A 72,089-nucleotide genomic window follows, 5' to 3' on the forward strand; every position below is an offset into this window, starting at 1 on the left:
CTCTCCAGGAGCAGTGCAGTGCCCTGAAGGCTCTATCTTAGCCAAACCCACTGACTTTTGAAACTCCTGGCTTTAAGCCCCTCTGGTTGCAAGACTTATGATTCAAACCCTCTGATTCTCCAAGCCTATGGCTTTGGGGAAATATTCCACTATTCTCTTTCCCTGTGTGCTCCTCTCTCTCTTGCCCTTCTCTGTGACCATGTCTTCCTCTTCCTCTACTCTGCTGAACCCATGATCCATTTCTTCCCTAAACTGTGTCACCACACTTGTTACTTTCTTTGATGTGCCCTTTTCTCTTCCTTTAGTTGTGGTGTTTGTTCTGTCAGTCTTTTGGCCAACCTCTGGAGTATTCAGGATGATTTGATAGTTATCCAGTTGTGTTCATGGGATGAGGCAAGCCTAGGGTCCTACTACTCCAATGCCATCTTCCTCCTACCAAGCTTTGTATCTCCTTTTTAACTTAACATTTTTAAAATAGGGATCCCTGGGTGATGCAGCGGTTTAGCGCCTGCCTTTGGCCCAAGGTGCGATTCTGGAGACCCAGGATCGAATCCCACGTCAGGCTCCTGGTGCATGGAGCCTGCTTCTCCCTCTGCCTATGTCTCTGCCTCTCTCTCTCTCTCTCACTGTGTGCCTATCATAAATAAATAAAATTTAAAAAAACATTTTTAAAATAGATGCTTTAAAAACTTTTTCAGGTAGAAAAACCTGTTCTCCATTTTTAAAAAGATTTTATTTATGTATTCGATAGAGAGCACAAGCATGGGGAGCATCAGGCAGAGGGAGAGGGAGAGGGAGAAGCAGGCCCTCCACTGAACAGGGAGCCTAATGCAAGGCTCAGTCCCAGGACCCTGAGATCATGACCTGAGCTGAAGGCAGATGCTTAACTGACAGAGCCATCCTCTGTTTTCCATTTTTTTTAGTAAGTTTAACTTTTGTTGCATTGTGATTAGATTATGATATTTCTACTTTATGGAAATTAATGATGTTTCTGTGAAATAATTATCAATTTTTGACAAGAAAATATATTCTGTATTCTCTTTCACTTTGTGTGTGTGTGTGTGTGTCACACACCATATATAATATATATGGCTTACCTTATTGATTATGTTGTTTAGATTTTCTTCGTCTGTATTCCTATACCACTTGATCTGTCTTGTACTGAGACTGATTTCTTAAATATCCTATTATTACTGTGTTGTTTTTTTTTTTTTAATCTAAGTCTCGGGCAGCCTGGTGGCTCAGTGGTTTAGCGCCGCCGTCAGCCCGGGGCGTGATCCTGGAGACCCGGGATCGAGTCCCACATCAGGCTCCCTGCATGGAGCCTGCTTGTCCCTCTGCCTGTGTCTCTGCCTCTCTCTCTCTCTCATGAATAAATAAATAAAACCTTAAAAATAAAATAAAATAAAATCTAAGTCTCCTTTCCTTTTTGCTTTATAACAGTGGTTGCTATATTATTTGGTAAGTGTTCTTAAGTGTTGTATCTTTATTGTGAATCTTGGTTTTTATCATTAAGATACATTCTTTGTCAGGTTTAATGCTTTAAAAAATTATCCTTAACAACCTGTTTTCTTAACAGCTTACTATCTTGTCCATTCTTCCTCCCCACCCCCCACCCCCGCTAATATCATTTAATACTCACCTACTGCATTATGGTCAAAAGTTTAATCTATTTTCTTTTGTTTCTCTCCTTACTCTAATTTTTAGTTGCATGATTTCTGTTTTGCTTTTCACAACATGAAGCATTTGTACATTAGTCTTCCCTCTTTTCCTTCACCTTGATTTTAGTATTAGATGTTAAAATCGGTTATTTTGGCAATATTTTCCCTGTTATCACATGTAGGATCACATTCTCAGTTCATCTTTTAGAAGATTACTTAACAAAAATTCTGTAAAGAGACATTTAGTAAATATTTTAAGCTTGTAGTCCACAGTGTCTCTGTTATAACAGCTTTTCCATTGTAGTACTAAAGCATCTATAAATAATACATAAATGATTAGTAATGGCTCTTTTCCAGTAAAACTTTATTTACAAAATGAAGAAGTGGACTTTATTTGGCATAATCGGATCATAATTTCAAGCCCCTGCTTTAGTAGATTCCTGAGGAAGGACTGTGGGGTACACAATTTCCTAAGTTCCTGTATGTTGAAAAACTGTTTTTTTTTTAATAGGCTGTGATATTTGAAGGGCACTCCAACTGGATATAAAATCTGTACCCCAGATTCTTAAAAACAAATTTTTGTTATTGAAGCATAGATGATATACAATGTTATATTAGTTTCAGGTATAAAGCAATGATTTTACATTTCTATACATTAAACAATGCTCACCACAAGAAGTATAATTATGATATGTCACCATACAATGTTATTAGAATATTGTTGACTATACTCCCTATACATTACTTTTTTTTAGTACATTTCTGTTTATAGATTTTTGAAAACATTCTGACTCAAGGTAGGTTTCATATCCTCAAATGCTTGCTTGAGTATTTAATTCTGTTTGGAGTGTTGACTCACAGTCTCCTTCTGATTCATGGTTGTTTAATATGTGGGAAGTTTGTTTCTTCATCTTTTTTGCAACGCTTTTATATGGAATTCCCTTTCCTTTTGTTCATTTGTATGATATTTAGTAGTTTTACAAGAGTCTTAGTTTATTTTTTTATTTTTTTTAAATTTTTTATTTATAATAGTCACACATAGAGAGAGAGAGGCAGAGGGAGAAGCAGGCTCCATGCACCGGGAGCCCGACGTGGGATTCGATCCCGGGTCTCCAGGATCGCGCACTGGGCCAAAGGCAGGCGCCAAACCCCTGCGCCACCCAGGGATCCTTAGTCTTAGTTTAATGATGTCCTTTTCTGTCATTATAGAAAAGCCCAGATCCTTTATTTACTTTGTATGTTTGTTTTGGTAATGGAGGCAGTTGTGAGTGCTCTGATTTTGTGGTTCTTTTCTGTCTTGCAAGATCCTTCCTCTTTCTCTTGTTTATTTTCCCTGTCATACCCAATTGCTAAAGGGTGCTTCTCCCTTCCTTTTTGCCTTTATTCTTTCCTAGAAATTATGTATTTCAGAGACTGAACCTTTAAATCATTCCTGCCCCTTTAAGTGCTTATTTTGGAGTCCCTACCCTGGATTCCCTGCTTTCATCTTCCAGGACACCTTCTGTGCTTAGTCATTCTGCTATAGTTTTAGATCAACTTTAAACTCCTCACCATCTTTCTTCCTCTTTGTCTCTTGCAGCTTTTCTTGGTCTGTCTTTGCTTGCCACAATAGCTAGTGATGGGAATATAACAAATTGTATGCTGGGATTTTATGTTTTTTTGTTGTTGTTGTTGTTTGTTCTTTTTTTACTTAAAATGATTTTGAAAGTTTGGCATTTTCCATTAAAAAATTTTTTTTGAGAGAGAGCAAGAGAGACAGCATGAGAGGAGGAGGGGCAGAGGGAGAGAGAGTATCTTAAGCAGGCTCCATGCCCAACACAGGGCTTGAGCTCATGACCCTATCATGACCTGAACTAAAATCAAGAGTTGGACACTTAATTGACTGAGCCACCCAGGTGCCCCTGGCATTTTCCATTTTAAAGTAATATTAAGGCTGTGGCACATTTACATTTTTCTTCATATTGGCTTATACCCTTTTGGAAGGAAATATTGGGAAGAAGGTACCTAGGTGGTTAAGATTGTGTTCTGCTAACTTACCTCTGATTTCTAATGGCCTTTTATCTTATGTATATATATATGTGTGTGTGAGAGTATATATATATATGAATGCATGCACATATATACTTAGACACACATAGAAGTCTATTTTTATTCTGTTTCTATGGTAGAGGTCACTGAGTTGGCTGCCTGATTCACCATATATTTATTCAATAATAATTTTGTTCATAGCTAATCTTGGAGGCAAATAAGACTGTAGATATCTTTTCAGGATTTCTAAATATTCCTCACCCTGAAGCACATTCATGAAGATGGATCAAAAGGCCATACCCACATTGCTAGAGCTTGCTGCAAAAAGTCTTCTGAGTAATGAGTCTGCAGCTATTGATGCCCTGGAAGAACTCCCAAGAGACCTCTTTGTTCATTGATGCCTTCTTGGGAGGGCACAAGAAGATACTAAAAGCAATGGTGAGGGTTTGGCCCTTTCACTGTCTCTATATTGGGACCTTAAATGTACAAGAGTCATACTATGAAATCTTGGAAGCCATGATTGATGGTTTGCAGATCCTCTCTGACCAGAACTTTCTGCTTGGTAAGACTACGTCCAATAGAAACATAGTGAGTCAGCAGAAGGTTATGCTAGGGCCTGGGGCAGGGAGATACCTAACAGTCACTCAAGAGTAGCCAATGGTGAATGCTGAAGATCTCTGCGGGACTATTGCTCCAGCATTTGGGGTTACTTTTGGGACTCCAATGTCTTACAGGATCAATTATAGAATAAAGGTCATTGAGGTAGATAGATCTATCTCCTGAGTGTGATTACATAAAAGTATCTGGGTGTTGAGATTGTGGAGGACCAGAAGTGAAGAAAGTACGGGTAAAGAGAGAAAGATACTAAACTTGTATAAAAGAACTTCTTGGTGAATGGTATATGGTGTGAAAACCAGGGGTAAAGAGTTCTGTTTCTGCTTCCCATCATTGATCTTGCTGGGTTATATTAAAATTAGCTACTTCTCATATATGTTCTGTCTCCTCCTCTCTTTACAGGGGGCCAAAACTGAGGATCCTAGATTTGAGGCAGGACCCAGACTGTAGGACAGCATGCTCCAAGACCAGTACCACATTTCCATCCTGTTTTCAGTCTTGTGTTTATTCTCAATACTCTATCCTTAAAATAGAAGAAGCCCAGCATAATGTCAAGTGCCTTGGAATTGTTAATTCAGAGTCTGAGCCTCTGTCAACCCAGAAACCCATGGAATTATTATTAGACCTTTCTTTCAATGGTTCCTTGAAAACAAAGCAATTTCTTTATTTCCTTCAGAAGTAAAGTTGAGCAGAGCTCTGGGTCTTTGCACCTCTGCTGCAGAGATTTGCATATTGATAAAATGTCTGCCCACAAAAGTGTCCTGCAGTTCCTGGATCTGGGATGCATTGATCACCTGGAATTGAATCAGGCTTATCTGAGTGAAGTCACCACCCTTTTGGCTCAGATGATCCATCTGAACAGCCTTAGTTTGTCTAACATCTCCTTTAAATATTGTAAGGAGGAGGACTTCAAAACTTTTCTCACTCAGCTTGGGCAACTTGACAACCTCCAGGAGCTCAGCTTGGCTTTATTCTACCTTACAGAACAACTGCACAAACTGCTCAGGTGAAGGGGTTGGGAGGAACCTGGGTTCCCAGAACACCCCATTGTTAGGAGAAGAGGCCATATGTGGATATCTTAGGTTCCTTGTAACCTATTTCTCCTTTCACATCAGCATGAGCAGTGGCAGGAGTTAGAAACTGGTGAGCCTAGTGAGAGGTATCTCGTTGTGAGGAGACAGACATTATTTGAAAAGAAAGCTGTGCTCATTCATTCGTTTATTCATTCAGTTGACCATGCGCAGACAGTATGATAAGTTTGTAAATACATTGGTGAAAAAGACTCCATTCTTCTTCTATTGGAGTTTACAGCTTTCTAAAGAGGAAGGGAGGCATTCAGTTGAAACACTGATGCACATCCCCGTTGACTAACCACAATAGTTAACACTGCAGACCATTTTGCACCTGTATTTTCTTCAAGGCTTAGACCTTGAATGGAGAACTTGTTTTCTGGGAGCTAATCAAAGGGAACCCTCGGTTGGGTGCTTTCCTAGACCTATCTTCACCAAGTAAGTGAATAAGATCCATTATTGATTGTGTTATATTTAAGTGCATACAACATTTTTCAATTAATCTTTCCCACAACCATATATAATAATTACTGTTGTGCACATTTTAAAGATTAAAAACCTCTCTCTCAGAATATAGGAGTAACTTTCTCAGGGTCACAAGCCTATTAAGTCTGATTGCAAAGAATGCATTGTTGACCATTGTTGCAAAATATGTACAAATTGGTTTATTCTGGTGCCTTATGTACCTATAATTCATGTCTTGCTGTCCTGTCCAATGCTCATTTTTCTTAAATAAGCTTTCTTTTTCCTCTCTACAGAATCCTGCCACCTCAGTTGGATGCATTGTGTCTATCTTTCTGTGGCCCGTCTAACAAAGATATCACTGTCCTGTCCCAGAGTTCTTAGGCTACTGACCTAGGCTGTTGAATCTCAGTAACAACCAGATATTCTCAGAAGTTTATGAGCCCTTCCAGATTCTGCTAGAGAAGGTCTTAGGCACCCTGGAGTATCTGGAGATAAATAATTTCCTGATAACTGATTCTACTCTCTCTGCCGTCCTCCCAGCCCTGAGCCACTGTACCCATCTCCGTGTCCTTAGCTTTGCCTTCAAACCCATTACAATGCCTCTGCTCATGGGCCTTCTGCAATGTTTAATATCCTTGATGGAGCTGAAGCATGTTATTTATCCTGTTCCTGTCCATTGCTATGAACACTGGAATTTTCCCAGAAGTTTGGACCAACAGAAACTTGCTGAAGTGCAGACCCAGTTGACAGAAATGCTGCAGGAGGTACGGCGAGGTGACATAAATTGGACCACTTGTACTGAGTGATTTCCATAGTACAGGGAGTTGTTTCAACACTCATGTGTGATCATTAAAACATTCAGTGTTTTGTCTGAAGGTCAAATTTGTTAGACACATAGATAAATTCTACTGTTTGAGGAAGCAGTTTAGGGAGATTGTATATGTAACTGATATCTATAAAAGAAAATCTCTGAAAAGGAAATAGAAGAATTTGAAAGGTCCTGTGGATCTTTTGCTCCACATCCTTTTCTTGTTACTAACCACGGTGTTGGGTTTATGACATAGGTTAACCCAGTGATGGTACCATTATTTTTCTGCTCACACTGATTGGTTCACCTATCCACTTATGGAAATGTGACACAAGTCAGATCAATTGAAACTCTTCCTGGATGTGGTAATTATTAAAGCCAATAATTTTACCCTTTAGTGTCCTGTAAGCTTCTTACATTTATAAATGCCTAAGGTTACTTATTAGAAATCCTGTGTGGGTAAAAGGAAACAAACCATGCCCACTACCTACTGGTGGTTTTGTTGCTGTTTGTTTTTGAGTATAGTTGATACACAATATTACATTCATTTCGGGTGTATAGCATAGTAATTTCAATTTCTCTGTATGTTATGCCATGCTCACCACAAGTGTAGCTACCATCTGTCACCATACAACCCTATTACAGTATCATTGACTATAGTTCCTATGCTGTGCCTTTTCCTGCTGATGTTTTGATTAGCATGTTGCTACCTGCTTTCCCAGGTCTCAGACCCCTGGCTCTATTATTCCTTATTTCACAGACATTCACCAAGTACTTCTTATGATTTAGGTACTGTTCCAGGTGCTGTGAATTATAAAGTCCCTGATCTCAAACCATTCAAAGTATAGATATTCCTATGACTTGTCAGTTTCTTCACTCTTTTTTAGGGCATTTTGGAAAATTATTTACCCCCTAACTCCAGATTTTTTTTCACTTTTTCTCTTATATACTCTGCTCAATCCATGTTGAACTCATTATGCTGCTGTATAACCCCCAGATCAGGGCTTAAATGTTTCTTCCTCAGAGGTTTTTTCTTATCTAAATAGATTTACTCTGCTGCTGCTCTCCTAATGTACCATGTACATTTCCTTCATGATACACATAATTCCATATGTATTTTCTATCAGGTTTAATCCAATCGGTAGTGAAATGGAATAGAGAGGCCAGGCAAAAGTTGGTCGAAACAGGCTTTTAATTGGACGCGATCTTGGGCGAGGTTCCACGGCCCGCAGGGGAGGGAGAAAGTGGAAAATCATGGGCAGGGGAAGTTGTCCCCAGGCAAACTGCAGGGGGGCGTCTATAAAGAGTTTTCAGTGGGGAAGATGGGGGTAGGGTGGCATTCCAGTTAGGGCAAGGGTTACAGGTCTTTGTGTGCTAAGTTAGAGTAGGGTGGCAAGGCGGCCTTATTGAGAGGTTGCTGGCCTGGGGTCAACTGTTTTGAGATCCCCAATCTCACCAGCCCAACATTTTCTCTTTCTGCTCTTCTACTAGAATTACACTGTTCATTATGGTAAACACCATTATGTGGTTACTGAGCACTAGAAATTTGGCTACTCTGAAATGTGATGTACTCTAAGTGTTAAATGCACAGTGTATATCCAAGACTTGGTAAGAAACAAAAGATATAAAATAACTATATCTTAATAGTTTACATATTTATCTTTATGTCTATATATAATATAGATGTTTTTATAAATATAAATATATAACTATCTTAAAATATATATTTAGATATATTTGATATTTATATTTAGAATAACTATATTTAGATATATTTAATCTTTATATATCTATATTTAGAATAACAATATCTTTATATAACTTACATAATAGTTAACTTACATTCATTATATATTGAAATGGCATGTCAGAGGTCATAAAGACAAATGTGAATTAACTTTTATATTGTTTACATTTTGAAATCATAGCACTGTGTTTCAAAGACTCCGTAAGAGAAGGGAGGGAGGGGCTAGATGGTGGAAGAGTAGGGGTTCTCAACTTACCTGGTGCCACAAACTTACCTAGATAACTTTCAAAACATCTTGAACATCTATGAATTCAGCCTGAGACTTAAAGAGAGAACAGCTGAAACGCTACAGAGAGAAAAGTTTTCGCTTCTAAGGTAGGAGAGTGAAAAAAAAATAAAAAAGAATAAAGTGGGGGAGGGTAACTGCAAGGAGCCAGGCTAAAGCTGAGTGGCAAAAGCCTCCTGGCAGGAAAACCCAGCCCTGGAGAAGCAGGAACTTTAAGAATCTGTGCTGGAGTCTTCCCTGATGGAAAAGTGTTTAGCAGGGAAATCAGGCAGAATTGCAGGAGGGGCAGTGAAGCCTCAAGATTCCCGGAATCACTATAAGAGGAAGAGTTACTGGGGGAAAGTGCATCACAAACCATGGTTCCATATCAGTAAAGGATTGGAGCGCCACAGCCCTTTGGGGTATTTGGGAGGAGCCAGTAGGTGAGGCAGGCCAGCTCCAGCTGGAGGTGGCTGTACCCCATTCCCTTTGAGAGAGGTGGTCCCCGGGAGTGGGGGTCTAATGGCCCAGGGCCATGGATCCTGGGGTGCCCAAGTGGAGAAAGCCAGCGGTCCTGCATTGCCCTGGAACAGGCGAAAGTGGGGAGGGCACAGGAAAGCGAGAACTCTCCTGCTGCTGGGCGCCCTGCAAGCTGCGCCGATGAGTGCACCTGCGCCTGCCCCAGGAGCGTCTAGGCCAGCGTGTACTGGAAGACTGCAGTTAATTACTCGAGGGGAGCTTGATTCCAGAGCTGGAAGTCTGGCCGCCACCATTGTTGTTTTTCCTCCTTGTTTCACCTTGTGCCTGGGAGGGGCGGGGCCACCAGGGATCAAAGGCTTCACAGGGTAAACAGCTTCCACTGAGCCCACACTGGCACTGGCAAGGAGTGGGGCATCTCCTCCAGGCACACACAGCTGAGAATCAGCACAGCAGACCCTCCCCCAGAAGACCAGCTGGAAAAACGGGAAAAGCAAGTTATTGACCAAGCAGCGCTGGAAAGCACCAGGACTGAGAGAAAATAGTATATAGAACTAGAGGGTCCCTTTTTCTTCCTTTTTCCATTACAACTCATTTTTATATCAGACTAAAAATTTCCAATATTTTCTCTCTTTTCCCACCTTAACTACAATACTTTACCACCTCTTCATTTTTAAGTTTTTCCCTTTTTGACCTTCGTATTTCTACAATTACATGTCTTAGATATATTTTTCACTTCTGGATTCCCTTCAATGTATTCAATTTAATTTTGGTAGATATACGAGATTTTTTTTCTGCCTCATTTTGTTTTACAATGGTGGAAGTTAATACCTTCTAAAACATGACCATCATACACCCAAAATCAAGTGTAATACCATGCTGGTTCATTCTGTGAGATTATATTCTCTCTTCCTTCCCATTCTGCACCCCTCTTTTATCTCGTTTGTTTTGGTGGTCAGTGTTGGGGCTTTATATAAGTATTGCTGGTTTATATAAATTTGGGATTGAGCATCTTATAACATACAGAACAAAATACACTCAGAACCAAGGGGAACATCCTCTATGATCCTTCAGGTAGACTACATTCTCTCTGCACTACCACTTCCTCACCACTACCATCCACCCTCTATTTCCTCTTTTCCCTCTTTACTTTTTTTCTTTTCTTCTTTTTCCTTTTTTCTTCTTCTTTGATTTTTGTTTTTGACCTCTTATGTTTTACTACTTGTTTTAAAATGTGTTTTTCACATTAGTGGTCCGTTTGTTTTATTTTGTTTGTTCTTCTTTTTCTTGTATTTTCTGGTCTATGACCTCTTTGGAATCATCTAGGGTGTAATTTACTTAGATTGTGGTTGATATTTTTTACTCAGCCTGCACATACAATCACTCTGCACTGGACAAAATGACTAGAAGGAATAATTCAATACAAAAGAAAGAAATGGAAACAGTACTCTCTACCACAGACTTACAGAATTTGAATTTCAATATGATGTCAGAAATTCAATTCACAAGTACAATTATAAAGCTACTGGTGGCTCTGGAAAAAGGCATAAAGGACTCTAGAGACTTTGTTACTGCAGAATTGAGATCTAATCAGGCTGAAATTAAAAATAGATTAAATGAGATGCCATACAAACTGGATGTCCTAACTGCTAGGGTTAGATAGGTGGAAGAGAGAGTGAGTGACATAGAAGACAAGTTGATGGTAAGGAAGAAAGCTGAGGAAAAAAAAAACAAGAGCTCCTGAGGAAAGGCATAGGGAAATAAATGATAGCTTGAGAAGGAAGAATATACATCTAATTGGGATTTCAGAAGAGGCTGAGAGAGAGACAGAGAGGACCACAAAGTATATTTCAACAAATCATAGCTGAGAACTTCCCTAATCTGGGGAAGGAAACAGGCATTAAGATCCAAGAGATAGAGAGGAACCCCCCCCAAAAAATCAATAAAAACCATTCAAAACCTCAACATGTAATAGTGAAAATTGCAAGTTTCAAAGATAAAGAGAAAATTCTTAAAGCAGTTCAAGACAAGAGGTTCTTAACTTATATGGGGAGAAATATCAGATTAACAGCAGACCTCTCCACAGAGATCTGACAGGCCAGAAAGGGCTGGCATGATATATTCAGGGTACTAAATGAGAAGAACGTGCAGCCAAGAATGCTTTATCCAGCAAGGCTGTCATTCAGAATAGAAAAAGAGATAAAGATCTTCCAGGATAGGCAGAAACTGAAAGAATATGTGACCACCAAACCAGCTCTGCAAGAAATATTAAGGGGGACCCTGTAAAAGAAAGAAGGAGCCCAAAGAAACAATCCACAAAAACAGGGACTGATTAGGTATTATGATGGCGCTAAATTAATATCTTTCAATAGTTACTCTGAACGTGAATGGGCTAAATGATCCCAACAAAAGACACAGAGTTTCAGACTATTAAAAAGGAAGACCCGTCTATATGCTCTCTCCAAGAAACTCATTTCATTTTATTTCTAATAAAAAATTGTATTTACTTAGAAGCATTCAGAATGTCAACAAAACAGCTGCAACTTTTTTTTTTCAATTACAGAGTGGAATTCAGTTAACAGAACAACAGTTATTTCATAGAGGCTGCATCAGAGACAACTGAAGATGAAAAACTACCATCTCCATATATAACTAATTTGTGCTGTGCACCAACAAGAACCTACTTTAAATTTCCATGCCAATTTACAACCCCCATCCTGTACCAGGCAAGGTTAGTAGCTATTGAAAATACCACCATGACAGGGATATCTAAAGACGCATTCGGTAGTGTGTTAACTATACAAAAAAAAAAAAAAAAGACACTGTAAAGTTTAAAAACAAATCTTACACACCCTTACATTTCAATTTTTTTCTTTAAAAGTGAGTTGTGTACAGGGGGGTTAAATGCTTTATAGACAAGAAAAAAAACTGCGCTAGAACCAACTTATTCATCATCATCATTTTCTTCCTCATCTTCTTCCTCCTCCTCATCCTCATCTTCCTCTGCTTCCCCCTCTTCCTTCTTTTTCTTGCTCTTTTCAGCCTTGACAACTCCCTTTTTTGCCATATCAGGCTTTCCTTTAGCTCGGTATGCAGCAATATCCTTTTCATATTTTTCCTTCAGCTTAGCAGCCTTCTTTTCATAAGGCTGCTTCTCATCTGCAGCAGTGTTATTCCACATCTCTCCCAGGTTCTTTGCAACATCACCAATGGATAGGCCCGGATACTCTCCTTTGATTTTTGGGCGATACTCAGAACAAAACAAGAAAAAGAATGAGGGAGGCCTCTTGAGAGCATTGGGATCCTTGAACTTCTTTTTTGTTTCCCCTTTAAGGGGGATATAAGTTTTCATTTCTCTTTCTTTTTTTTAATAATAAATTTATTTTTATTGGTGTTCAATTTGCCAAAATACAGAATAACACCCAGTGCTCATCCCATCAAGCGCCCACCTCAGTACCCGCCACCCAGTCACCCCCACTCCCCGCCCTCTTCCCCTTCCACCACCCTTAGTTCATATCCCAGAGTTAGGAGTCTTTCTTGTTCTGTCTCCCTTTCTGATATTTCCCACTTATTTTTTCTCCTTTCCCCTTTATTCCCTTTCACTATTATTTATATTCCCCAAATGAATGAGACCATATAATGTTTGTCCTTCTCCGATTGACTTATTTCACTCAGCATAATACCCTCCAGTTCCATCCACGTTGAAGCAAATGGTGGGTATTTGTCGTTTCTAATGGCTGAGTAATATTCCATTGTATACATAAACCACATCTTTTTTATCCATTCATCTTTCGATGGACACCGAGGCTCCTTCCACAGTTTGGCTATTGTGGATATTGCTGTTAGAAACATCTGGTTGCGGGTGTCCCGTCATTTCATTGCATCTGTATCTTTGGGATAAATCCCCAGCAGTGCAATTGCTGGGTCACAGGGCAGATCTATTTTTAACTCTGAGGAACCTCCACACAGTTTTCCAGAGTGGCTGCACCAGTTCACATTCCCACCAACAGTGCAAGAGGGTTCCCATATATTTAAAAAGATTTTTATTTATTTATTCATGAAAGACACAGAGAGAGAGAGAGAGAGAGAGAGAGAGAGAGGCAGAGACAGGCAGAGGGAGAAGAAGGCTCCACGCAGGAAGCCTGACGCAGGTCTTGATCCGGTGTCTCCAGGATCACACCCTGGGCCAAAGGCAGGCGCTAAACTGCTGAGCCACTCAGGGATCCCAATGGTAGATCTTCTAAGCAGAACATCACCAAAGAAACAAGGACCTTCAATGGTACACTGGACCAGATGGATTTCACAGATACATACAGAACTTTCCATCTGAACGCAACTGAGTACACATTCTTCTCAAGTGCACATGGAACTTTCTCCAGAATAGACCACATACTGGGTCACAAATCACGTCTCAACCTGTGCCAAAAGATTGGGATTGTCCCCTGCATATTTTCAGACCACAATGCTTTGAAACTAGAAGTCAATGATAAGAAGAAATTTGGAAGAAACTTAAACACGTGGAGGTTAAAGAGCATCCTACTAAAGGATGAATGGGTCAACCAAGAAATTAGAGAATTAAAAAGATTCATGGAAACTAATGAAAATGAAGATACAACCATTCAAAATCTTTGGTATACAGCAAAAACAATCCTAAGAGGGAAATACATCTCAATACAAGCCTCCTTCAAAAAATTGAAAAAAAACCTCAAATATATAAGCTAATCTTGCACCCAAAGGAATTGGAGAAAGAAAAAGAAGTAAAATCTACAACAAGCAGAAGACAAATAATAAAGATTCGAGCGGAACTCAATAAAATAGAGACCAGAATAACTGTAGAACAGATCAACGAAACCAGTAGTTGGTTCTTTGAAAGAATTAATAACATAGATAAACCCCTAGCCAGCCTTATTAAAAATAAAAAAGACTCAATAAAACCAGGAATGAAAGAGGAAAGGTCACAACCAATACCAAGGAAATGATTTTAAAAACGTAACATGAGCAGCTATATGCCAACAAATTAGGCAACCTAGAAGAAATGGATGCATTTCTGGAAAACCACAAAACTGGAAAAGGAAGAAATAGAAAACCTGAACAGGCCAATAACTGGTGAGGAAATTGAAGCAGTCATCAAAAACCTCCCAAGACACAAAAGTCCAGGGCCAGATGGCTTTGCAGGGGAATTCTACCAAAAGTTTAAAGAAGAGGGCAGCCCGGGTTGCTCAGCGGTTTAGCACTGCCTTCAGCCCAGGGCCTGATCCTGGAGACCTGGGATTGAGTCCCACATCGGGTTCCCTGCGTGGAGCCTGCTTCTCCCTCTGCATGTGTCTCTGTCTCTCTCTCTCTGTGTGTATGTCTCTCATGAATAAATAAATAAAATATTTTTAAAAATGTTGAGAAAGAAATGAGAATATTATAAAAAAAAGTTTAAAGAAGAAATAATACCCATTCTACTAAAGTTGTTCCAAAGGATAGAAAGGGACAGACTATTTCCAAACTCATTTTTGGAGGCCAGCATTACCTCAATTCCAAAACCAGACAATGACCCCCACCAAAAAGGAGAATTTGAAACCAATATCCTTGATGAACACGAATGCAAAAATTCTCAACAAGATACTAGCCAATAGGATCCAACAGTATATTAAGAAGAGTATTCACCATGACCAAGTAGGATTTATCCCCGGGATGCCAGGGTGGTTCAACACTCATAAAACAATCAACGTGATAGATCACATCAAGATGAAAAACAAGAACCATATAATCCTTTCAATAGATGCAGAGAAAGCATTTCACAAAATATAGCATCCATTCCTGATCAAAACTCTTCAGAGTGTAGGGATAGAGGGAACATTCCTCAATATCTTAAAAACCATATCTGAAAAGTCAACAGCGAATATTATTCTCAATGGGGAAAAACTGAGACCCTTTCCCCTAAGATCAGGAAGAAGACAGGGATGTCCACTCTTACCACTGCTATTCAACATAGTACTAGAAGTCCTAGCCTCAGCAATCAGACAACAAAAAGAAATAAAAGGCATTCAAATTGGCAAAAAAGAAGTCAAACTCTCCGTCTTTGCAGATGACATGATACTGTACGTAGAAAACCCAAAAGCCTCCACCCCAAGATTGCTAGAACTCATACAGCAATTCAGCAATGTGGAAGGATATAAAATCGATGCCCAGAAATCAGTGGCATTTCTCTACACTAAAAATGAGACTGAAGAAAGAGAAATTAAGGAGTCAATTCCATTTACAATTGCTCCAAAAGCATAAGATACCTAAGAATATACCTAAACAAAGAAGTAAAGGATCTATACCCTAAAAACTACAGAACGCTTTGAAAGAAATTGAGGAAGACACGAAGAGATGGAAAAATATTAATGCCTATCGATTGGAAGAATAAATATTGTGAAAATGTCTATGCTACCCAGGCAATTTACACGTTCAGTGCAATCTCTGTCAAAATATCATGGACTTTCTTCACAGAGTTGGAACAAATAATCTTAAGATTTGTATGGAAATAGAAAAGACCTCAAATAGCCAGAGGAATGTTGAAAAAGAAAACCAGACCTGGGGGCATCACAATGCCAGATTTCAAGCTGTATTACAAAGCTGTGATAATCAAGACAGTGTGGTACTGGCACAAAAACAGACACATAGATCAATGGAACAGAATAGAGTATCCAGAAGTGGACCCTCAACTCTATGGTCAACTAATATTCAGCAAAGCAGGAAATAATATCCACTGGAAAATGGAGTATCTTCAATAAATGGTGTTGAGAAAATTGGATACCCACATCCAGAAGAATGAAACTGGATCATTCTCTTACACCATACACAAAGATAAACTCAAAATGGATGAAAGATCTCAATGTGAGACAAGAATCAATCAAAATCCTAGAGGAGAACCCAGGCAACACCCCTTTTTTGTTGTTTTGTTTTTAAAGATTTTATTTATTTATTCATGAGACACAGAGAGAGAGAGGCAGAGACACAGGCAGAGGGAGGAGCAGGCTCCATCCATGAAGCCTGACATGGGACACGATCCAGGGCCTCCACGATCTCGCCCTGGGCTGAAGGCATCACTAAACCGCTGAGCCAACTGGGCTGCCCAGAACACCCTGTTTCTACTTGGCCACAGCAACTTCTTGAAGATCCACCTATGAAGGCAAGAGAAACAAAAGCAAAAATGAACTATTGGGACCTAATCAGGATAAAATGCTTTTGCACAGCAAAAGAAACAGTCAACAAAACTAAAAGATAACCTACAGAATGGAAGAAGATATTTACAAATGATTTATCAGATAAAGGGTTAGTATTGAATATCTATTAAGAACTTATTATACTCAACACCCAAGAAACAAAAAATCCAATCATGAATGGGCAGAAGACATGAACAGAAATATCACCAAAGACATGCACATGTCCAAAAAGCACATGAGAAAATGCTCCGCATCACTTGCCATCAAGGAAATACAAATCAAAACCACAATGAGATACCACCTCACACCAGTGAGAATGGTGAAAATTAACAAGACAGGAAACAACACATATTGGAGAGGATGTGGAGAAGGGGGAACCATCTGACACTGTTGGTGGGAATGCAAACTGGTGCAGCCACTCTTGCAAACAGTGTGGGGGTTCCTCAAAGAGTTAAAAATAGTGTAACCCTAAACCCAGCAATTGGACTACTGCATATTTACCCCAAATATACAGATGATGTGAAACACTGGGACACCTGCACCCCAATGTTTATAGCAGCAATGTCCACAATAGCCAAACTGTGGAATAAGCCATGATGTCCTTTGACAGGTGAATGGATAAAGAAGATGTGGTCTATATATACAATGGAATATTACTCAGCCATTAGAAAGGACAAATACCCACCATTTTCTTTGATGGGATGGAACTGGAGTTATTATGCTAAATGAAGTGAGTCAATTGGAGAAGGAATTCAACCTATGGTTTCACTCATACAGGGAATGTTAAATACTGAAAGGAATTCCTTGCAAAAAAAAATACTGAAAGGTATTATAAGGGAAAGGATGGGAACTGAGTGGGAAAAGAGACTCCTAACTGTGGGAAACAGAGGGTTGCAGAAGGGGAGGTGGGTGGTGGTTTGGGGTAACTGGGTGATGGGCACTGAGGAGGGTACTTGATGGGATGAGCACTGGGTGTTATGCTCTATGTTGGCAAATGGAACTTCAATAAAAACAAATAATAAAAAAAATTGTGGTAAGGAAATTGTTAATGCTTTGTTATATATTTACATGTCAAAATGATAAAACATTGTATTTCAACGACTTTTTAAGGATAAAGAATGTAAAATTTTTTATTCTTGTCACTTCTATGTTGCAGTGATAACATTTAATTTCAATGACTTTGTAACTAAAGATGAATGGAAAATAATTACTACTTTGTGTATAGTTTTTCCTTGTTTAATGAAGACAGACTGCATTTTAAAGACTTAGAAAGAATGTAAAGGTAACAGTGATATGTTGATGTTATTTTCATGTTGAAATAAGATGCATTTCAAGGACTCACTAAAATTTTTTAAAATTATTTTTTCTTGGAGGAGGGGCAAGATGGCGGAAGAGTAGGGTCCCCAAGTACCTGTCCCCACCAAATTACCTAGATGACCTTCAAATCATCCTGAAAACCTACGAATTCGGCCTGAGATTTAAAAAGAGAACATCTGGAATGCTACAGTGAGAAGAGTTCATGCTTCTATCAAGTTAGGAAGACAGGGGAAAAAAGAAATAAAGAAACAAAAGGCATCCAAGGGGGAGGCGCCCCACGAGGAGCCGGGCTAAGGCTGGGGCGAGTGCCCCCAGGACAGGAAAGCCCTGTCCCGGAGAAGCAGGAGCTTCACGAATCTTCCCAGACGGAAAGCCACTGGCAGGGTGTTAGAGCAGGACCCCAGGAGGGCGGGGATGCCCTCAGGCTCCCAGGGGCACTAACAGAGCACCTGTGCCCCGGGGAGAGTGCGCCACACCTGAGGCGGAGCTCCCTCAAGGGCTGCAGCGCGCCCCGCGGGACCCGGAGCAGCTCGGAGGGCTCGGGCGGTGTCTCCACGGAGATGGGGCTGCCTGGCTGGGAGCGCGATTCCAACAATGCAGGTCCGGCAGCACAGGGCACCGGGGACACAGCCCAGGATCTGGCCTCCCCCCGGGACAGGCAGAGGCCAGGAGGGCCCAGGACAGCAAGGACACTCCTGCCCCAAGCTGAGCAGATCAGCGGCCCCGCCCCCAGAGCATCCAGGCCCCTGCAGACGGGGAGCTCTGTAGTTACTGCCGGAGCTGAATCCAGGGCTCCAGAGCTGGCCGCCGCCACTGTGGTTGTTCCTCCTGGGGCCTCACGGGGTAAACAACCCCCACTGAGCGTCACAGTGGCCTCACCAGATAAACAGCTTAAACATCACTCACTGAGCCCTGCACCAGGCAGGGGGCAGAGCAGCTCCCCCAAGTGCTCACACCTGAAAATCAGCACAACAGGCCCCTCCCCCAGAAGACAAGCTAGAGGGACAGAGGAAAAACAAATTATTGCCGAAGCAGCAGCACTGGAAAGTTCCAGGGGAAGTCAAGGGACTTACACTATACAGAATCAGAGGATACTCCCCCTTGTTTTTTTTTGTTTATTTGTTTGTTTGTTTGTTTTTTATTTCTGTTTGCTTCCCCCACCTCTTTTTTCCTTTCTTTCTTTTTCTTTCTCTTTTTTCTTTTTTTCTTCCTTTTTTCTTCATTTCTTTTCCTTCCTTCTTTCTCTTCTCTCTTTTTCTCCTTTTCCCAATACAACTTGCTTTTGGCCACTCTGCACTGAGCAAAATGACTAGAAGGAAAACCTCACCTCAAAAGAAAGAATCAGAAACAGTCCTCTCTCCCACAGAGTTACAAAATCTGGATTACAATTCAATGTCAGGAAGCCAATTTAGAAGCACTATTATAAAGCTACTGGTGGCTCTAGAAAAAAGCATAAAGGACTCAAGAGACTTCATGACTGCAGAATTTAGATCCAATCAGGCAGAAATTAAAAATCAATTGAATGAGATGCAATCCAAACTAGAAGTCCTAACGACGAGGGTTAACGAGGTGGAAGAACGAGTGAGTGACATAGAAGACAAGTTGATGGCAAAGAGGGAAACTGAGGACAAGAGAGACAAACAATTAAAAGACCATGAGGATAGATTAAGGGAAATAAGTGACAGCCTGAGGAAGAAAAACCTACATTTAATTGGGGTTCCTGAGGGCGCCGAAATGGCCAGAGGGCCAGAACATGTATTTGAACAAATCATAGCTGAAAACCTTCCTAATCTGAGAAGGGAAACAGGCATTCAGATCCAGGAAATAGAGAGATCACCTCCTAAAATCAATAAAACCGTTCAACACCTAGACATTTAATAGTTAAGCTTGCAAATCCCAAAGATGAAGAGAAGATCCTTAAAGCAGCAAGAGACAAGAAATCCCTGAATTTTATGGGGAAAAGTATTAGGGTAACAGCAGACCTCTCCACAGAGTCCTGGCAGGCCAGAAAGGGCTGGAAGGATATATTCAGGGTCCTAAATGAGAAAAACACGCAACCAAGAATACTTTATCCAGCAAGGCTCTCATTCAAAATGGAAGGAGAGATAAAGAGCTTCCAAGACAGGCAGGAACTGAAAGAATATGTGACCTCCAAACCAGCTCTGCAAGAAATTTTAAGGGGGGACTATCAAAATTCCCCTTTAAGAAGAAGTCCAATGGAACAATCTACAAAAACAGGGACTGAATAGATATCATGATGACACTAAACTCATATCTTTCAATAGTAACTCTGAACGTGAATGGGCTTAATGACCCCATCAAAAGTTGCAGGTTGTCAGACTGGATAAAAAAGCAGGACCCATCTATTTGCTGTCTACAAGAGACTCACTTTAGACATAAGGACACCTACAGCCTGAAAATAAAAGGTTGAAGAACCATTTACCATTCGAATGGTCCTCAAAAGAAAGCAGGGGTAGCCAGATAAACTAAAATTTACCCCAAAAACTGTAGTGAGAGATGAAGAGGGACACTATATCATACTTAAAGGATCTATCCAATAAGAGGACTTAACAATCATCAATATATATGCCCTGAATGTGGGAGCTGTCAAATATATCAATCAATTAATAACCAAAGTTAAGACATACTTAGATAATAATACACTTATACTTGGTGACTTCAATCTAGCGCTTTCTACACTCGATAGGTCATCTAAACACAACATCTCCAAAGAAACGAAAGCTTTAAATGATACACTGGACCAGATGGATTTCACAGATATCTACAGAACTTTACATCCAAACTCAACTGAATACACATTCTTCTCCAGTGCACATGGAACTTTCTCCAGGATAGACCACATACTGGGTCAAAAATCAGGTCTTAACTGATACCAAAAGATTGGGATCTTCCTCTGCATATTCTCAGACCGTAATGCCTTGATATTAGAACTAAATCACAACAAGAAGTTTGGAAGGACTTCAAACACGTGGAGGTTAAGGACCACCTTGCTAAAAGATGAAAGGGTCAACCAGGAAATTAAGGAGGAATTAGAAAGATTCATGGAAACTAATGAGAATGAAGATACAACCGTTCAAAATCTTTGGGATGCAGCAAAAGCAGTCCTGAGGGGGAAATATGTCGCAATACAAGCATCCATCCAAAAACTGGAAAGAACTCAAATACAAAAGCTAACCTTACACCTAAAGGAGCTAGAGAAAAAACAGCAAATAGATCCTACACCCAGCAGAAGAGAGTTCATAAAGATTTGAGCAGAACTCAACGAAATAGAGACCAGAAGAACTGTGCAACAGATCAACAAAACCAGGAGTTTGTTCTTTGAAAGAATTAATAAGATAGATAAACCATTAGCCAGCCTTATTAAAAAGAAGAGAGAGAAGACTCAAATTAATAAAATCATGAATGAGAAAGGAGAGATCACTACCAAGGAAATACAAATGATTTTAAAAACTTATTATGAGCAGCTATATGCCAATAAATCAGGCAATCTAGAAGAAATGGATGCATATTTATTTATTCTTCAGAGAGAGAGAGAGAGAGAGAGAGAGAGGCAGAGACACAGGCAGAGGGAAGAGGCTCCATGCAGGGAGCCCAATGTGGGACTTGATACCGGGACTGCAGGATCATGCCCTGGGCTGAAGGCAGGCGCTAAACCACTGAGCCACCCAGGGATCCCCTAACCTGTTATTTCCATTTGGTGATAACACAATGCATTTCTGACTTATACTTGTCAGAGTTCCTAATAAGTGAATTGTGTATGTTGTTTCTTTGTTCAAATAACACATGGCATTTCAAAGACTTCATAAGAAAAAAGTACAAAAAAGAAAAATGTACAAAATCAGTAATTTTAATTTGCTAACATATTGAAATAATGATATTACACTGCATTTCAAAGACTTAGCATAGAATAATGTTAATTACCAATTTATTCATATTGTTTTCAGGTAGAAATGATAATTTATTTACCTTTTTGTTCAAAATAATTTTTATAAATAAATAAAAATTAAAAAAAAAAAGGGGATCCCTGGGTGGCGCAGCGGTTTGGCGCCTGCCTTTGGCCCAGGGCGCGATCCTGGAGACCCGGGATCGAATCCCACGTCGGGCTCTCGGTGCATGGAGCCTGCTTCTCCCTCTGCCTGTGTCTCTGCCTCTCTCTCTCTCTCTCTCTCTCTCTCTGTGTGTGACTATCATAAATAAATAAAAATTAAAAAAAAATAATTTTTAAAGTTTAATTCACCCTCTCCTTTTAACTTTTTCTTTGGTTTTTACTTTTTGTGATGTGGCTCATACTGTATTTCTATTGGTCAAGATGGCACTAGACCATTAACTCCATCCAGGAAAACTTTCTATTTCTTATATGTGTTAATAATACCTTTTTATTTTCTGTATTTTTGGTCTTTTGACATCTGGGGTCTTTCTTCCAAAGCTAGCTAATTCATAGAGAATGCAAACTACTCACCTGTGAGTATGCCTTTCTTATGCAAACCAACCAATACAGAGCCCTAAACCCCAATCACCTTCTTCAGGTGTTCTCACAGGGCTTTTAACACTCTGGTCTACTATTCTCCTGCCCCAGTTACCCCAAGTACAGGTAACAAACAACCTGGGGACAAACTCTATGTCCCAGGGACCGCTGAAAATACTCAAACTAGCTCATTGTAAGCCTGTTTAACCTTCCTTGCCTTGCATTTCCCTTATAAATCACAATAAAGGTCAAGGCTTCTAGAATACTCTGCAAAGGGATAATTAGGAACATTATTCCTGTGGTGTTGACAATGTGAATTACACGTTTAGAATTTTTTTTTTTTTGCTAGATTAGTGTTTACCAATTCTTTGCTTTAAGAAGATTGGAAGAATGACTAAGTGACTTGTCAGGGAATCATTAAAAATAATTTTGGAGGAGGGGCACCTGTGTGGCTCAGTCGGTTAAGCATCTAACTCTTGATTTCTGTTCAGGTCATGATTTCAGTATTAAGCCCTGCATTGGGCTCTGCAGAGCTGAGCATGGATCCTGCTTAGGATTCTCTCTCTCCTTCTCCCTCTGCCTCTCCCTTGCTTCCTCTCTCAAAAAAAAAAATAATTTTGGAGGATATAAGACATTCAAAGAATTGGCTGCTATTATTCCACATAAAAGTTCTCTATTGACTGGGTGACAGGCACTGAGGTGGGCACTTGACGGGATGAGCACTAGGTGTTATTCTATATGCTGGCAAATTGAACACCAATAAAAAATAAATTTATATATATATATATATATATATATAAAGTTCTCTATTGCTATTTGTTAGGGTCACAGATGCAGACTGACATAAGTCCAAGATCGTTTTGCATTGAGATAAAGAGGTGACCTATTAGTTTCATGAACTTGGATATCCAAGTTTCTTCCTAGGTTTGGGAAGTTGTCAGCTATTATCTCTTTAAATAAACTTTCTACTACCTTCTCCCTCTCTTCTCCTGGAACTCCAATTATTTCAGTATTAATACGTGTGGTGGTTCCCATAGAACATATAGGCTTTCTTTGCTCTTTCTCATTCCTCTGAGTTGTTTTAAAGTTTCTATCCTTGCTTTATTTTCTGTTTGCTCTATTCTACTCTTCTAGAATGGTAATTCCCTATTGCATTTTACATTTCATTCATTGAATTCTTCAGCTCCATAATTTCTATTTAGTTATTTTTTTATAAGGATTTTATTTATTTATTCATGAGGGACACAGAGAGAGATGCAGAGACATGGGCAGAGGGAGAAGTAGGTTCTCCACATGAGAGTCTGATGGGGAACTTGATCCTTGATTCCTGGATTCCGCTGAACCACCCAGGCATCCCTCTATTTGGTTCTTTTAATGGTTTCTATTTCTTTGTTAAATTTCTCTGTTTATGTATTATTTTCCTGATTTGGTTGAGTCGTCTTTCTGTGTTTTCTTGTAGCTCACTTCATTTCTTCAAAACAGCAACTTTGAATTTTTTTATCAGCTATATTGCAACTTTCTGTGTCTTAGAGTTCCATTGCTAGAGGATTACTGTGATCTTTTTTATTGTGATAACATGTTTTCTTGATTCTACATATTCCTTGGAGTTTTGTGTTGCTGTTTTCACAGTTGAAGTAGGAGACACCTCCTGATATAGTTACTTTTTTTACTCAGGTAGGAGATATTTTTAGTTAGTCCTGGTTATGTCTGGGATTTCTCCAACCTGTGTGCATACAGCTTTAGACAACTTACTACTTCTTGTGACTGAAGCTTGTATCTCTTTTCTGGTTCTTACAACTCACCACACAGGGCTGCTGGAAACCTCCTTTTTCTTTTCCAGAGGGTCATGCTACAGCTCAAGTTAGTGATTTCTTGCTCACAGGCTCTGGCTTGATTTTCAGAGTGTACTTGCAGTTTAATGGAGCTTGCTCTTGCCAACAGAGTCAGGAGAGAGCACAAGGAGCCTGTTGTAAAGTAGGGGGAGTTGTGGGTTTAGCACTTGGGGTATTGGGGGTGCCCATGGGCCAGATGGGGAGATCCCTAGATGGGATTTTTCCTGCTGGAGTCCTGAACACAGTAAGCAGGAACCATGTCCCTTTAATGTCCTCTGATATTCTTGTCTGCCTCTTTTCTCATCTTCTCCCACCTCCTACTTGCCTCAATACACTTGGTGCTGCTGGATAGAAACAGGTTTCTTTGGCAGTATCCCATTCAGCTGGAGTAACCAGGCACTCACTCACTGCTCTCCATTTTCCCTGCAAGAGAGGTCACCACCAACTATTTCAGCTCTGTACTCACCTTGGGATAGAGGCAGTACTGGCAAAGTTCCTCTTTTCCTGTCCATAGTGTCTCTCTAAATATAATTTGCTCCAACAGAGAGTACTGGAATATCTCATTGGGAGGCTGAACTTCTACAATGTCTCTCTTATCCATGAGTGTCTACCCAAGTTAGCACTCTTCAGATTTTTCCCATTCATGACTGAGAGAGGTTGGAGCCAGTTCAACTCAGTTCTGTTGGTTACACAGCCAGTACAGAGGTCTATCTGCCTATTTTCTGATGCACTGGTAGGCAAGACTCCTCCTAGGTTCCTTGGTATATGTTTGATCTCACAACTCCCACAGAGGAGGTACTTTTGTTCATGAGTGGATGCCAATTTTTGGTGGACAAAAAATAGGACAAAAAAGAAGGATGTCTTATACTACAAGGATGCTGATTACACTAGTGAGATTAATTTTATATACAGGCACTGAAATCACTCAGGATTGTGATAAGACTACATATAAAAATCCTGAGTAATGGGCAGCCCTGGTGGCTCAGTGGTTTAGCGCTGCCTTTGGCTCAGGGCGTGATCCTGGAGACCCAGGATCAATTCCCACATCAGGCTCCCTGCGTGGAGCCTGCTTCTCCCTCTGTCTGTATCTCTGCCCCTCTCTGTGTGTGTGTGTTTCTCATGAATAAATAAATAAAATCTTAAAAAAAGAAATTCTGAGTAAGATGTAAAATGTTTGACCAAAGATAAATATATTGTTTTTATTTCCTTTTCCCTTTCTTCTCTCCTTTCCTTCCTCCTTTCCTTCTCTTTCTTTCTCTCTCTCTCTCTCTCTCTCTCTCTTTTATTGAGGTATAATTGACACATAACCTTATATTAGTTTCAGGTATACAAAGTAATGATTCAATATTTGTATATATTGTGAAATAATTACCACAGTAAGTCTAGTTAACATCCATCACCAAATATAGTTACAATTTTTTTTATGATGGGAACTTTTAAAGCCTATTCTATTAGCAAATTTCAAATATACAATACAATATTATTAACTATAGTCACCATGCTGTACATTATATTTCTATGACTTGTTTTACAACTGGAAATTTGTACATTTTAATCCTCATTTTACCCATCCCCTAATCACTTGCCTCTGGCAATCACCAATTTGTTCTTTGTATCTATAAGCTCAGATATATCTCTATATCTATCTATCTATCTATCTATCTATCTATCTATCTATCTACTACATTTTCTTTATCCATTCATCCCTCAGTGACACAGGTTGTTTCAATGTCTTGGCTACTGTAAATAATGCTAAAATAAACATGTGGGTGCATATCATTTCAAATTAGCGTTTTTCATTTTCTTTGGATAAATACCCAGAAATGGAAATGCTGAATCATAGAGTAGTTCTATTTTAAATTTATTGGGAGACCTCCATACTGTTTTCTATAATTGGTTGCACCTATTTCCATTCCCACTAGCATTGCATACGGTTTCCATTTTCTCCACATCCTCTCGAACACTTGTTATATCTTCTCTTTTTGATAACAACCATTCTAACAGGTGTGAGGTGACATCTCATTATGTTTTTGACTTACATTTCCCTGATAATTAGTGGTCTTGAGCATCCTTTCATGTACCTATTAGCAATCTGTATGTCTTCTTTGGAAAGTTGTTTTTTTTTAAAGATTTTATTTATTTATTCATGAGAGACAGGGAGGTGCAGAGACACAGGCAGAGGGAGAAGCAGGCTCCATGCAAGGAGCCTGATGTGGGACTCGATCCCAGGACTCCAGGATCACGCCCCAGGCGGGCAGGTGCTAAACCGCTGAGCCACCCAGGGATCCCTGGAAAACTGTTTATTTGGATTCTCTGTTCATTTTTGAATTGGATTGGTTTTTGTTTGTTTGTTTTTGCTATTGAGTCAATATGAGTTCTTTATATATTTTGGATGTTACCCTTTATTAGATATATGATCTGAAAACATTTTTTCTCATTCAGTAGGTTGCCTTTTCATTTTGTTGATTGTTTCTTTTGCTGTATAGAAACTTTTTCGTTTGGTACAGCCCCACTTGTTTATTTTTACATTTGTTGCCTTTGCTTCTGGTGTCAAATCCAAAAAAAAAAAAAATCATCACCAAGACTGATGTCAAGGAGTTTACTGCTTATGCTTTCTTCTAGGGTTTTATGGTTTTAGGCCTTATATTCCACTCTATCTACCATTTTCAGTTAATTTTTGTGTATGGTATAAGAGGGTTTCCAGCTTCATTCTTTTGTATGTTCCTGGCCATTTATTGAAGATCTTGTCCTTTTCCCATTGAATATTCTTGTTTCCTTTATCATAAATTAACCATATATGGGTTTATTTCTGGGGTGTCTATTCTGTTGCACTGATCTATGTGTGCTAACACCATACCGTTTTGATTATTAGAGCTTTGTAATATATTTGGAAATCAGGGCGTGTGCTGCCTCCAGTTTTCTTCTTTCTCAAGATTTCTTTGACTATTAGCGGACTTTTATGGTTTATACAAATTTTCGGATTATTTGCTTTATTTCTGTGAAAAAAAATCCCTATCAGGGATTTCATTGAGTCTGTGGATTACTTTGGATAATATGGACATTAAAACAGTATTAGTTCTTCCAAATCAGGATCATGGAATATCTTTTCATTTATCTGTGACTTCTTCAACTTCTTTCATCAATTTCTTAATCGTTTTTGGTGTACTGGTCTTCCATCTACTTGGTTAAATTTGTTTCTAGATGTTTTAGTCTATTTGATGCAATTGTAAATGGGATTGTCTTCTTAATTTCTCTTTCTCATAGTTTGTTATTAGCATATAGAGATAAGGTTTTCATAATGATTTAGTGTCCTACAACTTTATTGAGTTTACTAGTTTATTAATCCTAACAGTTTTTTAGTGAAATCTCTGGGTTTTTTAAAATATAAAATATCACATAATCTGCAAATAGTGATTATTTTCATTTATTCTTTTTCAGTTTGGATGCTTTTTATTTCTTTTTCTTGTCTAGTTGTTCTGGCCAGGGCTTTCAATACTATGTTGAATATAAGCAGCAAGAGTGGTCATTTTTGTCTTGTTCCTGATCTTTGAAGGAAAGCTTTCAACTATTCACCATTGATTATGATGTAAACTGTGGGCTTGTCGTATATGGTCTTTATTATGTTAAGGTACATCCCCTGTATAATGACTTTGTTGAGAGTTTAGATAGATGGATGATGGATTTTGTCAAATGCTTTTTCTTTTTTTTTTTAATTTTATTTATTTATGATAGTCACAGAGAGAGAGAGAGAGGCGCAGAGACAGGCAGAGGGAGAAGCAGGCTCCATGCACCGGGAGCCGATGTGGGATTCGATCCCGGGTCTCCAGGATCGCGCCCTGGGCCAAAGGCAGGCGCCAAACCGCTGCGCCACCCAGGGATCCCTCAAATGCTTTTTCATATCTATTTTGATGTTTATCTTTCATTTTGTTAATATTGTATATCATATCGTGTGATTTGTGGATTTTTAAAAAGATTTTATTTGTTTGTTTGTTTGTTTGTTTGTTTAGGGAGGGGCAGATGGAGAGAGAGTGAATCCTAAGCAGACTCCACACTAAGCCCAGAGCCCAACACAGGGTTCTAGCTCACAACCCTGAGATCATGACTTGAGCAGAAACCAAGAGTCAGTTGCTTAACAGCCTGAGCCACCCAGGTGCCCCTGATTTATGGATGTTTAGTCATCCTTGCACTTCTGGAATAAATCCCATTTGATCATGATGTATGATCCCTTTAATATATTCAATTTGTTAATATTTTGTTGAGGATTTTTCCATTTATGTTCATCAGAGATATTGGCCTATAGTTCTTTTTGGTAAAGTCTGTGTCTGTCTTTTTTTTTTAATTTATTTTTTATTGGTGTTCAATTTAATAACATACAGAATAACCCCCAGTGCCCGTCACCCATTCACTCCCACCCCCCGCCCTCCTCCCCTTCTACCACCCCTAGTTCGTTTCCCAGAGTTAGCAGTCTTTACGTTCTGTCTCCCTTTCTGATATGTCTTTTTTTTATAAATTTATTTTTTATTGGTGTTCAATTTGCCAACATATAGAATAACACCCAGTGCTCATCCCATCAAGTGTCCCCCTCAGTGCCCGTCACCCAGTCACCCCCACCCTCTGCCCACCTCCCTTTCCACCACCCCTTGTTTGATTCCCAGAGTTAGGAGTCTCTCATGTTCTGTCTCCCTTTATGATATTTCCCACTCATTTTTTTCTCCTTTCCCCTTTATTCCCTTTCACTATTTTTTATATTCCCCAAATGAATGAGACCATATAATGTTTGTCTTTGTGTCTGGTTTTGTGATCAAAGTAATGCTGGCCTTATAAAATGAGCTTGGAAGAGTTCTATTCTTTTCTGTTTTTACTATTATTTTTATTTTTATTATTATTACTATTATTATTAATATTTTGGTAAAGTTTGATAAATATTGGTATTAATTCTTTTTTAAAAGTTTCTATTTTGGGGTGCCTGGGTGGGTCAGTCAGTTGAGCATCTAACTTTTGGTTCTGGCTCATGTCATGATCTCAGGGGTCATGGTATGGAGCCCCAAGTTGGGCTCCACACAGAGTGGGAAGTCTGCTTGAGGATTCTCCTCTCCTGCCCCTCCCCCCGCTCTCTCTCTCCCTCTCTGAAAAACAAATAAATCTTTAAAAAAAGTTTTTATTTAAATTCCAGTTAGTTAACATAGAGTGTGATACTAGAATCAGTTGTAGAATTTAGTGATTCAACACTTCCATAAAACACCTGGTGCTCATTTCAATGAAATGCTTAATCTCCATCACCTGTTTAACCCATCACCCACCTACCTTCCTTCTGGATGGTTATCAGTGTATTCTCTGTAGGTAGGAATCTTTCTTGGTTTGCCTCTCCATCTTTTTTTGTTTATATGATTGTTTTCTTTCTTAATTCCACTTATGAGTGAAATCATATGGTATTTGCTTTTCTCTTTCTGGCTTATTTCGCTTAGGATAGTACTCTCTAGTTCCATCTACGCCATTGCAAATGGCAAGAATCCATTCTTTTGTATGGCTGAGTAATATTCCATTCTATATTTATACCACATTTTTGTTTTTTTTAAGATTTTATTTTTTATTCATGAGAGACATAGACTGAGAGAGAGAGGCAGAGACACAGGCAAAGGGAGAAGCAGGCTCCATGCAGGGAGCCCAACGTGGGACTCGATCCCAGGACTCCAGGATCACGCCCTGGGCTGAAGTCACGTCCTAAACTGCTGAGCCACCCAGGGATCCCCTATACCACATTTTTGTTATCTGTTCATCAGTTGATGGACATTTGGGCTATTGTAGATAATGCTGCTATAAACATAGCTTGCATGTATCCCTTTGAATTAGTACTTTTATATTCTTTGGGTAAATCCCTAGTAGAGCAATTGCTGGATTGAAGGGTACTTCTATGTTTAACCTTTTGAGGAACCTCCATACTGTCTTCTACATTGGCTGCAGCAGTTTGCATTCCTACCAACAGTGCAAGAGGGTTTCCCCTTTCTCCATATCCCCGCCAAAACCTGTTGTTCTTGTGCTGTTGATTTTAGCCATTCTAACAGGTGTGAGGTGATATCTTATTGTAGTTTTGATTTGAATTTCCTTAATAATCACTGATGTTGACCATCTTTTCATCTGTCTGTTCATCATCTGAATGTCTTCTTTGGAAAAATGTCTGTTCATGTCTTCTGCCCATTTTTAAATTGGATTATTTGTTTTTTGGATGTTGAGTTTCTTAAGTTCTTTATATACTTTGGATACTAACCCTTTGTCAGATATGTCACTGAAAAATATCTTCTCCCATTCCAAAGCTTGCCTTTTAGTTTTGTTGTTTCCTTCACTGTGCGGAAGCTTTTGATTTTGATGAAATCCCAATAGTTTACTTCTGCTTTTGTTTCCCTTGCCTCAAGACACATATCTAGTAGGAAATTGCTACAATGATGTCAAAAAAGTTACCACCTGTGCTCTCCCCTACAATTTTTATGGTTTCAGGTCTCAGTCTCACATTTAGATTTTTAGCCCTTTTTGAGTTTATTTTTCTGTATGGTGTAAGAAAGGGATCCAGTTTCAATCAATTGCGTGTTGCTGTCCAGTTTCCCAATACCATTTGTCGGAGAGACTGTCTTTTTCCAATTGGGTGTTCTTTCCTGCTTTGACAAAGATTAACTGGCCATATATTTCTGCGTTCATTTCTGGATTTTCTGTTCTGTTCTAATAATCTATGCGTCTATTTCTGTGCCAGTACCATACTGTTTTGATCACTACAGCTTTCTTATACAACTTGAAATCTGAATTGTGATGTCTTCAGCTTTGCTTTTTCCTTTTCAAGGTTGCTTTGGCTATTTGGGGTCTTTTGTGATTCCATACAACTTTTAGGATTGTTTATTCTAGTTCTGTGAAAAATGCTGTTGGTGTTTTGATTGGGATTGCATTAAATGTGTAGATTACTTTGGATAGTATAGACATTTTAATAATATTTATTCTTTTGATCCATGAACATGGAATGTCTTTCCATTTCTTTCTGTCATCTTCAATTTCTTTTATCAGTGTTTTATAGTATTTAGAGCACAGATCTTTCACCTATTTGCTTATGTTTATTCCTAGATATCTTATAGGTTTTGGTGCAATTGTAAATGGGATTAATTCCTTAATATCTCTTTCTGCTGCTTCATTACTGGTGTATAGAAATGCAACAGATTCGTGTACATTGATTTTGTATCCTGTGACTTTACTGAATTTGTGTATCAGTTCTCAATTTTTTGGTAGAGTCCTTTAGGTTTTCCCACAGAATATCATGTCATCTGTAAATAGCAAAACTTGCATTCTTCCTTCCAATTTGGATGCCTTTTATTTCTTCTTTTCATCTGATTGGTGTGGCTAGGACTTCCAGTGCTATGTTAAATAACAATGGTGAGAGTGGACATCCCTGTCTTGTTCCTGACCATACAGGAAAAGTTCTCAGTTGTTTCCTATTTAGGAGGATATTCATTGTATGGTTTGGGTATATACCTTCATTTTGTTGAGGCATGTTCATTCTAAACCTACTTTATTGAGGGTTTGTATCATGAATAGATGTTGCACTTTGTCAAAGCTTTTTCTGCATCTATTGAGAGGATCATATGGTTCTTATCCTTTTTTTATTAATGTGATGTATCACATTGATTTGAGAATTTTGCACCACCTATGCAACCCAGAAATAAATTCCACTTGACCATGATGAATGATTCCTTTAACATACTGTTGGATGTGGTTTGCCTTTAAAAAGTAGGAAATGCTGTCATTTGTGACAACATGGATGAACTTGGAGGACATTATGCCAAGTGTTTTTCACTTATTTAGCCAGACCCACAAACATGAGTACTATATGATATCCTCTAAATATGAAATAAAAAACCAGGTACAGCTAAATTAATTCATAGAAGCTGGGGTAGAACAGTGTTTACCAGGGGCTGGGAGGTGGGAAAATTAGAAGATGTTGGTCAAAGGCTACAAAGTTTCGGTTACACAGGATGAACAAGTTCTGGAAATCTAATGTACAGCATGGTAAATGTAGTTCATAACAGTCTAGTGCTTTTTTGAAATTTGCTAAAAGAGTAGATCTAAGTGTCTTATTACAAAAAGAAAGGTAATTATGTGAGGTGATGAAAATGCTAATTAGCTTAATTACAGTAATCATTAACCATTTAACAACACATACATATGTCCTCTTGGTGAATTGACCTGCTTATCATTATGTAATAACTACTTTGAGGCTTGTTTTTTTAAAAGATTTTATTTATTCATTCATGAGAGACATAGACTGAAAGCGAGAGGCAGAGACACAGGCAAAGGGAGAAGCAGGCTCCATGCAGGGAGCCCGACATGGGACTCGATCCCAGGACTCCAGGATCACCCCCTGGGCCAAAAGCAGGTGCTAAACTGCTGAGTCACCCAGGGATCCCCTACTTTGAGGCTTGTAACATTGTTTAATAAAAGTCTATTTTGTAAGATATAGGTATGGTCATAGTGCTTTCTTTTGGTTACCATTTGCGTGAAATATTTTTTCTATACCTTGATTTTCAGCCTCTCTGTGTCCTTTGAGCTAAAGTGAGTCTTTTGTAGGTAGCATATATTTAGCTCATTTAAAACTCCGTTCAGGTCCTATATGTCTTTTGATGGAGATATAATCCATTTTTATATAAAGTAATTCTTGATCAGTAAAGAATTACTGTTGCCCTTTCTCTGTCTTGTTTTGTATTTCCTTTGTTTCTTTCTTCTTTTCAAGCCATTTTCTCTTGTGATATATTTTTTTAATAGTGCTATGCTTTGATTCCTTTCTCTATTTTTGTGCATCTACTATAGATTTTTGTACTATGGTTATCAAAATGCTTATATAAAATATCTTGTAGAAATATCATCTATTTTAAGATCATAACTTATTTTTGATTATATAGAAAAATTCTAAGTTTGCCTCTTACAGAGTTTATTGATATCACAGTTTTTTTAAGATTTTATTTATTCATGAGGGACACACGGAGAGAGGCAGAGACATAGGCAGAAAGAGGAGCAGGCTCCCTGCCGGGATCCCAATGTGGGAACTGATCCCAGGACCCCTGGATCATTACCAGAGCCAAAGGCAGACACTCAACCACTGAACTATCCAGGTGTCACTATACATACTGGGGGTTATTCTGTATGTTAGTAAATTGAACACCAATAAAAAATTAATTAAAAAAATAAATAAATACGTACATATATACATTAATAATGTGTACAAGTGAAAACAAACAACGCTGTCCCTATTGTATCGTTACCTTCAAGTAGATTTAAGAGAAGTTATAGAAAATTAAGATAATAGAGATTAAAAAGTTAGTTGGGTGTAAGATTAATACATACAAATTAATTGTAACAAAAAGAAAATGCCATTTCCAGGATGTCTGCGTGGCTCAGTGGTTGACATAGTCACATGTCCTTTTACCCTGAATTCCTTGTTTATATTTGCACTTAAAAAACATAAACATTTGTTAATATCTTCTTCTGAGGAACCGTACTGTAATATACAGTTTTATATACCGACTTCTTTTCTTTTCAGGTTGTTATCATGTAGTGCGAGGAATATTCTATCTTGCTTTTTGTAACCTACCATTCAAGCCTGAACCATTTCTTGAACAATAATGGGTTTCTTTGTCCAAATTTTGGAAATGGGAATTTAAGCTCCCCATTTATTCCTTCCATATGCCTGTTTCAGTCTGTGATCTTTTAAGTTTGGTTCCCTTAATCGGTATATTAGGTTATTTCCCACCAGGGCTGCCTTGTTTAACCATCGCCACTGTATAAAATACGCGAGTAGCTAACACTGCAACCTGCCCCCACACGCCCATCTGTCTGCCTTCTTGTAACAGCAAATGCGATGAACACACATTCATCCCTTACTAAACCTCAGCTATTGTACTAAGGTTCCTGACCGAGTAATAACGAACTTATTTGTAGTGCTTATTAGATCACAGGCACTTCTCCAAGGGCTTTGCCTGTATTGCCAGATATTAGCTCAATTCTCACAATTTTTTCATGAGGTAGAAACGGTCACTATCCTCAACGTAAGGGAAACGATAAGGTGAGTCACCATGAAGTCAGAGTTACTTACCCTGGACCACAGAATTTAGGACCATGATTCAAACCCTGGTTGATCTGACCTCGAATCCTATGCCCTTAACCAATAATGTGTGACTCTGTGTTAGGGCTGAAATGAGCACTGGGACGGGACTCAGAGTCCAGTGGGCAATGTTGGATGTGGTGTCTGGGACCAACGTGACCCGAACTCCAGCCCTCTGTCCAAGAAACCCATTGTTGCACACTGTTCCCCATACTGTCTCTCCTTCCTAAGACTGTGTGAGAACTGTTTCTCTGGTGTCCAACTTGAAGATGAAGACACACAGGATATACGTGGAAAGAAAGGACGGTTTCCAGAGGGGTGCATATTGCCAGGATGCATCCAGGTCCTCGGAGGCTTTCTCCACTTCTGTTTCATTCTCTTCCCAGCGGTCACCTCATCTTTCTGGCCCATACGTCCATTCCTTGGCCTTTTTTGCTCCACATGTCAGGAAACCATGTCCCTTCTTTCCTATCTATCCTTGATTCTAGGATTCTAGGAACAATCATTTTTACTCTCCTTCTGTCAAATCAGCCACTCTCTGGTCCCATTGTCTTTCTGTGTCAAAGAGCCTGTAAAGAGGAGCAAAGTCTTGCCATTTGCAACAACATGGATGGAGCTAGAGAGTATATTGCTAAGCGAAAAAAGTCAACCAGAGAAAGGCAAATACCATATGATTTCACTTATATGTGGAATTTAGGGAATAAAAGAAATAAGCAAAGGAAAAATAATGAGAGGGAGAGAGAGAGCAAGACAGAGATGGGGGGAGAGAGAGAGAGAGAGAGAGAGAGAGAGAGAGAGAGAGAGAGAGAAACAGACTCTTAACTATAGAGACCCATCTGATGATTACCACAGGGGAAGTGAGTGGGGTGGGGCGGGGCGTGAAATAGTGATGGGGAGTGCACTTGTCGTGATGAGCACTGGGTGATGTATGGAACTGTCGAACTACTATATATTGCACATCTGAAACTGATATAATGCTGTGTGTTAACTAACTGGAGTTAAAATGAAAACTTTTATAAAAGTATGAACTTCCAGTCATAAGAGAAATAAGTATTAGGGATGTGAGGTACAACATGATGATCATAGTTAATACTGCTTTATGGCATATTTGGGAGGTGTTCAGAGAGTAAATCCTAAGAGTTCTCATCACAAATAGAAAGCTTTTATGTCTTTTTCATTTATTTTATTTTTGCATCTATATGAGATGATGGATTTTAATTAAAGTAATCGTGGTAATCATTTATGTAAGTGGAATCATTGTACTGTATTCCTTAAACATACACAGGGCATGTCAATTATACCTCAATAAAAATGGGGTAAAAAAGGGAAAAAAGCACTGGCATATTCTTATAGGTATATATTTCAGCAGAAAATATTTTGTATCATAAGTTTTAAAAGTGCAATGTCTGGGTCAAAGCATAAGAATGACTTTTTAATGGTTAAGCATGCTGTAGGAAATTAGACTCTTCTGCACTGTTAATGGAGAAGTATACTATTAGTGTAAATATCCTTAGGAAATTCTCTCTTATAATTTAAAATATCTATGTGCTTTTTCTGGGAAGCTGTAGAGCACAGACTCAAATCTTGGGACTGCCCTAAATCTCAAGCTGTGCTCCCCTGGGTAATTTGGCCTCCACCATTAGGAAAACCTTGTATAGAGAATTCTCAAATTAATTCAAATATTAAAATGCCAAGATGTAAAATAAAATAAAATAAAATAAAATAAAATAAAATAAAAAGGGCATATTAAAAACAAGAAACAAAAATTGGCCATATATAATACATAATACATGAAAACAAAATGTACATGAGGGTCCAGTTTTGCGTGGCAATGCACTTTCCAACATGATTCAAAATACATGTATCTGTAACCTAATCATTCAAATGTAAAACAGATAATATTAACACATGCTCATGCACACACACACGTTCATGCACACGCTCTTACCTTCCCCTGAGACAAGGACGATACTGCTGTCACAAAGCTGAGCACCCGCAAACATGCATGTAGGTCCAGAACCTTCTTCCTACACATACCAGACACCCAGGAAGCTATATCTGCTGGATTTAAGGAAAGCCTCTTCTCATTTCCATCACCAGTTTGCAATAGCCTCCCTTCCTCAGATCAGAGAAGCAGTAGTTTTAGCATTAATCAAGAGGGGGGTAATTAGCTCTATTTCTAACTGGACACTAGTGAAACATGCTAAATTTGCAAAAGACAAATTCAACACATGCTAGTTTTACAAGCAGGTTATGAAACAGTTCGGCAGCCCAGTGTATTTTCTGGAATAAATAGATGTGGGTAGAAATGGTTGAGATGTATAGGTTCTCAAAAGTGGCTTTGTTGATCCCAAGTCTACATTGCCTACATTCATTGAAACAGATACGAATTAGGCCCCATTATATGCCAGGCACTGCCAGCTCAAAGTGACTCCTAATCTGCAAACGCCGTGATCCAAACAGGTTTCCCATCTAGTCCAAGACCGGTATCTCCACTTGGTCCAAGGCGCCTGGATCCGCCCAAGCAGGAGTGACTGGCTCCTGGTCATAAAACATCATCCCTGGTATGCTCAGAGAAATCTGTCCTTGAGATCTGAAAGTTCCCCATTAAAAGAGAACCAGCACACTAGCTGGAGGAACACATTAACAAATGTTGGTTGCCGCTGGGCAACTGTTGATTTACTTCTCACCCTGTTCTTTCCTTACCATAGCAGGGATGCCATTGCCATGTACTCAGCAGCATAGCAATGATGTAGGCAGAATTCCAAACGGACAGGACACAGGAAGTAGCCATGTGAACACGCATGATGTCATAAAGGATACTCATGACCATTTCTTTGTGGGAGGATTGATCAGTTAATACTGTGTGGTGGAGCCTGAAGGGCAACTCAGGCAGCCTGGGTGAGAGGCGCCAGCTGATTTCCGATACTCCTGTTGTTGCTTTCGATTTTGGCAGAACAACGGTGAGACAGGGATCGTGCTGAGATGCAAACCTTCAGTAAGTGAGATACGTGTGCGTGCACACACCTGTGCGCACGTGGTCTGTCTATTTAATCTCATGCCCACTCTCTTGTGAGATTCCCAAAATGAGCCTATGCTTGAGATGGCTCCTGTCTGAATCTCCTTGATGAGAGAGGCCTCTGGCCTTCTTTAGACACCCAGTGTAGCTGGTTGGTCTGGGGATTGCTGTAGCTGTTAGCTGGCTCAGTTTTAACACTTTCCCTTTGCCAGCGTTATCTCTGAAGTGATGTCAGTTCTCAAAAATGACTCTGGTGCCACTGTACACCTTATGTTGACTTCAGGCTGTTATTCCTCCTTTTAATATTTGAGTTTTTTCCTTTCATTGGTGGATTTTCATGAAGACCACGTGGTTTCCTGGCATTCTCCTCTAATAAGGTTCCTCTTTGTGGTGGTTATTGTTGTTTAGAATTATTATGAACTCATGGCCTTTTAACATGTTGATGGGCTTCAAACCATTGTTACATCATTTTGAGCAGAGGAGTGAAATGATTTGAGTTATGCTCTGCAGACAGACAGCAAAGGAGCAAGGATGAAAGCAAAGGGACCAGTTGGAAGGCAGTATATATAATCCAGGAGATAGACATTGGTGTCCTGGCCAGGGTGGTTGCTAATAATGGCAGTCGTGAGAAGTGGTTAGATTCTGGAGGTACTGGAGAGAGGGGGTGAGAGAATTTCCTGATCAGTTGGATGTGGAGTATGACAGAGAGAGCTCTCCAGGCCACTTTTAAGTTTTGAGGACTGAGCCATTGGCATTTCTGGGTCAAATGCTCTATCCATGTTTAATTCCACTTCCAGGGCCACACAGGGAAGGTCTCAAAGGTTGTGAGTAGCAGGATGGTCCTGACAGCAAGGCCACACAGTGAAAGCAATGACTCCTCAGAGGAGTTAATCTGAGGCCTGGTTGTCCTCACTACATCACGGAGCAATCAGCAGTGAACAGATTTTTACTCATAAGTGTACCCTGAGACAACATGGAGTAATTAAGGTACAAAATGTACAACACACAAACTGAGAGAGGCTTAAATATTAGAACCCAAAAGGAAACTGGTTTCTGCCAGTCTAGTTACCTTAATACTCCCCCCACTGCCGGCCCAAACCACTAGTATTATTTTCTGCTGGTACACTGTTTCAGTTGAATGTGGTAAAAATAAAATACCCTCAGTGAATCCACTGTGGGAGAGAGAATTGGGACTCCTATTTCAGTAGATGCCAGGAAACTTCCAAATCTTTCCACGTGGTGGATTATATAGGTTGGCAGGGAGTATTTGAGGGGGGATGGTGAACATCAATGAAACCCGTAGGAGTGAATATCAGGCAAAATATCACCAAGACACTGTCTAAGTATACCTGTGGCTACAATATCCAAGAAAGCAGATGTCAGAGCAAAGAAAATTGATAAGAGACGGAAAGAGGCATTACATAATGATCAAAGGATCAATCTACTGGGGAGTCATAATTAATGATCCTAAATGTGTATGCACCAAACAACAGAGCATCAAAGTACATGAAGCAAAAACTGATAGAGCTGAAAGGAGAAATAACCACGTCCATAATTACAGTTGGGGCCATCAACACCACCCTCCTTGGCAAGGGATAAAATTGCTGGAGACAAAACCAGCAAGGATATAGGAGATCTGAATAACACAATAAACCAACTGGATCTACATGATGTAAATAGAGCACTCCACCCAACGACAGCAGAATACATCCCCCCCCCCCCGCGATAGCTATGTAATATTCATCAAGCCAGATCACCTCCTGGACCATTGAACAAACCGCAGCCAATTTTAAAGTAATTGAAATCACAATATGGACCCAAATTAGAAACCAGCAATAGAGAGAAAAAAGAAGAATCCCTACACACTTGGAAATGGTAGTTGACATTTCATCCCAGTTTGTCATTCAGACCCTTGTTACAGAGGAGCTGAGGTTAGGAAGCGTGGTCTCCTCAGCTGAAAGGCATTTCAGGCTGGGCAAAAAAGAAAGCTCCCTCTGGATATTTCAAACTGAGTATTGTTGACAGCAAGGCTGGGGGGAGGGGGGCCAACTTAGGAAGCTGTTACTTCAGTCCCACCTGACGTTAAAGCTTGTACTACACCAGCAAAGGAAGTACAGCCTGCTGATCATTGGTGGGATCAGTTTGGTGGCTGATTGTATTTGGAAAGCATGAGAGAGATTGCCTCCCTGGGATTGGTGTGGTTTTTAGACAGGTCTGAGAGAAGGTACAATTCAGATGCCTTCCTGGTGTATGGCTGGTTTCCAATCTAACCCATGGATGATGCATAGATAGATGATAGATAGATAGATGATAGATAGATAGATAGATAGATAGATAGATGATATTGATATATCAATCCTGCTTCATTCTTTAAAAGGTTCAATACAGTTTCCTCCCTATCCTCCAAGATTCTTTCCCTGATAGTGCCATCTGTCAAACAAGGCTCTCCTATCCGGACAAGCAGAGGAGTTTCCTTTTTGGGTTTAGAGGATTGGACCCTTAGGGCAGGTTGACACTTTGCTCACCTAAATGGTGTTAGCCTAGAACGTGGTACATGGTGAATAGACCACTGATGTATTTTCAATCTTGTATTTTTGTTCCCCTTTTGAGAAAACAATGATGATGGTAGTTCATCTCAAGGAAGAAAGAAGGTTTGGAGTTCTTTCCGAGGTAATTTTGGCAAGAGGGACCCTCATTATGAACATGGTGGATATGAGCCGCAACCTTCACACCTCCAGGAGGATGATGAAACTGTGTCAATGGGGAATGTCCAGGAGGACCCCCAAGTAAGACAGTAAGTGAACAGGCAGCCTGGTTTGCATGTAGCAGCCCCTGGGACTCTGCGACTCTTTCACTCTCCCTGGTCTTCGTTGTCTTCTCTCACTGGAAAACTGAAGAATGCTAGAAGTGGGATAATGGTTAAGCAATCTTAATTGTAGTCCTGGTGACAGAGAGATGATGGTGTATAGAAGAAGCCTTTCTTAGCATTAATGGCCACTCTCCTCCTCTCCACTTCCCATCCACAGCACTCCCTATAGCACCCGATGCAACAAGAGGAGAGTGAAACGGCATAATGAAGGCCATATCCATATTACTGTGTGGAAAGGTAGAAAAACTCTGAAGAAAGAAGTGGGGGAGAACACACAAGATGGAACCTCAGGGAGCTGGTTCAAGATCACTGTGAGTGTCTTGGCAAGGTCTGCATATTAGATAGACCATCCTGGAATCTTATTAAAAAGGAAGACCACAGGACGCCTGGGTGGCTCAGCGGTTGAGCGTCTGCCTTTGGCCCAGGGCGTGATCCTGGAGTCCTGGGATCGAGTCCCACGTCGGGCTCCCTGCATGGAGCCTGCTTCTCTCTCTGCCTATATCTCTGCCTCTCTCTTTGTGTCTCTTATGAATAAATAAATAAAATTTAAAAAAAGGAAGACCACATTAAAGAACCTTATGGCAATTATTTGGAGGAGAGCTTTCCAACGGAGAGAAAGCAGGCTGAGGAAATCCATATTTGGCACAAAAATGAGAAATAATGCCATGGTCTCTTCTTTAGAGGCCCTCTATGGCTCAGTAGAAGGTCGGACAAGAATGCTGCTGGGTCTGTTTTCCAGCTTTAATTCCATGTTGTCTCTCCTCACTCCCATCCCTTCTTTTCACCTTTAGATTCCCTATGGGAGAAAGTACGACAAGGCATGGCTAATGAATTCAATCCAGAGTCACTGCAGTGTCCCCTTCATTCCAGTGGATGTAAGAGAGGATGGTGAAGCCCGATGAGTGGGCACAGGGAGGTGGGGGTGGGGGAGCTCACTGAGCAGGAAGACTCTATCCTCCAAAATTATGGTTGCCTTCCCCTCCTGCAGTTTCACTATGTGAAAAACCAAGCTCGATTCTTTGTCCAGGATGTTGGCACTGCCTCTGCATTGAAGGATATCAGCTACAGGATTTGTGACGATGAGAACCGAAAGGTATGGGTTGAGGGCATTACCTCTACCTAGTCCTGTGGCAGAAGGACAGGGCAGGGGCTGGTCTTCTTCTTTGGAATGAAAGTTCTTGGTGCTTACGCCACCTCTCCTTCCTGCAGATATCTATCTTTGTCAATCCCTCTACCGTACCCTACTCTGTGAGGTACAAGTTGGAGCCAGAAGAAATGGAGCAGCTAAAGGTAATGCAGACTCAAGGCCCATTGTGTGTGCACACTCAGACGCACCTCTTCTTCCTCCAGCCCCCAATTTCCCTATCCCCGCCAGAGTCTTCCAGTGGCTCTCTCCAACTCTCTCTGCAGCTGACCATGAACAAACGCTATGATGTCTCCCAGCAAGCTCTTGATCTCCAGAGTCTCCGTTTTGACCCAGGTATACTTGATGTCAGTAATTCTAGGGCAGGTGAGGGCACAGGGATCTGCCTGGGAGGGAGACTGAGGGATGGTGATGTGGGCAGGGGTTGGGGCTGGCCATGGGCCTCTCTCAGCCTTCTGATTGCCTCCTCTCGGCTTCCTGAAGACTTGGTGGGCCATGATATAGATATAATCCTGAACCGAAGAAACTGCATGGCTGCCACCCTGCAGATCATTGAAGAGAATTTCCCTGAGGTGAGGCATAGGGCTGAGGCCCAGTGCTGTTATTAATGGTAAGGGATGGAACTCATGGGGTGGAGAACAGATTTGTCTCTGAGGCCTTAGACAGTAACTGTCTCTCTAACTCTTCTTCACCAATAGCTGTTGTCCTTGAACTTGAGCAACAACAAACTGTATGGGCTGGATGGCCTGTCTGACATTATAGAGATGGCCCCCACAATCAAGGTCTTGAACCTCTCCAAAAATGAGGTGGGAAGAGGGAGCCAGGTCAAAGTTGGGTTTGATAGTGGGTGGTAGTGCTCATCAGAGTGATGACAGGAGGCAGGAGAAGGTACCTGTGTGGAAAGGCGGGGACTGGGGGCGCAGGGGGCCCCGTGTGTCTCTCTTTCTCTGGGACTCCTTTCCAGTTTCCTCCCCATATTTCTCAGCTGAACTTGGTGTGGGAGTTAAGCAAGATGAAAGGGCTGAAGCTTGAAGAGCTTTGGCTAGAAGGGAACCCCTTGTGTGACACCTTTCCAGACCAGCCCACCTACATAAGGTCAGTGTGAACCCCTGTTGCCCTTCCTGGGGACCTTTGGGCTCTGGGAGCCTGAGCTGTTCCTGAGAATGTACATATTCAGGAATGTGCAACCCTGGTCCTCTGGAAGGACCATAGGCCCCACCTTCTCTCTCTATGCCCCTCACGTGTAAGGAGTTTCCTTCCTCTGACCTGCTCACCTGTTCTCCTGGTGTGGGGTCTGTTTCCACCTCCCTGCATTCAGTGTTCTTTAGCATGCCCTCCAAGAGTGTGCTCCAGGAAGCAGGGCTCCTCCTCCTCTCCAGGACCAGGAGTGACCAGCCTCGAGCCAGATGCTGGTGTCCTGGACTGAGAAGGGTCCTCCAGCCCAGAGCCTCAGGCTGAGACAGGCCTTCCTACTCCCTGCTGAGATGGGGCTTCCCTCCCTTGTTCTGAGAGGGGACCTCCTTCCTTTGCTCATGAAGGGTTTCCCCTCTAATCTCAGGCTGCCATGGTGGCTTTCCTGCCCCATGCTGAGGGCCGAGGCTATGAATGGCTGCCATCATGACATCCATTTCTCTGACCCAATGCCAGGAGTGGGGTCCTCCTTGGGAGATACCAGTGTTCCCTGAGTCAAGGAACCAGAAGTGGATGACTGCCAGTGAGCAGAGGGCTTCCTGAGGCAGGAATGGAAGGCAGAGAGGGCAGAGGTGCTTGAGGAGATGGGAGGACAGGCCTCTCAGAGGCACTTCCCACTCCCCTCCCTCCACACATTGCATCAACCTAACTGGTCCTTCAGAGAAGCCCTGGGTATCCCAGCACAGGTATAATACCTCAGGCTAGGAACCGACCGAGACAGGCACAGGTGCACAGGGGCCATCAGGAGGGAAGGCAGTGGTCATAAGGGGGGGCCATAGACCCTCAGCCCTATGCCGACCTGGAGCTTGACCCTCTACTCTTTCTGGGGCAGGTCTCCTGCCCCCCGTGGTTGCCTTGTTCCCCATGTCCAGCTCAGACTGAGCTCACACAGGTGGCAAAGTTTCAACCAGCATACACTGGGCCCCCAGCCCAACACCTGCATGTTTTCCATTCCTATCTGGGTGCCAGGGCCAGCCAGGGCAGGTGAAGGAAAAGGCTGCAGCCATGGGGCCTTTTCCTCCTTCTCTCTTCCATCCTGACCCCTACCACCCTGGTAGAGTTTCTTTCCCTTCCCTTTGCTTTGCTTTCTCTTCCTCCTTTGTCTCTGGTTCCCCTATGTCTCTCCCACCTCTCCCCTCCTACCTTCACTCCCTCTTCTGTCTTCATCCCCTTCCCTCTTCCTCCCTGCCTCCTGGGTCTTGCCTCACTCACCTCCTTGCCCCAGCATCCAGGGCCATCCCTGGGGGTGGATGTCATGGTCCTGCAGAATGCTGGACCCCTAGTGAGGTAGCAGAGCCCTGGGCTCCCAGTCCATTCCCTCTTCTCTCTGGGAGCCTTCACTGGGGACTTGGAGGAAGGAAGGGAGGCAGGGAAGGGAAGGCAACCCTGGAGCCTGGGCTCCATATGTTGCTTCTTATGGCACTGAAGAAAGGATTCAAGGCAGTCTAGGTGGGAGCTACACAGTGGAAAAGAGAGGGAGGGGAGGGAGGGAAAGGGAAGGAGGGAGGCTTCACAACTCTGATCTATCAGTCACTTCTTTCTATTTTGGGTTTTGGACAGTGCCATCAGGGATTGTTTTCCCAAGCTGTTACGCCTGGTAAGTGCCTACATTCATTATTGTCTCTTACTAACATTGATTACCTCCACACCTGCCCTCTAGCCTTTTGGGTCTTGCCTAGATTACATGTTTGTGTCAGATCCTTATCCATTTTAGGGGACCAGGACTCCTGAAAAACACATCAATATGCTCTCTGGAAAAGTTTCCAAACACACACGCACACACACACACACACAAGTTGCATATAGTAGTAAAGACTTCCAGGACCTCATGATGAAAACACCCACTGTAATCTTGTCCATGTAATTTCCAGTGCTTTTTCATACCTGACCTCTGACTCTCACCCTCTTTTGGGATTGTCTTTTCCTTTAAGCATCCAGGACCACCTCTGTGGTCTCCACTACTGACTTCTTCCCTTCTCCAGGATGGCCAGGAGTTACCACCACCAGTTATCATTGATGCTGACACACCCTGCTTGATAAAGCCCTGCAAGGTGAGGGAAAATGATCAATGTTTGGAGTATTACAAGGGAGGCTTTATCAGCCACATAGTCTCAAGTGTCTTTTGATTCCAGGAAAGTTACAAAGGATCTGAGACACTGAAGAGTCTAGTCTTGCAATTCCTGCAGCAGTAAGTACCCCTGGGAATCTGAGGAAGGGGAGGGCCAGTATGGGTGAGGCCACCCAAGCTCAGGACTGCTGACTGGGTCTTGAAATCTCATTTGGGGTCCAGACCACAGAGATAGACTATCCTCTTTACTCCCCCACAGGTACTACTTGATCTACGACTCTGGAGACCGTCAGGGTCTCCTCGGTGCCTACCATGATGAGGCCTGCTTCTCCCTGGCCATTTCTTTCAACCCTGAGGACCCAGCCCCGTGAGTACCAAAGCTCAGACTCTGCCCTTGGGCCCTGTGTCTCCTGGGGAGCCACAGGGAAGCCCTTAGAAACATTCATACTGGCCAGACCACCACCTTCTGTTCCTCTTTCTCTGCTAGAAGCAGCTTGTGTGAGTACTCCAAGGAAAGCAGGAATATGAAGAAGCTCAAGGACCTCTGTGCGTGTGTGATGGGGAAGACTGGGCAGGGAAAGGGGGTGTGAAGGGATAATTATAGGGCCCAGGGTGTGGCCACCCCGACCCTCGCTTGCTTTTCCACACCCCTCCCCATAGCCCAGTGTGTTCAGCTGCTGAAGCATACAAACTGTGACATCGTGTGCTCCCTCTGTGTGCTGCCCAAAACGCAGCACGACCTCAGCTCCCTCGTGGTGGACATGTGGTTCCAGACGGTGAGCACCCACTCCCTCCCAAGGGCAGCCCCAGAAAGCCACAGGTGGATGGGAAGTTTAAGTGACTTAGCAGCTGTGCTCTTCCCTTTCAGGAGAAGATGCTCTGCTTCTCTGTCAATGGGGTGTTCAAGGAAGGTCAGTGTGCATGGAACCCCTCCCCAGATGCCCCACTGCTCCATCGCCACTGGCTGGGCTCCCTCTCAGAACTCTCCAAGTTTCCCTGATCCCTTTCCTTCTCTTCCTATTCCCTCTGTGTTCTCCTGCCTCCACTCTGCCCCCAAACCATCCTGGTCTGACCTGGGTCTATGCCTGTCTGTCCCACACAGCTTGGACATTAGGGACACAGTCTGTGCAGTTTCATGCCTGCCATTCCAGATCCTTACTCTGAGAACTACTTGGGGTGATTACTTAACCTCTAAGCTTCTTCATTTACAAAATGGAGCTAATAATGTCCCCCTCTTGGGCAGCTGTGAAAAATGAATTGAACAAACTTGTGAAGTGGTTGTCACAGCACCTGTCACATAGTAGAGGCCCTGTCACTTGGGAGCAGATTGTTCCCACTGTTGCCATCCCCATACCAGACACCCTGACTCCCAGTGAACAATTGTCCCCTTCAGCATGAGTATCAATTCAGACTCTGAGTGGGGAACACGGCGTGGGAATGTGAAGCATGTGCAACTCTCAGGGGGTATTGTTGTTTGTTGTTGAAGTGGAAGGAAAGTTTCAGGGTTCTGTTCGTGCCTTCACCCGGACCTTCATCGTTACCCCTGCCAGCAATTCCAGGTGAGCGCTATGTTGTAGGTGGAAATGCTCATCCCAGCCTGGGCTCAGGGTTGTGGGAGCATGGTGGAGTAGACATCTTGTTTTTTTCAGTATTGTGGAAAGCCAACAGGTAGATCCAAGGAGCAGTCTAGTCTGGTGGTTAGAGGACTGGGTTCTCTTCTTGACCATAGCACTCACTAGGTATGTGCCATCTTGGTTAAGTCACATGACCTCTCTGTGACTCATTGTCTTCCTTGGAAAATGGGGATTAGACTGTCCATTCCTTTGGGCTATTGTAAGGGATAAATGTGAATGTAGAATCTTCCCTGGTTTGCAGGTTGAGTACACACCTAGTGAGGCTGGTAGACAGTCCCTGCAAAGGTGGGCTCTGTGGGAGGGCTGGAGGTACCAGCCAAGGAATCGATGTGTGGGGGCAGGCACAGTAGGCATATGGAAGGAACCTAGTTGCTGAGTGGCAGTGGGAGCAGCATCATTGTTGGAGATGTGGGATTGTACATTCGTCCACTTGTCTGAGGGCCCATTTTCCCTCCAGTCTATGCATTGTGAATGATGAGCTGTTCGTGAGAGATGCCACCCCTGGTGAGACTCAGAGTGCATTCTCCAACCAAGAGACCTTCAGCTCCATGCCTACCCTCTCCCAGGAGCAGCAGGAAATGGTCCATGCTTTCTCCACTCAGTCTGGGATGAAACTTGAGTGGTCTCAGAAGTAAGTGGTGGATGTGCATGGGAAGAAGGATGAGTTACTACAGTGACTTGGGTGGAAGCTGGGGGTTGAATCAAAGAAACTCACAGGAAATTTGGAAAAATAACATTTTGGACAGTTTGCTTCTGAAAGGAAAGGAAAGGAAAGGAAAGGAAAGGAAAGGAAAGGAAAGGAAAGGAAAGGAAAGGAAAGGAATGGAAAGGAAAAGGGCTGATGGAAAAGGTTTCATAGCATTATATACGTGAAGGATTTAAAACATGCTATAATGGTCAATGACATTGACTTACATATAGAAAATCCAAAAGAATCCACCAAAAAGCTACTAGAACTAATAAACAAACTCAGTAGGGTTGCAGGATAAAAACCAATATATGAAACGCATTTGTATGTCTATGTACTTGGAATGAGTAGTCCAACAATGAAATGAAGAGAATAAGCCCACTTACAATAGCATCAAAGTAATAAAATATTTGAAAACAAATGTAACAAAAGAAGCATAAATCTTATACTCTGAAATCCATAAAACATTGCTGAAAAAATAAATAAATAAATAAATAAATAAATAAATAAATAAATAAATAAATACAGACAGACACCCCATGGAAAGACATCTCATTTCCATGGGTTGGAATATTGCTAAATGGCTTAATATTGTTGAGATGATAGTAATATCTAGTCCAATCTACAGATTCAACATAATCCCTGTCAAAAATCCTTCTCTACAAAAATTGACAAGGTTATCCTAAACTTCATATGTAAGTGAGCCAAAACAAGCTTGAAAGAAAAGAACAAAGTTAGAGGACTCACACTTCCTAATTTCAAAGCTTGCTGCAAAAGTACAGTAATCAGGACTATGTGGTCCTGGCATATGGACAGTGCATGAATCAATGGAGTGGAGATGAGAGTCCACAAATAAACCCTCACATTTATGGTCAATTGATTGTGAATGAGAGTGATGAAAAAAATCTGTTGGGAAAAAAATAGTCTTTTCAGCAGATGGTGATGGGACAACTGGATATCCACATGCAAAACAATGAATTTTGACCCCTGATTCATATCGTGTACAAACATAGACTATAACGGATCAAAGATCTAAAGGTAAGAGCTAAAACTATAAAAATCATGAAGGAAAACATCGGTGTAATTCTCCATTAATTAGGCAAGTGTTTCTTATATATGACACCAAAAGCACAAGCAACCAAAGAAAAAAATAGATAAATTGGGCTTCATCAGAATTAAAAGCTGTTGTGCACCAATGGACACTATCAGAAGAGTAAAAAATCCCGCCAAAGGAATGGGAGAAAATATTTGCAAATCACGTATCTGACAGGTATATATGAAGAACTCTTGCAGCTCAGCAGTAAAAGGGCAAACAGCCCAATTTAAAACGTGGAGAAAGGGCCTGAATAGACATTTCTCCAAAGAAGATATACAAGGGGCCAACGAGCACATGAAAAACTTCTTAGCACCATTAGTCGTTAAGGATTTAATGCAGATTGAAACCACACACTGAGTTACTGCTTCACACCCACTAGGCTGGCTTTAATCAATAAAATGAATGATAACAAGTGTTGGTGCAGATGTGGAACAACTGGAGTTCTCATGTATTATTGTTGAGAATATAAAATGGAGCAGGGGTTGGGGAAAACATTTTGGCAGCTCCCCAAAATGTTAAACATGGAGTTACCATATGACCCAGTCATTCCACACCCAAGTATCTACCATGAGGAATGAAAGCATATGTTCAGTCTAAGACGTGTACAGGAATGTTCATAGCAGCATTATTTGTAACAGCCAAAAAGTGGAAACAACCCAAATGTCCTTTAGCTGATGAATGGATAAACAAATCTGGTACGTCCACATGGTAGAACATTATTCAGTCATAAAAAAAAGAATACAGTGCTGATATATGCCATGACATGGATGAACCTTGAAAACGTTATGCTAACTGAAAGAAGCCAGCCCCGAAAGGTCACATATTGTATGATTCAATTTATATGAAATGCCCAGCATAGTCAAATCCACAGGGACCAAAAACAAATTAGTGGTTTCCAGGGTCTGGGGAAAGAGGAGGAATAGGGAGTCATTGCTAATGTTTAAGGAGTTTCTTTGTAAGGTGATAAAATTATTTGGGAATTAGATAATGGTGATGGTTGCACAATCTTATGACTAAACTAAGGAAACACTGAATTGTACACTTTAAAATGTAATGTGCATAAAAATGATAACATAGTTATGTGTATTATATCTCAAAAAATGATTGGAAACTTATACTTTTTAAATTTCCATGTATTTTCTTGAATGTCTTTCTTTATCAATATACATTAAGTTCCCTTGTTCTTTTGGAGAGCTCTATTTTTCTGTTTTGAATTCTAGTGGGCATAAATTCTAGTGGGCAGTGATAGACATTTTCACTAGGTCTTTCTTCATCATTACACATAATGTTCATACTGGTACATGCACCCCGGCAAAAGAGTGGCACAGATTTAGAGCTGCAAGGTCAGCGTGTCTGTACTGTGGTACTAATGGAGATCACCTGTTCTCCCATTCCAGGTGCCTTCAGGACAATGAGTGGAACTACACCAGAGCTGGTCAGGTCTTCACTGTGCTCCAGGTGAGGTCTGGGAATCATTAAGCAGGCTACAGATGGGTGTTTCTGGGCCTCAGGAAGGCCAAGAAGGTGGAGGCTGGGTGGCCTGGGGATGAAACTCTGGATTCTGGCTCTTCTGATGTCTCAATTCCTTCCCTCCAGAAGGAAAGCAAGATCCCAGAGGAGGCCTTCAAACAAATCACCTAAAAGAAGCCTTGGATGTCCACATCATCATTGTTCCTCTTTTCTCCGGCCTATGCCCATGCCCATGACTGGGAAAAGAGGCCTGGCTGACCAAGAAGCCAAAGTTATATTCCAGGCCAGGTGACATACCACCGGGAGGATCAGTTGTTCCGTGTATTTTCCCCACTCATGATTGCTGTTTAGTTTCATAATAAAGAATGATGCTGCACGTCGTATGTTGTGTGTCCTGCATCTCTCTTCCTCTGTCCCAACATGAGCTAATGAGTCCAAGACTGAAAGACCCTGCCCTCTCCCCCACATTATTCACCCTGGCAGTCCCTGGCAGGTACTAATTCCATAGGTAGTGTGTCAAAAAATTCTGATGAGAAAGGACACACGCTGCTTCCAGGGATTAGCCTTTGGAAAGAGTGTCACTCAGTCAGATGCTCTACCTGGAGGCCTGCAGAAGCAGGCATGTGACCTAAAACAACAGGGGCTTTGCAAGGGCTGCCTACCAGCTAGTGAGGGTTGTGGAAGGAAGGAAGACGAGGACTCACATATTTCACTTCTTATTCCTAATCGTTTGAATGCATTCAAAGGCATACCGTCAACAATTTTATGATTTGCACACAGGTGAACGGGAAATGGGCCTGTTCACACCTCTCACCATGCTTACATTTGTCTTTTCATCCACCCCCTGTACTGCCTCCTCCCCAGCTCTGAAGGTGCACTGTGGGAGGGATCTCACTTTAGCACCGAAAGTGAGGAAGAGTCAGCCTGTTTGCCCAGTGCATTTGTCAGAGAGCTGACAAGGGTGCTCCATGTCCATGTGTTTAGACCACAAGCAGGCATTATTTTTGAAATTACAATAATAGTAGTACCAAATTTCAAGTTACCATCCTATAAATGATGGCATAAGTGAGGTACCACCAGTTTACAAATTATGCCTCTATTGGCAGGTCTCACATACGTTATCTCTTACCACTTGCCACTTTTTAGTTCTCTATGTACATTTACACGAGGAATCTGTATAGGGATGTGTGAATTTCTTGGAAATACGACCTAAGGGAAAAATAGGGAGTAATCTATGCTATTCCATGTAGTGCCTCCATGATCAAAGACAAGTCTTCAGCCTCCTCACCTAGAGAATAGAACCCACAGTGCACACTTCCCAGCCACATCGTGAGGAATAGAGACAGTCCACATGTTAGCAAGCAATTGCAGTGTTTGGCTCAAATTAGGCTCTCTGAGCTGTCTGAGTTCTCCTCTCATGGGCAGGGACCACGGAACTCATTGCATGGCCCCTTTACTTCCTCTCTCTACATCATTACATCTACATCATTAAGTTTCCACATCCTTGACCTCCTTCCCTAGCTAGCTCAGATGCCATGGTCTTCCAGTCACTCACTCTCCTGTCAATTCTCCCAATTCCCTTGGTCCCATGGTACAAAGGCATCAAGTTTATGGACACCTCCAACGAGATGCCCTTCTCACAAAGGCTGCTGCTGGGGATGGGTGGTGGACCCCTTCCTATACCCCATCAGGGCCCAGGAGCCTCTGGGGGGAAAGAACCCCAGAAGCAGCTGCAGGAACTCCAAGAGGAGTGGCCTTGATGATGACTTTTTCTATCTCCAACTGAATTCTGTGCCTTTCCTAAAAATCCCTCTGACTCCATTGTGTTACTCTCTGCTCTCAACACTTTGTCCCAGATCTTGCTTTGATCTGATATGTTTATCTCTGGGATCCCTGCCTCAAAACTCCACCCCTAGCTCTAGTGTATAACTGCTGCTTAGCTTCCTAAATATGGATTCTATTTATCTTACTTGCCTGCTCATAAGGCCTTAATGGTACCATTTCTTTAACGATCAGAGAATTTCTCTTCAAGCACTGCTCCCTATGATTCTACCACCCTGTAACCCCTGTGCTGGAGAAAGTCAGTCACTGGATGTGAACACATCACCCCTTCAGTGACCATAACCAAGGGCAGAAGCCTTGGACCTACTTCTGGATTCTCTATTCTGTTCCACTGATCTATGTGTCTGTTTTTGTGCCAGTACCACACTGTCTTGATGACCACAGCTTTGTAGTACAACCTGAAATCTGGCATTGTGATGCCCCCAGATATGGTTTTCTTTTTTAAAATTCCCCTGGCTATTCGGGGTCTTTTCTGATTCCACACAAATCTTAAAATAATTTGTTCTAACTCTCTGAAGAAAGTCCATGGTATTTTGATAGGGATTGCATTAAACGTGTATATTGCCCTGGGTAACATTGACATTTTCACAATATTAATTCTGCCAAGGGAGACAGAACGTAAAGACTGCTAACTCTGGGAAACGAACTAGGGGTGGTAGAAGGGGAGGAGGGTGGGGGGTGGGAGTGAATGGGTGACGGGCACTGGGTGTTGTAATTCTGTATGTTAGTAAATTGAACACCAATAAAAAAATAAATAAAAAAAAAGAAGCCTTGGACCTAGATCATACAAGATTAGACACTGTCTCACATCCCCACCGAAATAAAATAAAGCAGGGAGAAACGGTATCTGGCTGTTCTTAGCACCCTAACCAGCATCAAAGAAAGGCAATAATGTAATGGTAGGATGGCATGATTTCTGGGGGTTGGAGAGAGGAGTGTCTGCGGCAGGGTCTGAAATTTTGCAGTTGTAACAGGATCCCAGCTGTGATGGTTAATTTTCTGTGTGAACTTACGTAGACCGTGGTACCCAGATATTTGCCCAAACATTATTCTGGGTATTGCTACGATGATTGTTTTTGATCAGATTAATATTTAAATCAGTAGACTTGGAGCAAAGCTGATTACTCTTCATTGTGTGGGTGGGTCGCATCCAATCAGTTGAAGGCCTGAATAGAGGAAAAGACTGACCTCCCTGAAGGAAGGGGGCATTCTTCCGGGAAACCACCTTCAAAATTGAACTGCAGCTCTTCCCTAGGTTCTCAACCACCTGCCAGCCTATCTTGCAGATCTGGGGCTTGTCAGGTTCCACAATAGCATGAGCCAACTCCCTAATTAAGAAAAAAAAATAAAGAATGAATAACTATACACCAACAAAATGGACAACCCCAAAAGAAATGGAAAAATTCTTGGAAACATACAACCTACTAAGATGGAATCAAGACGAAAAAAAGAAAAAAACCTGAACAGACCAATTACGTATAAGAAGATTGGATGACCATTTAAAAACAAAAACAAAAACAAAAACAAAAAACCCTCCCAATGAAGAAAAGTACAGGACCAGATGGCATCACTGGTGAACTTTACCAAACATTGATAAAAAAATTAATGTCAATCCTTCTCAAACTCTTCCAACAAATTGGAGAGGCAAGACACTCCCAATTTCATTTTACGAGGCTAGCATTACCTTTATATCAAAACTAGAAAAGGACACTACTAGAAAAGAAAACTATAGGCCAATATCCTTGATGAACATAGATGCAAGAAAATATCAGTAAAATACTTGCAAACCAATTCCAGCAGCACGTTAAAGGATAATTCACCAAGACCAAGTGGGTCAAAATAGGCCCACAGAGCGCTATGCTTTTCCAGAGTCACACATGGAGTCAGGAGCAATAATGGGGTGTTCTCTCTCTCTCTCTCTCTCTCTCTCTCTCTCTCCCTCTCTCTCTCCCCCCACGATATCTCCAACAGCTTCCCTTTGCAAGCTGGGTTTTCAAAGTTTAAGTACTGACTGTTTTAAACTCTCCTAGAGCCACGATCACATGGCTACCCAATGAGATATATTGTAAAATGATGACAGTGAGTTTACTTAACATCCATCCTCTCACATAGATATTTTAAAAAGCAAAAAAAATTTTTTCTTGTAATGAGAAGTTTTAGGATTTCCTCTCTTAGTAATGTTCAAATACACCATAAAGCAATGTTAACTATAGTCATCATGTTATACATTACATCCTCATTACTCTTTTATGTTATGACTGGAAGTTTGTACCCTTTGATTACTTTCATCCAATTTCCAGACCCTCTAATCCGCTGCTTCTGGTAACTACAAATCTGATCTCTCTCTTTTTTAATGAGTTTAACTTGCTTTGTTTTTGGATTCCATATATAAGTGAGATCATATAGTATATGCCTTTGTTTTTCTCTGTCTGATTTATTTCACTTAACATAATGCCTTCAAAGTGCATCCATTTTGTCACAGATGGTCAAGTTTTTTCTTTTCTATGGCTAATAGTTTATATATATATAAATATATGTCTATATAATCACCAAAATGCACAAGGGTTCCCTTTTCCCAACAATTGCCAGCGTTTATTATCTCTTGTGTTTATTTTTAAAATATTTTATTTATTTATTGGAGGGAGAGCATGAGCTGGGAGGGGAGAAGCAGACTCCCTGCTGAGCAGGGTCCTGGAATCAGGACGTGAACCAAAGGCAGACACTTTACTGACTGAGCCACCCAGGAGCCCCTATCTCTTCTCTTTTTGGTGATAGCCATTCTCAGCAGTGTAAAGTGGTATCTCATTGTGGTTTTGGTTTGCATTTCCTTAAAGATTATTGACGCTGAGTACCCTTTCATGTATCTTTCAGCGATTTCTATATCTTCTTTGGAAAAATGTCTTCAGGTCTTCACTCATTTTTTAATCAGATTGCTTGCTGTTATCAAGTTGTATGAGTTCTTTATATATTGTGGATAGTAACCCTTTATATGACATATGATATGGACTTTGCAAAATTTTCTTCCATTCCATAGTTTTTTTTTTATTTTGTTGTTTATCTTTTTTTTTTTTTTCTGTGCAGAAGCTTTTTAGTTTGATGTAGTTCCACTTGCTTATTTTTTATCTGGCTGCTTGTGCTTAAGGTGTCATAGCCAAGAAATCATGGCCAAGATTCATATCAAGGTGCTTTCTTCCTTGTTTTTTTCTATTCTGAGGATTCTTGGCTTGCTTATCAAATAATAGTTGACATATATGCTCAGCTTTATTTCTGAGCGCTCAATCCTGTTCTATTGATCTATGTGTCTGTTATTATGCCAATACCGTGTGGGGTTTTTTTTTATTACTATAGCTTTGTGATATAGCTTGAAATCAGGAAATGTGATACCTTCCAGTTTGTTCTTCGTTCTTAGGATTGCTTTGGTTATTTGGTGTCATTTGTGGTTCCATATGAATTTGAAGATTTGTTTCAATTTCTGTAAAAAAAAAAACCATTAGAATCTTGATATGGATTGCATTGAATCCATAGATAGCTTTGCATAGCATGGGCATTTTAACAATATTAATTCTTTCCATACACGAAACAGGATGCCTTTCCAATCATTTTTATTTCCTTCAATTTCCTAAGTCAGTGTTTTATAGTTTTCAGTGTAGTGACCTCTCACCTCTTCGCTTAAATTTATTTGTTAGTATTTTATTGTTTTTGGTGCTAGCATAAATGAGATTTTTTTTCTCTGTTTCAAACCTTTATTTAAATCCTAAGGAGTGAACATAAAGTATGATATTGATTTCAGGAGTAGAATTTAGCGATTCATCACTTACATATAACACCCATTGCTCAACACAAGTGCCCTCCTTAATACCTATCACTCGTTCGGCCCAACTCTTACCCACCTCTCCTCCATCAACCCACAGATTGTTCTCTATAGTTAAGAGTCTCTTACGGTTTGCTTCCCTGTCCTTTTTCCCCCTTCCCCTATGTCCATCTGTTTTGTTTCTTAAATTCCACATATGACTGAAAACATATGGTATTGGTCTTTCTCTGACTTATTTCACTTAGCATAATACACACTAGCTCCACCCGCATTGTTGCAAATGGCAAGATTTCACTCTTTTTGATGGCTGGGTAATAATCCATTATATATTTCGCCTCTTCTTCTTTTTTTTAATAATAAATTTATTTTTTATTGGTGTTCAACTTGCCAACATACAGAATAACACCCAGTTCTCATCCCGTCAAGTGCCCGTCACCCATTCACAACCACCCCCTGCCCTCCTCCCCGTCCACCACCCCCAGGTCGTTTCCGAGAATTAGGAGTCTTCATGTTCTGTCTCCCTTTCTGATATTTCCTGCCCATTTCTTCTCCCTTCCTTTATATTCCCTTACACTACTATTTATATTCCCCAAATGAATGAGACCATATAATGTTTGTCCTTCTCCGATTGACTTATTTCACCCAGCATAATACCCTCCAGTTCCATCCACGTTGAAGCAAATGGTGGGTATTTGTCATTTCTAATGGCTGAGTAATATTCCATTGTATACATAAACCACATTTTCTTTATCCATTCATCTTTCAATGGACACTGAGGCTCCGTCCACAGTTTGGCTATTTTGAACATTGCTGCTATAAACATCGGGGTGCAAGTGTCCCGGCATTTCATTGCATCTGTACCTTTGGGGTAAATCTCCAACAGTGCAAAAGCTGGGTTGTAGGGCAGGTATTTTTAACTGTTTGAGGAACCTCCACACAGTTTTCCAGAGGGGCTGCACCAGTCCACATTCCCACCAACAGTGTAAGAGGGTTCCCTTTGCTCCACATCCTCTCCAACCTTTGTGGTTTCCTGCCTTGTTAATTTTCCCCATTCTCACTGGTGTGAGGTGGAATCTCATTGTGGTTTTGATTTCTATTTCCCTGATGGCAAGTGATGCAGAGCATTTTCTCATGTGCATGTTGGCCATGTCTATGTCTTCCTCTGTGAGATTTCTCTTCATGTCTTTTGCCCATTTCATGATTGGATTGTTTGTTTCTTTGGTGTTGAGTTTCATAAGTCCTTTATAGATCTTGGAAACTAATCCATTATCTGATAATTCATTTGCAAATATCTTCTCCCATTCTGTAGGTTGTCTTTTAGTTTTGTTGACTGTATCCTTTGCTGTGCAAAAGCTTCTTATCTTGATGAAGTCCCAATAGTTCATTTTTGCTTTTGGTTCTTTTGCCTTCGTGGATGTATCTTGCAAGAAGTTACTGTGGCCGAGTTCAAAAAGGGTGTTGCCTGTGTTCTCCTCTAGGATTTTGATGGAATCTTGTCTCACATTTAGATCTTTCATCCATTTTGAGTTTATCTTTGTGTATGGTGAAAAAAGAGTGGTCTAGTTTCATTCTTCTGCATGTGGATGTCCAATCTTCCCAGCACCATTTATTGAAGAGACTGTCTTTCTTCCAATGGATAGTCTTTCCTCCTTTATCGAATATTAGTTGACCATAAAGTTCAGGGTCCACTTCTGGATTCTCTCTTCTGTTCCATTGATCTATGTGTCTGTTTTTGTGCCAGTACCACACTGTCTTGATGACCACAGCTTTGTAGTACAACCTGAAATCTGGCATTGTGATGCCCCCAGGTATGGTTTTCTTTTTTAAAATTCCCTTGGCTATTCGGGGTCTTTTCTGATTCCACACAAATCTTAAAATAATTTGTTCTAACTCTCTGAAGAAAGTCCATGGAATTTCGATAGGGATTGCATTAAACGTGTAAATTGCCCTGGGTAACATTGACATTTTCACAATATTAATTCTGCCAATCCATGAGCATGGAATATTTTTCCATCTCTTTGTGTCTTCCTCAATGTATTTCAGAAGTGTTCTGTAGCTTTTAGGGTATAGATCCTTTACTTCTTTGGTTAGGTTTATTCCTAGGTATCTTATGCTTTTGGGTGCAAATGTAAATGGGATTGACTCCTTAATTTCTCTTTCTTCAGTCTCATTGTTACTGGCTAGAAATGCCACAGACTTCTGGGCATTGATTTTGTATCCTGCCACGCTGCCAAATTGCTGTATGAGTTCTAGCAATCTTGGGGTGGAGGCTTTTGGGTTTTCTATGTAGAGTATCATGTCATCGACGAAGAGGGAGAGTTTGACTTCTTCTTTGCCAATTTGAATGCCTTTAATGTCTTTTTGTTGTCTGATTGCTGAGGCTAGGACTTCCAGTACTATGTTGAATAGCAGTGGTGAAAGTGGACATCCCTGTCTTGTTCCTGATCTTAGGGGAAAGGCTCCCAGTGCTTCCCCATTGAGAATGATATTTGCTGTGGGCTTTTCGTAGATGGCTTTTAAGATGTCGAGGAATGTTCCCTCTATCCCTACATTCTGAAGAGTTTTGATCAGGAATGGATGCTGTATTTTGTCAAATGCTTTCTCTGCATCTAATGAGAGGATCATATTGTTCTTGGTTTTTCTCTTGCTGATATGATGAATCACATTGATTGTTTTACGAGTGTTGAACCAGCCTTGTGTCCCGGGGATAAATCCTAATTGGTCATGGTGAATAATTTTGTTTTCTCTTTCAGGAATTCACTGTTGGCATATAGAAATGCTACTGATTTTTGCATGTTAATTTTTGTGTCCCGCCACTACTGAATTCATTGATTAGATCTAGAAGTTTGGGGTAAAATCTTTAGGATTATCTTTGTATGAAATCACGTCATCTTCAAATAGAAACAGGTTAACTTCTTCCTTTCCAATTCTGATGTCTCTTATTTCTTTTTAACACCTAAATACTCTGGGAAGGACTTCTGGTACTATGTTGAGTAGAAAATGTCAAAGTGGGCACCTTTGTCTTAATCCTGATCTTTGAGAAAAGCTTTTAACTTTTCACCATTGAAAATGATGTTAGTGGTGGGCTTGTCATGTATGGCCTCTGTTATGTTGAGATATGTTCCTTCTATAACTAATTTGTTAAGAGTTTCTATCACGAACAGATGTTGGAATTTGTCAAGCCTTTCTCTGCATCCATTGAATGATCACTTTTTTTTTTCATTCTATTAATACAATGTATCACATATACTGATTTGCAGATGTTGAACCATTCTCACATCCCAGGAATAAATCCCACTTGGTCTTGATGAATTATCCTTTAACGTGCTGCTGGAATTGGTTTGCAAGTATTTTACTGATATTTTCTTGCATCTATGTTCATCAAGGATATTGGCCTATAGTTTTCTTTTCTAGTAGTGTCCTTTTCTAGTTTTGATATAAAGGTAATGCTAGCCTCGTAAAATGAAATTGGGAGTGTCTTGCCTCTCCAATTTGTTGGAAGAGTTTGAGAAGGATTGACATTAATTTTTTTATCAATGTTTGGTAAAGTTCACCAGTGATGCCATCTGGTCCTGTACTTTTCTTCATTGGGAGGGTTTTTTGTTTTTGTTTTTGTTTTTGTTTTTAAATGGTCATCCAATCTTCTTATACGTAATTGGTCTGTTCAGGTTTTTTTCTTTTTTTCGTCTTGATTCCATCTTAGTAGGTTGTATGTTTCCAAGAATTTTTCCATTTCTTTTGGGGTTGTCCATTTTGTTGGTGTATAGTTATTCATTCTTTATTTTTTTTTCTTAATTAGGGAGTTGGCTCATGCTATTGTGGAACCTGACAAGCCCCAGATCTGCAAGATAGGCTGGCAGGTGGTTGAGAACCTAGGGAAGAGCTGCAGTTCAATTTTGAAGGTGGTTTCCCGGAAGAATGCCCCCTTCCTTCAGGGAGGTCAGTCTTTTCCTCTATTCAGGCCTTCAACTGATTGGATGCGACCCACCCACACAATGAAGAGTAATCAGCTTTGCTCCAAGTCTACTGATTTAAATATTAATCTGATCAAAAACAATCATCGTAGCAATACCCAGAATAATGTTTGGGCAAATATCTGGGTACCACGGTCTACGTAAGTTCACACAGAAAATTAACCATCACAGCTGGGATCCTGTTACAACTGCAAAATTTCAGACCCTGCCGCAGACACTCCTCTCTCCAACCCCCAGAAATCATGCCATCCTACCATTACATTATTGCCTTTCTTTGATGCTGGTTAGGGTGCTAAGAACAGCCAGATACCGTTTCTCCCTGCTTTATTTTATTTCGGTGGGGATGTGAGACAGTGTCTAATCTTGTATGATCTAGGTCCAAGGCTTCTTTTTTTTTATTTATTTTTTTATTGGTGTTCAATTTACTAACATACAGAATTACAACACCCAGTGCCCGTCACCCATTCACTCCCACCCCCCACCCTCCTCCCCTTCTACCACCCCTAGTTCGTTTCCCAGAGTTAGCAGTCTTTACGTTCTGTCTCCCTTGGCAGAATTAATATTGTGAAAATGTCAATGTTACCCAGGGCAATATACACGTTTAATGCAATCCCTATCAAAATACCATGGACTTTCTTCAGAGAGTTAGAACAAATTATTTTAAGATTTGTGTGGAATCAGAAAAGACCCCGAATAGCCAGGGGAATTTTAAAAAAGAAAACCATATCTGGGGGCATCACAATGCCAGATTTCAGGTTGTACTACAAAGCTGTGGTCATCAAGACAGTGTGGTACTGGCACAAAAACAGACACATAGATCAGTGGAACAGAATAGAGAATCCAGAAGTAGGTCCAAGGCTTCTGCCCTTGGTTATGGTCACTGAAGGGGTGATGTGTTCACATCCAGTGACTGACTTTCTCCAGCACAGGGGTTACAGGGTGGTAGAATCATAGGGAGCAGTGCTTGAAGAGAAATTCTCTGATCGTTAAAGAAATGGTACCATTAAGGCCTTATGAGCAGGCAAGTAAGATAAATAGAATCCATATTTAGGAAGCTAAGCAGCAGTTATACACTAGAGCTAGGGGTGGAGTTTTGAGGCAGGGATCCCAGAGATAAACATATCAGATCAAAGCAAGATCTGGGACAAAGTGTTGAGAGCAGAGAGTAACACAATGGAGTCAGAGGGATTTTTAGGAAAGGCACAGAATTCAGTTGGAGATAGAAAAAGTCATCATCAAGGCCACTCCTCTTGGAGTTCCTGCAGCTGCTTCTGGGGTTCTTTCCCCCCAGAGGCTCCTGGGCCCTGATGGGGTATAGGAAGGGGTCCACCACCCATCCCCAGCAGCAGCCTTTGTGAGAAGGGCATAGAAGGGAAGGAGGAGGAGGAGGAGGAGGAGGAGGAGGAGGAAAGAAGGAGGAAGAAGAAGGAGGAGGGGGGAGGAGGAGGAGAAGGAGGAGGAGAAGGAGGAGGAGGACGACGGCGACTCTGGAGTCAAACTGCTTTGTGTTCAAAGACTGCTTCTGCCCTTATGAACATTTCCAAAGAATTTAAATGGTTACACTTAAAAAATAACTTTCAGGGACGCTTGGGTGGCTCAGCAGTTGAGCTCTGCCTTCAGCTCAGGTTGTGATTCCCGGGTCCTGAGATCGAGTCCCGCATCAGGCTCCCCACAGGGAGGCTGCTTCTCCCTCTGCCTATGTGTCTGCCCCTCTGTGTGTCTCTTATGAATAAATAAATAAAATATTTAAAAAAACAAAAATCAATTTGATTTCTTTTTTAAAAATCAGATTTCTACTTGGTTTGTTTCTAAGAAAAAACACCTAGAATTACACCAGTTAGTTTCCTCACAGAAAAATGCATTGTTTAAAAGACTCCCCATAATGATGCCTGAAATTCTGTTAGTATTAAAATCATATAATTCAAGCTGTTTTTTTAAAATAGACTATGTTTTATAAAGTAGTTCTAGGTTCATAGCAAAACTGAGCAGAAAGTATAGTAAGTAATTTCCCATATGGCCTGGTCCCCACACATGCATAGCTTCCTACATTATCAACATTCCCCACTTGAGTGATACATTTGTTACAACTGATAAACCTACATGAGTACATTATCACCCAGAGTGGATAGCCTGGGGGTTTGGGAAAATCAAAGAAAGAACTCACAGGAAATTTGGTGAAAAATAACATTTTGGACAGTTTGCTTCTGAAAGAAGGAAAGGAAAGGAAAGGAAGGAAAGGAAAGGAAGGAAAGGAAAGGAAAGGAATGGAAAGGAAAAGGGTGACATGGAAAAGGTTTCATAGCATTATATACGTGAAGGATTTAAAACATGCTATAATGGTCAATGACATTGACTTACATATAGAAAATCCAAAAGAATCCACCAAAAAGCTACTAGAAACTAAAAACAAATCAGTAGGTTGCAGGATAAAAACCAATATATGAAACGCATTTGTATGCTCATGTACTTGGAATGAGTAGTCCAACAATGAAATGAAGAGATAAGCCCACTACAATGCATCAAAGTAATAAAAATATTTGAAAACAAATGTAACAAAGAAGCATAATCTTATACTCTGAAATCCATAAAAACATTGCTGAAAAAATAAATAATAAATAAATAAATAAATAAATAAATAAATAAATAAATACAGACAGACACCCATGGAAGAAATCTCATTTCCATGGGTTGGAATATTGCTAAATGGCTTAATATTGTTGAGATGATAGTAATATCTAGTCCAATCTACAGATTCAACATAATCCCTGTCAAAATCTTCTCTACAAAAATTGACAAGGTTATCCTAAACTTCATATGTAAGTGAGCCAAAACAAGCTTGAAGAAAAGAACAAAGTTAGAGGACTCACACTTCCTAATTTCAAAGCTTGCTGCAAAAGTACAGTAATCAGGACTATGTGGTCCTGGCATATGGACAGTGCATGAATCAATGGAGTGGAGATGAGAGTCCACAAATAACCCTCACATTATGGTCAATTGATTGGAATGAGAGTGATGAAAAAAATCTGTTGGGAAAAAATAGTCTTTTCAGCAGATGGTGATGGGACAACTGGATATCCACATGCAAAACAATGAATTTTGACCCCTGATTCATATCGTGTACAAACATAGACATAACGGTCAAAGATCTAAAGGTAAGAGCTAAAACTATAAAAATCATGAAGGAAAACATCGGTGTAATTCTCCATTAATTAGGCAAGTGGTCTTATATATGACACCAAAAGCACAAGCAACCAAGAAAAAATAGATAAATTGGCTTCATCAGAATTAAAAGCTTGTTTGCACCAATGAACTATCAGAAGAGTAAAAAATCCCGCCAAAGGAATGGGAGAAAATATTTGCAAATCACGTATCTGACAGGTATATATGAAGAACTCTTGCAGCTCAGCGTAAAAGGGCAAACAGCCCAATTTAAAACGTGGAGAAAGGGCCTGAATAGACATTTCTCCAAAGAAGATATACAAGGGGCCAACGAGCACATGAAAACTTCTTAGCACCATTAGTCGTTAGGATTTAATGCAGATTGAAACCACACACTGAGTTCTGCTTCACACCCACTAGGCTGGCTTTAATCAATAAAATGAATGATAACAAGTGTTGGTGCAGATGTGGAACAACTGGAGTTCTCATGTATTATTGTTGAGAAATAAATGGAGCAGGGGTTGGGGAAAACATTTTGGCAGCTCCCCAAAATGTTAAACATGGAGTTACCATATGACCCAGTCATTCACACCCAAGTATCTACCATGAGGAATGAAGAAAGATGTCAGTCTAAGACGTGTACAGGAATGTTCATAGCAGCATTATTTGTAACAGCCAAAAAGTGGAAACAACCCAAATGTCCTTTAGCTGATGAATGGATAAACAAATCTGGTACGTCCACATGGTAGAACATTATTCAGTCATAAAAAAAAGAATACAGTGCTGATATATGCCATGACATGGATGAACCTTGAAAACGTTATGCTAACTGAAAGAAGCCAGCCCGAAAGTCACATATTGTATGATTCAATTTATATGAAATGCCCAGCATAGTCAAATCCACAGGGACCAAAAACAAATTAGTGGTTTCCAGGGTCTGGGGAAAGAGGAGGAATAGGGAGTCATTGCTAATGTTTAAGGAGTTTCTTTGTAAGGTGATAAAATTATTTGGGAATTAGATAATGGTGATGGTTGCACAATTTATGACTAAACTAAGGAAACACTGAATTGTACACTTTAAAATGTAATGTGCATAAAAATGATAACATAGTTAGTGTATTATATCTCAAAAATGATTGGAAACTTATACTTTTTAAATTTCCATGTATTTCTTGAATGTCTTTATCAATATACATTAAGTTCCCGTTGTCTTTGGAGAGCTCTATTTTTCTGTTTTGAATTCTAGTGGGCATAAATTCTAGTGGGCAGTGATAGACATTTTCACTAGGTCTTCTTCATCTACACATAATGTTCATACTGGTACATGCACCCCGGAAAAGAGTGGCACAGATTTAGAGCTGCAAGGTCAGCTGTCTGTACTGTTGGTAATAATGGAGATCACCTGTTCTCCCATTCCAGGTGCCTCAGGACAATGAGTGGAACTACACCAGAGCTGGTCAGGTCTTCACTGTGCTCCAGGTGAGGTCGGGAATCATTAAGCAGGCTACAGATGGGTGTTTCTGGGCCTCAGGAAGGCCAAGAAGGTGGAGGGGGTGGCCTGGGGATGAAACTCTGGTTCTGGCTCTTCTGATGTCTCAATTCCTTCCCTCCAGAAGAAAGCAAGATCCCAGAGGAGGCCTTCAAACAATCACAAAGAAGCCTTGGATGTCCACATCATCATGTTCCTCTTTTCTCCGGCCTATGCCCATGCCCATGACTGGGAAAAGAGGCCTGGCTGACCAAGAAGCCAAGTTATATTCCAGGCCAGGTGACATACCACCGGGAGGATCAGTTGTTCCGTGTATTTTCCCCACTCATGATTGCTGTTAGTTTCATAATAAAGAATGATGCTGCACGTCGTATGTTGTGTGTCCTGCATCTCTCTTCCTCTGTCCCAACATGAGCTAATGAGTCCAAGACTGAAAGACCCTGCCCTCTCCCCCACATTATTCACCCTGGCAGTCCCTGGCAGGTACTAATTCCATAGGTAGTGTGTCAAAAAATTCTGATGAGAAAGACAACACGCTGCTTCCAGGGATTAGCCTTTGGAAAGAGTGTCACTCAGTCAGATGCTCTACCTGGAGGCCTGCAGAAGCCGGCATGTGACCTAAAACAACAGGGGCTTTGCAAGGGCTGCTACCAGCTAGTGAGGGTTGTGGAAGGAAGGAAGACGAGGACTCACATATTTCACTTCTTATTCCTAATCGTTTGAATGCATTCAAAGGCATACCGTCAACAATTTAGATTTGCACACAGGTGAACGGGAAATGGGCCTGTTCACACCTCTCACCATGCTTACATTGTCTTTCATCCACCCCCTGTACTGCCTCCTCCCCAGCTCTGAGGTGCACTGTGGGAGGGATCTCACTTTAGCACCGAAAGTGAGGAAGATCAGCCTGTTTGCCCAGTGGCATTTGTCAGAGAGCTGACAGGGTGCTCCATGCTCATGTTTTAGACCACAAGCAGGCATTTTTGAAATTACAATAATAGTAGTACCAAATTTCAAGTTACCATCCTATAATGATGGATAAGTGAGGTACCACCAGTTTACAAATTATGCCTCTATTTGCAGGTCTCACATAAGTTATCTCTTACCACTTGCCACTTTTTAGTTTCTATGTACATTCACGAGAATCTGTATAGGGATGTGTGAATTTCTTGGAATACGACTAAGGGAAAAATAGGGAGTAATCTATGTATTCATGTAGTGCCTCCATGATCAAAGACAAGTCTTCAGCACCTCCTCACCTAGAGAATAGAACCCACATAGCTACACTCCAGCCACATCGTGAGGAATAGAGAAAGTCCACATGTTAGCAAGCAATTGCAGTGTTTGGCTCAAATTAGGCTCTCTGAGCTGTCTGAGTTCTCCTCTCATGGGCAGGGACCCCGGAACCATTGCATGCCCTACTTACTCTCCTCTACATCATTACACTACATCATAAGTTTCCACATCTTGACCTCCTTCCTAGCTAGCTCAGATGCCATGGTCTCCAGTCACTCACTCTCCGTCAATTCCCAATTCCCTTGGTCCCATGGTACAAAGCATCAAGTTTATGGACACCTCCAACGAGATGCCCTTTCACAAAGGCTGTGCTGGGGATGGTGGTGGACCTCCTATACCCCATCAGGGCCCAGGAGCCTCTGGGGGGAAAGAACCCAGAAGCAGCTGCAGGAACTCCAAGAGGAGTGCCTTGATGATGACTTTTCTATCTCCAACTGAATTCGGCCTCTTCCTAAAATCCCTCTGACTCCATTGTGTTACTCTCTGCTCCAAACCTTGTCCAGATCTTGCTTTGACTGATATGTTTATCTCGGATCCGCCTCCACCTCCACACCTACTTCAGTGTATAACTGCTCTTAGCTATCCTAAATATGTTCTTTTCTACTGCTGCTCATAAGGCCTTAATGGTACCATTTCTTTAACGCAGCGGATTCTCTTCAAGCACTGCTCCCTAGATTCTACCACCCTGTAACCTGCTGGATGAGTCAGTCACTGGATGTAGACACATCACCTTCAGGGACCTATGACCAAAAAACCTTGAAGCCGGACCTACTTCTGGATTCTCTATTCTGTTCCACTGTTACTAGTGTCTGGTTTTTGTGCCAGTACCACACTGTCTTGGTGACCACAGCTTTGTAGTACAACCTGAATCTGGCATTGTGATGCCCCCAGATATGGTTTTCTTTTTTAAAATTCCCCTGGCTATTCGGGGTCTTTCTGATTCCACACAAATCTTAAAATAATTTGTTCTAACTCTCTGAAGAAAGTCCATGGTATTTTGATAGGGATTGCATTAAACGTGTATATTGCCCTGGTAACATTGACATTTTCACAATATTAATTCTGCCAAGGGAGACAGAACGAAAGAATGCTAACTCTGGGAAACGAACTAGGGTGTGTAGAAGGGAGGAGGGTGGGGGGTGGGAGTGAAGGGTGACGGGCACTGGGTGTTGTAATTCTGTATGTTAGTAAATTGAACACCAATAAAAAAATAAATAAAAAAAAAGAAGCCTTGGACCTAGATCATACAGATTAGACACTGTCTCAATCCCCACCGAAATAAAATAAGCGGAGAACGGTATCTGGCTGTTCTTAGCACCCTAACCAGCATCAAAGAAAGGCAATAATGTAATGGTAGGATGGCATGATTTCTGGGGGTTGGAGAGAGAGAGGTGTGCTGGCAGGGTCTGAAATTTTTGCAGTTGTAAAAGGATCCCAGCGTGATGGTTAATTTTCTGTGTGAACTTACGTAGACCGTGGTACCCAGATATTTGCCCAAACATTATTCTGGGTATTGCTACGATGATTGTTTTTGATCAGATTAATATTTAAATCAGTAGACTTGGAGCAAAGCTGATTACTCTCATTGTGTGGTGGGTCGCATCCAATCAGTGAAGGCCTGAATAGAGGAAAAGACTGACCTCCCTGAGGAAGGGGGCATTCTTCGGGAAACCACCTTCAAAATTGAACTGCAGCTCTTCCCTAGGTTCTCAACCACTGCCAGCCTATCTTGCAGATCTGGGGCTTGTCAGGTTCCACAATAGCATGAGCCAACTCCCTAATTAAGAAAAAAAAATAAAGAATGAATAACTATACACCAACAAAATGGACACCCCAAAAGAAATGGAAAAATTCTTGGAAACATACAACCTACTAAGATGGAATCAAGACGAAAAAAGAAAAAAACCTGACAGACCAATTACGTATAAGAAGATTGGATGACCATTTAAAAACAAAAACAAAACAAAACAAAAAAACCCTCCCAATGAAGAAAAGTACAGGACCAGATGGCATCACTGGTGAACTTTCCAAACATTGATAAAAAAATTAATGTCAATCCTTCTCAAACTCTTCCAACAATTGGGAGGCAAGACACTCCCAATTTCATTTTACGAGGCTAGCATTACCTTATATCAAAACTAGAAAAGGACATACTAGAAAGAAAACTATAGGCCAATATCCTTGATGAACATAGATGCAAGAAAATATCAGTAAAATACTGCAAACCAATCCAGCAGCACGTAAAGGAAATTCACCAAGACCAAGTGGGTCAAAATAGGCCCACAGAGCGCTATGCTTTTCCAGAGTCACACATGGAGTCAGAGCAATAGGGGTGTTCTCTCTTCTCTCTCTCTCTCTCTCTCTCTCTCCCTCTCTCTCTCCCCCCACGATATCTCCAACAGCTTCCCTTTGCAAGCTGTTTTCAAAGTTTAAGTACTGACTGTTTTAAACTCTCCTAGAGCCACGATCACATGGCTACCCAATGAGATATATTGTAAATGATGACAGTGAGTTTACTAACATCATCCTCTCACATAGATATTTTAAAAAGCAAAAAAAATTTTTCTTGTAATGAGAAGTTTTAGGATTTCCTCTCTTAGTAATGTTCAAATACACCATAAAGAATGTTAACTATAGTCATCATGTTTATCATTACATCCTTTACTCTTTTATGTTATGACTGGAAGTTTGTACCTTGATTACTTTCATCCAATTTCCAGACCCTCTAATCCGCTGCTTCTGGTAACTACAAATTGATCTCTCTCTTTTTAATGAGTTTAACTTGCTTGTTTTGGATCCATATATAAGTGAGATCATATAGATATGCCTTTGTTTTCTCTGTCTGATTTATTTCACTTAACATAATGCCTTCAAAGTGCATCCATTTTGTCACAGATGGTCAAGTTTTTTTTTCTATGGCTAATAGTTATATATATATAAATATATGTCTATATAATCACCAAAATGCACAAGGGTTCCCTTTCCAACAATTGCCAGCGTTTATTATCTCTTGTGTTTATTTTAAAATATTTTATTTATTTATTGGAGGGAGAGCATGAGCTGGGAGGGAGAAGCAGACCCTGCTGAGCAGGGTCCTGGAACAGGACGTGGAACCAAAGGACAGAACACTTTACTGACTGAGCCACCCAGGAGCCCTATCTCTTCTCTTTTGGTGATAGCCATTCTCAGCAGTGTAAAGTGGTATTCATTGTGGTTTTGGTTTGCATTTCCTTAAAGATATTGACGCTGAGTACCCTTTCTGTATTTCAGCGATTTCTATATCTTCTTTGGAAAAAGTCTTCAGGTCTTCACTCATTTTTTAATCAGATGCTGTTGTGTTATCAAGTTGTATGAGTTCTTTATATATTGTGGATAGTAACCCTTTATATGACATATGATATGGACTTTGCAAAATTTTCTTCCATTCCATAGTTTTTTTTATTTTGTTGTTTATTTTTTTTTTTTTTCGTGCAGAAGCTTTTTAGTTTGATGTAGTTTCACTTGCTTATTTTTTATCTGGCTGTTGTGCTTAAGGTGTCATAGCCAAGAAATCATGGCCAAGATTCATATCAAGGGGCTTTCTTCCTTGTTTTTTTCTATTCTGAGGATTCTTGGCTTGCTTATCAAATAATAGTTGACATATATGCTCAGCTTTATTTCTGAGCGCTCAATCCTGTTCTATTGATCTATGTGTGTTATTATGCCAATACCGTGTGGGGTTTTTTTTTATTACTATAGCTTTGTGATATAGCTTGAAATCAGGAAATGTGTACCTTCCAGTTTGTTCTTCGTCTTAGGATTGCTTTGGTTATTTGGTGTCATTTGTGGTTCCATATGAATTTGAAGATTTGTTTCAATTTCTGTAAAAAAAAAAACCATTAGAATCTTGATATGGATTGCATTGAATCCATAGATAGCTTGTCATAGCATGGGCATTTTAACAATATTAATTCTTTCCATACACGAAAAAGGATGCCTTTCCAATCTTTTTATTTCCTTCAATTTCTAGTCAGTGTTTTATAGTTTTCAGTGTAGTGACCTCTCACCTCTTCGCTAAATTATTTGTTAGTATTATTGTTTTTGGTGCTAGCATAAATGAGATTTTTTTTCTCTGTTTCAAACCTTTATTTAAATCCTAAGGAGTGAACATAAAGTATGATATTGATTTCAGGAGTAGAATTTAGCGATTCATCACTTACATATAACACCCATTGCTCAACACAAGTGCCCTCCTTAATACCTATCACTCGTTCGCGCCCAACTCTTACCCACTCTCCTCCATCAACCCACAGATTGTTCTCTATAGTTAAGAGTCTCTTACGGTTTGCTTCCCTGTCCTTTTTCCCCCTTCCCCTATGTCATCTGTTTTTTTCTTAAATTCCACATATGACTGAAAACATATGGTATTGGTCTTCTCTGACTTATTTCCTTAGCATAATACACACTAGCCACCGCATTGTTGCAAATGGCAAGATTTCACTCTTTTTGATGGCTGGTAATAATCCATTATATATTTCGCCTCTTCTTCTTTTTTTTTAATAATAAATTTATTTTTTATTGGTGTCAACTTGCCAACATACAGAATAACACCCAGTTCTCATCCCGTCAAGTGCCCGTCACCCATTCACAACACCCCCTGCCCTCCTCCCCGTCCACCACCCCCAGGTCGTTTCCGAGAATTGGAGTCTTCATGTTCTGTCTCCTTTCTGATATTTCCTGCCCATTTCTTCTCCCTTCCTTTATATTCCCTTACAACTATTTATATTCCCCAAATGAATGAGACCATATAATGTTTGTCCTTCTCCGATGACTTATTTCACCCAGCATAATCCCTCCAGTTCATCCCAGTTGAAGCAAATGGTGGGTATTTGTCATTTCTAATGGCTGAGTAATATTCCATTGATACATAAACCACATTTTCTTATCCATTCATCTTTCAATGGACACTGAGGCTCCGTCCACAGTGTGCTATTTTGAACATTGCTGTATAAACATCGGGGTGCAAGTGTCCGGCATTTCATTGCATCTGTACCTTTGGGGTAATCTCCAACAGTGCAAAAGGGGTTGTAGGGCAGGTATTTTTAACTGTTTGAGGAACCTCCACACAGTTCCAGAGGGGCTGCACCAGTCCACTTCCCACCAACAGTGTAAGAGGGTTCCCTTTGCTCCACATCCTCTCCAACCTTTGTGGTTTCCTGCCTTGTTAATTTTCCCCTTCTCACTGGGTTGAGGTGGAATCTCATTGTGGTTTTGATTTCTATTTCCCTGATGCAAGTGATGCAGAGCATTTTCTCATGTGCATGTTGGCATGTCTATGTCTTCCTCTGTGAGATTTCTCTTCATGTCTTTTGCCCATTTCATGATTGGATTGTTTGTTCTTTGTGTTGAGTTTCATAAGTCCTTTATAGATCTTGAAACTAATCCATTATCTGATAATTCATTTGCAAATATCTTCTTCCATTCTGTAGGTTGTCTTTTAGTTTTGTTGACTGTATCCTTTGCTGTGCAAAAGCTTCTTATCTTGATGAAGTCCCAATAGTTCATTTTTGCTTTTGGTTCTTTGCCTTCGTGGATGTATCTTGCAAGAAGTTACTGTGCCGAGTTCAAAAAGGGTGTTGCCCGTGTTCTCCTCAGGATTTTGATGGAATCTTGTTCACATTTAGATCTTTCATCCATTTTGAGTTTATCTTTGTGTAGGTGAAAAAAGAGTGGTCTAGTTTCATTCTTCTGCATGTGGATGTCCAATCTTCCCAGCACCATTATTGAAGAGACTGTCTTTCTTCCAATGGATAGTCTTTCTCTTTATCGAATATTAGTTGACCATAAAGTTCAGGGTCCACTTCTGGATTCCTCTTCTGTTCCATTGATCTATGTGTCTGTTTTTGTGCCAGTACCACACTGTCTTGATGACACAGCTTTGTAGTACAACCTGAAATCTGGCATTGTGATGCCCCCAGGTATGGTTTTCTTTTTTAACTCCTTGGCTATTCGGGGTCTTTCTGATTCCAACAAATCTTAAAATAATTTGTTATACTCTCTGAGAAAAGTCCATGGAATTTCGAAGGGATTGCATTAAACGTGTAAATTGCCCTGGGTAACATTGACATTTTCACAATATTAATTCTGCCAATCCATGAGCATGGAATATTTTTCCATCTCTTGTGTCTTCCTCAATGTATTTCAGAAGTGTTCTGTAGCTAGGGTATAGATCCTTTACTTCTTTGGTTAGGTTTATTCCTAGGTATCTTATGCTTTGGGTGCAAATGTAAATGGGATTGACTCCTTAATTTCTCTTTCTTCAGTCTCCTTGGTCTGGTAGAAATGCACACGACTTCTGGGCATTGATTTTGTATCCTGCCACGCTGCCAAATTGCTGTATGAGTTCAGCAATCTTGGGGTGGAGGCTTTGGGTTTCTATGTAGTAGAGTATCATGTCATCGACGAAGAGGGAGAGTTTGACTTCTTCTTTGCCAATTTGAATGCCTTTAATGTCTTTTTGTTGTCTGATTGCTGAGGTAGGACTTCCAGTACTATGTGAATAGCAGTGGTGAAAGTGGACATCCCTGTCTTGTTCCTGATCTTAGGGGAAAGGCTCCAGTGCTTCCCCATTGAGAATGATATTTGCTGTGGGCTTTTCGTAGATGGCTTTTAAGATGTCGAGGAATGTTCCCTCTATCCCTACATTCTGAAGAGTTTTGATCAGGAATGGATGCTGTATTTTGTCAATGCTTTCTCTGCATCATGAGAGGATCATTTGTTCTTGGTTTTTCTCTGCTGATATGATGAATCACATTGATTGTTTTACGAGTGTGAACCAGCCTTGTGTCCCGGGGATAAATCCTAATTGGTCATGGTGAATAATTTTGTTTTCTCTTTCAGAATTCATGTTGGCATATAGAAATGCTACTGATTTTTGCATGTTAATTTTTGTGTCCCGCCACTACTGAATTCATTGATTAGATCTAGAAGTTTGGGGTAAAATCTTAGGATTATCTTTGTATGAAATCACGTCATCTTCAAATAGAAACAGGTTAACTTCTTCCTTTCCAATTCTGATGTCTCTTATTTCTTTTTAACACCTAAATACTCTGGGAAGGACTTCTGGTACTATGTTGAGTAGAAAATGTCAAAGTGGGCACCTTTGTCTTAATCCTGATCTTTGAGAAAAGCTTTTAACTTTTCACCATTGAAAATGATGTTAGTGGTGGGCTTGTCATGTATGGCCTCTGTTATGTTG

The 72,089-nt window shown here is 40.7% G+C and overlaps 2 protein-coding genes across 9 annotated transcripts; one reads left to right on the forward strand and one right to left on the reverse strand.

Annotated features, from left to right (window-relative positions):
• Positions 1 to 12,080: 12,080 nt before the first annotated feature.
• LOC609805 (high mobility group protein B1-like) lies at positions 12,081 to 24,482 on the reverse strand. The gene is made up of 2 exons (XM_038588818.1): positions 24,437 to 24,482; positions 12,081 to 12,496 (listed from the first exon to the last, which is right to left on the reverse strand). The coding sequence occupies exons 1-2, from the start codon at positions 24,480 to 24,482 to the stop codon at positions 12,081 to 12,083; spliced, it is 462 nt and encodes a 153-aa protein (XP_038444746.1).
• A 12,447-nt stretch (positions 24,483 to 36,929) lies between these two features.
• Positions 36,930 to 49,664, forward strand: LOC492024 (nuclear RNA export factor 2-like). 8 transcript variants are annotated; one of them, XM_038587917.1, is made up of 22 exons: positions 36,931 to 37,100; positions 39,732 to 39,915; positions 40,148 to 40,301; positions 40,782 to 40,865; positions 40,979 to 41,083; positions 41,200 to 41,280; positions 41,401 to 41,470; positions 41,618 to 41,706; positions 41,833 to 41,940; positions 42,099 to 42,229; positions 43,886 to 43,922; positions 44,257 to 44,376; positions 44,458 to 44,513; positions 44,653 to 44,760; positions 44,881 to 44,939; positions 45,054 to 45,169; positions 45,262 to 45,304; positions 45,880 to 45,952; positions 46,043 to 46,132; positions 46,485 to 46,658; positions 49,209 to 49,269; positions 49,408 to 49,664. In XM_038587917.1, the coding sequence occupies exons 1-22, from the start codon at positions 37,088 to 37,090 to the stop codon at positions 49,450 to 49,452; spliced, it is 2,001 nt and encodes a 666-aa protein (XP_038443845.1). In that variant the 5' UTR covers positions 36,931 to 37,087; the 3' UTR covers positions 49,453 to 49,664. The 8 variants fall into 8 exon arrangements, with proteins under 8 accessions (XP_038443852.1, XP_038443845.1, XP_038443847.1 ...); XM_038587919.1 differs by having other exon boundaries at positions 41,833 to 41,916; positions 42,120 to 42,229; XM_038587918.1 differs by having other exon boundaries at positions 36,932 to 37,100; positions 42,120 to 42,229.
• Positions 49,665 to 72,089: the final 22,425 nt, after the last annotated feature.

Source organism: Canis lupus, chromosome X (assembly GCF_011100685.1).
Source record: "Canis lupus familiaris isolate Mischka breed German Shepherd chromosome X, alternate assembly UU_Cfam_GSD_1.0, whole genome shotgun sequence".
NCBI lineage: Eukaryota > Metazoa > Chordata > Mammalia > Carnivora > Canidae > Canis > Canis lupus.

Excerpts from the sequence above, each read along its gene's own strand:
- LOC492024 (XM_038587917.1), top strand. Across the intron at positions 44,514-44,652 it reads GTCTTGCAATTCCTGCAGCA|GTACTACTTGATCTACGACT; the intron begins GTAAGTACCCCT and ends ACTCCCCCACAG. Across the intron at positions 45,305-45,879 it reads CAATGGGGTGTTCAAGGAAG|TGGAAGGAAAGTTTCAGGGT; the intron begins GTCAGTGTGCAT and ends TTGTTGTTGAAG.
- LOC609805 (XM_038588818.1), bottom strand. The coding sequence starts at position 24,482 with ATGGACAGGAAAAGAGGAACTTTGCCAGTACTGCCTCTATCCCAAG. Across the intron at positions 12,497-24,436 it reads AGTACTGCCTCTATCCCAAG|AAAGAGAAATGAAAACTTAT; the intron begins GTGAGTACAGAG and ends ATTAAAAAAAAG.